The 52,019-nt window shown below is 51.6% G+C and overlaps 4 protein-coding genes across 5 annotated transcripts; 2 read left to right on the forward strand and 2 right to left on the reverse strand.

Annotated features, from left to right (window-relative positions):
- The first annotated feature begins 2,285 nt into the window (after positions 1-2,285).
- polr2b (RNA polymerase II subunit B) lies at positions 2,286-29,814 on the forward strand. The gene is made up of 25 exons (XM_028805910.2): positions 2,286-2,454; positions 5,444-5,516; positions 5,701-5,851; positions 5,947-6,059; positions 10,434-10,653; positions 12,572-12,730; positions 14,788-14,952; positions 15,474-15,670; positions 16,063-16,182; positions 17,507-17,693; positions 18,773-18,916; positions 19,198-19,337; positions 19,479-19,590; positions 25,265-25,419; positions 25,718-25,916; positions 26,595-26,763; positions 27,278-27,374; positions 27,454-27,548; positions 27,654-27,904; positions 27,982-28,071; positions 28,300-28,407; positions 28,501-28,614; positions 28,901-29,061; positions 29,145-29,340; positions 29,422-29,814. Exons 1-25 carry the CDS (start codon positions 2,436-2,438, stop codon positions 29,509-29,511), a joined length of 3,525 nt encoding a protein of 1,174 aa, XP_028661743.1. The 5' UTR covers positions 2,286-2,435; the 3' UTR covers positions 29,512-29,814.
- On the reverse strand, positions 29,683-31,437 carry igfbp7 (insulin-like growth factor binding protein 7). The gene is made up of 5 exons (XM_028805913.2): positions 31,089-31,437; positions 30,591-30,700; positions 30,408-30,524; positions 30,203-30,332; positions 29,683-29,881 (listed from the first exon to the last, which is right to left on the reverse strand). The coding sequence occupies exons 1-5, from the start codon at positions 31,417-31,419 to the stop codon at positions 29,862-29,864; spliced, it is 708 nt and encodes a 235-aa protein (XP_028661746.1). The 5' UTR covers positions 31,420-31,437; the 3' UTR covers positions 29,683-29,861.
- Positions 31,438-32,295: 858 nt separating this feature from the next.
- Positions 32,296-39,891, reverse strand: LOC114655019 (cytochrome c oxidase assembly protein COX18, mitochondrial). The gene is made up of 6 exons (XM_051929936.1): positions 38,786-39,891; positions 37,628-37,728; positions 34,617-34,783; positions 33,148-33,263; positions 32,806-32,913; positions 32,296-32,728 (listed from the first exon to the last, which is right to left on the reverse strand). The coding sequence occupies exons 1-6, from the start codon at positions 39,185-39,187 to the stop codon at positions 32,561-32,563; spliced, it is 1,062 nt and encodes a 353-aa protein (XP_051785896.1). The 5' UTR covers positions 39,188-39,891; the 3' UTR covers positions 32,296-32,560.
- A 1,069-nt stretch (positions 39,892-40,960) lies between these two features.
- On the forward strand, positions 40,961-49,504 carry stra6l (STRA6-like). 2 transcript variants are annotated; one of them, XM_028805916.2, is made up of 18 exons: positions 40,961-41,178; positions 41,276-41,348; positions 41,613-41,713; positions 41,843-41,973; positions 42,484-42,604; positions 43,204-43,249; positions 44,307-44,435; positions 44,569-44,639; positions 44,803-44,914; positions 44,988-45,144; positions 45,233-45,308; positions 45,396-45,477; positions 45,997-46,045; positions 46,532-46,649; positions 46,747-46,866; positions 46,947-47,110; positions 47,601-47,747; positions 48,918-49,504. In XM_028805916.2, the coding sequence occupies exons 1-18, from the start codon at positions 41,096-41,098 to the stop codon at positions 49,109-49,111; spliced, it is 1,974 nt and encodes a 657-aa protein (XP_028661749.1). In that variant the 5' UTR covers positions 40,961-41,095; the 3' UTR covers positions 49,112-49,504. The 2 variants fall into 2 exon arrangements, with proteins under 2 accessions (XP_028661749.1, XP_028661748.1); XM_028805915.2 differs by having other exon boundaries at positions 40,963-41,178; positions 44,566-44,639.
- Positions 49,505-52,019: the final 2,515 nt, after the last annotated feature.

Consider the following 52,019-nt stretch of genomic DNA (forward strand, 5'->3'; position numbering starts at 1 on the left):
AAATTCAAGGTGCTCCCTTAAGGTGACGTCTCATTTGGTCACAGACACAGCACAGGATGGCGCTCTACCCACCTGCTCAAGAGGGACACAGCAGCCTTGTATTTTTGTTTGTTTTTGTGCCACTGAGTTCTGTTAATATTCCTGCTGGCACCATTATTAAATGTGCGAGCCAGTTGGCACAACATTTATTTTGGATCTCGTGTCATTTGTCACTTGACCACACTGTCTAAGATGGGTTGACATCGAAGTAATCAATGCAGATTTCAGTGTTAGTGTCTGTAGTGCACCGTGACATGTCTATGTCTCTCTTATGTGCCATTTGGTCTGGGATTCATAAAGCAGTGCTAATGTTTGTGATGCGCCATCTGTTGGAAAGAGAAGTGCAACGCATTTAATGACTAAAAATGTTTGTGATGTCTGCTGGAATGAAAGAGACATAGCAACCGGACAGACACACAGACACGTACCCTTTTATTGAATGTCTGCTATACAGTTTGGCACAGTGTGATGAAGTTTCAGATTCCCTGGGCATGTCGTCTTCTATTGAATTATCTGTAATCCATGACCACAGAGTATCAGATGTAGGACTCCCACCAAGAATGGTTTATAATCCGATGAGTCTGACGGCACAAGTTTCACCTCCTCACTCCTGAAATTCCAAATGTAAGAAGAAGAAGAAGAAACCTCAGGACAGGTGGCTGCCCGTCATCCGCACCCGTCGCACCTTTCAGACAGAATGCTGTGCTCGGTGACAAATAAAAAGAGGGCCACAAGTAAAGTGACAGAGGTGCCCCTGACATCGATATGCCCCCTGTGATGGATTGCCGTCTTCTTATTCTGGCCCTCACCCCCAGGCCGCCAGGAGGAGCTCTCCCGACAGCGTGGACGTGCCCTGAGTTCCAGCAGGGCCTCATGGACTATGTAGTTTTTTTACACAGCCCTGCTGGATACCTTGGGGACCACTAGGAGTCGCTGTCGGGAAGCCTGTGGACTCATATGTGCCCTATAACCTGGAAGTACGTCCTGGTCACGTGAGCGGGAGAGATGATGTGCTTCCAGGTTGAAGAAAAGGACTTCTACCCTGACCCGGAAGGAATAAGGAACTGTGGAACACCTCTGGGTCAGGGTGTATAAAAGGAGTCTGGGAAAGCCCAGACACTGAGCTGAGCTGGGAGGTAGGGTGGCTAAGTGTCTGGGAGAGGAGGAGGAGGAGGAGGAGGAGGAGAGAGAGAGAGAGAGAGAGAGAGAGAGAGAGAGAGAGAGAGAGAGAGAGTTGATTTATATGAGTAGTGTGGAGTGGTACCTGAGGGTTCAAGAGGTGGACACACACCTCTACTGCTACACCCCGTAACGCTCATTTGGGGAATGTCAGCAGTCCACGCAGAGCGGCTCTGTTAACGTCGCATGGTGGGCGCCCACTTTGTGTTTCCAAAGATCTCCATTAGGGAGAGCAGACTGGGCAGTCTCATGTCCGGGGGGTCGATGTGTGAGGGGGACACCCCGTAACCCCCCCACCTGCCTTGGTGGTGATGTGCATTTTGAACAAGCCGTTCGATTCTCCATGGGGGTCTTCAGTTGAATTCGCTTTGGGACTTTGAAAGTCGATACACTAGCAGATAACCGATTGGTAATTCTTGGTCGATGTCACATTCATGAGAGTCTCGGAGAAAATCAAAACGCAGCATTTCAAGGTTGGACGTCTTCATTACCGCTGAACAAATCCAAATCCTATGATGGGACATCATCTCCTGCTGAGTTCTGCTCTGTACTTGTAACAATTCGATTGCATTGAGGATGACTTGGGTTCTGTTCTGTGTATTTTGTTGTATTGACCCCCAATGCACGCCCACCCTACCTGGACGGGGGTCTCTCTTTGAATTGAATTTCTTCCATTTCTTAATCCTATAAGCGTTTTTTGGGAGTTTTTCTTGTCTTCTTAGAGAGTCAAGGCTGGGGGGCTGTCAAAAGGCAGGTCCTGTTAAAGCCCATTGCGCCCCCCCCCCCATGTGATTTTGGGCTACACAAAAATAAATGATATTATATTGTATTGTACCTCCCAGTGGCTGGAAGAACTGGATATTGCGAGCTCTTCGATGCGCCTCTGTGTGATTTTTCTTTTTATGTTTTTATTCTGTTTTTATTTCGTTTATTACAGTTACAGACCGCTGCTCGCACTTTGTAATATGAAGTGCAGCATTGGTGTCAATAAAGATTATTTAAAAAACAGCAGTCCGACAGCCACGCCCCTCGAAGCGCACGGCGAAGCGGAAGTGACGTAGAAGAGTGCGCCTGTGTCCGTCCGCCCGCCATAGAAGTTGTGGTGGTAGTGAGAAGCGACGAGGCCTGCCGGTTAGTCGTGCTCTCTCTAGTGGCTCGCGGTAACCGCTTTGTTCATTAGCGTGGCGTCGGTGTGAAGGACACGGACTCGTGCCGACATGTATGACCAGGATGAAGGTGAGTGGCGCCTTGGAATGTCAGCGGCGATGCTGGAGCCGCGCAGTGTGCGCAGTTTCTTTTTTCTCTCCACGGATGAACGGGTCGCTTGTTTTTTTTCTGTAAGTTGATTTTCTTCCTTTGTCTTCAGTCCTGTGCAGAGGCTCCAGTGTTGTGGGTTGAACGTATGAAGTGCACCAACAAGCAAGCCAGTCGACCGAGAGCCCAGTGCTTTATTTTTGCCGTCACTTCCATAGCTGAGAATTGACGCGGCGATTTCAAGTCCACTTATGATGGGGTCGCCTGGCATGTTGGGTTGTGGCGGTGACTTGGCTAAGGTCCCCACGCAGTCTCCTGTGCTCCGATTAAAGGGAATTCATTCTTGGAGTCCTGCGGTGCACTCGATCGTTCAGCTCTGTCTTTGTGTATCGCACTCCCGTATCGCTCCAGATGTGGTCTCACTGCTGCGTTATATAGAAGCTCAGTGTAACGTCCATTGATTTCTACTCCGTGGTCTTTGTAATGCAGCCATTCATATCATTTTCTAAGCCCACTTAATGGACCTGGGACTGCACTGATGATCCCATTCCCCTCTTATCTCCTACCAGTTACCCATCAAGTTCTCTAGGCCAGGATGGTCCAAAAAGGGCACAGGTTCCTCAAGAGATCCCAAACCCCTTGTCATAGGTGTGGCCCACTGGGTGACCAACCTGTGCAGTCCTCAAAGTTGATCAGATCAGCCTGTTCGCCCCCATTCCTCCAGCTTCATGAAGTCTCCTCAAAGTGCCACTGCACCCTCCGTACTGCTGGGTAACTGATTTCATGTCCCTGCAGTTTTCCTGCTTTTACATTTGTGTGAATATTTGAATTATAGATAGATAGATACTTTATTAATCCCAAGGGGAAATTCACATACTCCAGCAGCAGCATACTGATAAAGAACAAAATTAAATTAAAGAGTGATAACAATGCAGGTGTAACAGACAGGCAGTATCTTTGTATAATGTTAACGTTTACCGCCCGGGTGGAATTGTGACGAGAATAAGCCATTCAACTGAAATTCACCTTTAACTGACGCCATTCTCCCTCTTTTTAACACACCAGCCACCCTAACACCCTCCTTTATTTTAGACTTTCTTGTCATGTAAAGCTGAAAAGATTCCGAGCCTTCCACTCTTCTTACACACCGCTGTCCTTCAGTGGGTGTAGCTGATCATCCTGTGCCGCACTCCTCAGATCTAAAAACTGCCCCACGTTCCCCCCCATTAGCGTAACACATAACCGTAGTCTCTCTTTGACTTGTGCTCCGCAAATCATGGGCATTACGTCACCTGACATCCTCGTGGCCTTTAGCTCACTTCTTCTGCTTGTGCGCTCACACATTCAGTTCACTTTAGTTTTGTACACTCGGCGCAGGCTCCCAGTGTGTGCCATGGCAAGTTCTCAGGTAAAATGCAAGTACACACTTTAATTGTCGAAATACATAATGAGCACCCAGATTTATTTAATTGGACAGGAAAACAAAGTGAACCCGATGAACAAATGGAGCTCAGCACTGGCTGTCCATTAATTAGCTTGTTGACAATGGAGGAGCAAACGGTGGTCTGCTTCACCCATCAGATGGCATCCATTGTTGTTCCTTTTTCCTCGATGCTGCACTTTATCTCCATGTCTGAATTTAGCCTGCGTCTGGCTGTGACTCAAGGGGGGCTGGCAGTTTGACCACCAATTTGTTACCAATGTCACGTATTAACAAGATGTGTGACCCCAGCCTGATTCTGGTGGTGCTCCTCATTAAACTCAGGAAACTGGGCCTTAGTGACAGCACAGCCAGGTGTTTTTAAAGCGACTGCAGACCTGTCCGCTCCTGCTGTCCCGTTGTTTTGCGTCCCTGCTGTAGTGCTGCTTGAAAGGAGAGGTTTTAGTAAAGCAGGCAGGAATCTCCACAGGCCTCCAGTTGGCAAGTTGACTTTCAGTAGGTGACCATTACACCTGAGGATTGACCACAGGACCATGGAGTTGTCTTGTGGAACGATAAATCGTGACTAAAGATGGCGAGGTTCACGGCGGCCCTGATACGAGTGGCTGATCCTGTGCACAAGTGTTAATGTGTAACATACGTCTGGCTCAAGTCTTATGCCTCTTATCGGAGATGTTTGTTTCTCTCAGTCCTTCCCACTTCATCTTTGATTCTGCAGTGTGAAATGAGAGGGGTTTGGGGGTCCATGGGGATGACAAACTAGCAGGTGTAAAGAGGACATAAAAAAGCCTTCCAATGCAAATCCTGGTGCTCTTGTCATAAGTAAACATCATGGTGGTCGTTAGTGGAGCTCAAAGGTGGGCTGACAAGGCCGGCACAGCCCTGCTCTACGATTTGTGTGTTACACCCAGGAGAATTGAACAGCCGAGTTAAGAAGCTCTGTAGGCTGCAGTCTCTGAGGTGTCCGTTTGGTAGACGCTGACGTCGTCCTCCTTCCCTTTCTGCTGGCTTTCTCCATGCTGCTCGCGCCTCTCTGACCCTCATGAATCTGAGACACTGATTAGCTGCTGCCTTTTTTGTTGTAACGTATTCTACAGGTGTGACTCGGTGGTAGTCCGTGTCCTTTTCTGGGCTGTAGTGTGCTAGCCAGGTGACACCAGTGAATGAACAAGCAGATTAAGATGGCAGGGGTAGTTATGAGACGCCCTGTGGACCTGCTGGACGCAGTGTGGCAAGACAAACCTGGTGGCCATTCTGAACAAAGTGTGTGAAGAGACGTCAACGTTAATAGGCCTTCATGGTGCCTCACTAGCACTGCTGTCTTCTCTTTAGCCAAGCCAGATGTCTTTGTTCTTTTTTTGTAAATCTTTTGTGTGCTTCTGGGGGTTGGCTGCTGTTTGTTTGTCTCGAGAAAATTTAGCTTTTACAGACACCAACATGAAATATAAAAATATTACAACAAAGTGCCTGTCTGTCTTTCTGGAGGGCTCCTAGATTGTTTTCACTTTCTTTGGTTTCTCATTTAAATAGACATTCAGTACGATGAGGAGGATGACGAGATCACCCCAGACTTGTGGCAGGAAGCCTGCTGGATTGTCATCAGGTAAGAGTGCAGTTTGGGTGAATCGCTGAAGAGCCGTCCTCTTGTACTGACTAGGACGTCTGCCACTTTGGGGTTGGTCCTCTCTCCTGTGACTGGCCGGTTTGTGCGTTTGACTGCCGTGTGGCGGTCCCTCCCCGACTAACCCGCCACCTACCACCTGTTTCTCCTCTCTCGTTCCGTGCAGCTCCTACTTTGATGAGAAGGGGCTCGTGCGACAGCAGCTTGACTCGTTTGATGAGTTCATTCAGATGTCTGTGCAGCGAATTGTGGAAGACGCGCCCCCAATTGATCTGCAGGCTGAGGCCCAGCACACGTCTGGAGAAGTGGAGGAGCCGGTGAGTTTTTTCTTTTGCGCTTCTTTCTTTTTCCCTTTGTGTGTCTGTTTGTTTGAAGGCACCATGGGACATTAAGGCTACTTTTTTTCCCTCAGCCACGCTACCTGCTCAAGTTTGAACAGATTTACCTGTCAAAGCCTACGCACTGGGAGAGAGATGGTGCACCTTCACCCATGATGCCTAATGAAGCAAGACTGCGAAATCTCACGTAAGTGTTCACTCTGGCGTCTCGCTTTGGTTAGCACTGTGGCTTTTTGGGTGATAGATGGGATTTGCACCTCCTCTGGGGCCTCATGTATAAACGGTGCGTACGCACAAAAACGTTGCGTAAGAATGTTTCCACGTTCAAATCACGATGTATAAAACCTAAACTTGGCGTAAAGCCACACACATTTTCATGGTAGCTAAAACCCTGGCGTACGCAAGTTCTGCGCTCAGTTTTGTAGACTGGCGGCACCCAGCGTCAAAGCAGTGCTACTGTTCCTGTGTGGTTTCCCTTCCTTTTTCAGGTCCACATCTCTGATGCGGCTTTATAAATACACTGAAACTAACCGCATATTGTTTATTAGTTTAATGCATCTGATTGTAATTAACCAGTAACAATATAATGGTCCACAGAATGGCCAAACTATTCTAAATACCATAACTGCTTTAGCGTTGTTACTCTCACTGCACCTTCTTCTTCTTCTGTCAGCTGCTCCCATTAGGTGTTGCCACAGCAGATCATCTTTTTCCATATTACTCTCACTGCACCACTCAGAGTATTTATATCACTGTATCTGAGTGGGGAATCACAGCAGCAGCTGATCAGAAAGAGACTTATGGTATACAGCATCAAGCACACGCTGCCTCAGCATTCGCTATTTGAACTGCTCTCATCCGACCAACGCTTCAGAGTCTTTCCTGTACGGACCTCGCGGTTCACAAACAGTTTAATCACAAGAACTATAAATGCACTCGATCAGTCCATCAAGTGCTCCTTGTAGAACTGTTTATACTTGCAAGTTTACCATGAGGTAATTATACTTGTGATGCAGTTATAATATTAAACAACCTATAAGGCACGTATTTACATATGATGACGATATCATTTTTAAGATGAAATGCAGCAAAATATATTTATTATACAGATAAAACTTTAACTACACGGTGCCGCAGCACTAGCGAGGAGCTTGAGCTCCGTTCACAGATTGTTCCTGCCTCGCACTGTATTATTGCTGGTACTGACGCGACACTGGAAGGATAGATGGATAGAATAATAAAACATGTACTACGAAGATATTTCAATGTTCCATAAAAGTTTTGAAGAATCAGCGTTCTAAGCTTACAGATGGCTTAACGTCTATTACAGAGCTGATTGTGTGGCGATTGGGTATTTGGAGAAAGAAAAGTAATGACAGGAATTAGGGGTTAGTACGTATGAAAAAGACAGTACTGCTACAATAAATTATTTCATCGAAGGTTGCGCAGCAAGCATCTTGCATGAGACATGAACAATTACTGCGCCACCGTGTTCCCATGTTTAATAACACGCTTTAACTCCTATCATCATGAAAATGATATCACGTATACATCTCAGTATTTTAATTATTCAGAGAGCTGTAATATTACGAACGTAATGGATTCTGTGTCCTGTCAGAGGAAGACAAAGCCCGTTTAAGAAGCAGGTAGTGATTCACACACACAGAGCACTTTGAAGATCAAATACAAAACAAAGCATTTAATGTGCTACTTTAGTTACGATGGGATTTGAGAAACTAGTAAATTAAACGATTTAAAGATGAAGTTTATGATGATCTACTTTAATGACAAAATAAATTACGTGATTAAAGTGGAAATTTCAAGATTAAAGTTGACATTTTGTGCTTTTTTCACACTGTGTGCGTATTTTTATTTTTTTTTCTCTGTACCCTAATAAGCTTTCACATGACACTCAGACTGTGGGCTATGACTCCCCTTTTCACGGCGACTTTAATATGTGACAACTTCTTTTTTATTTCGGGCACTGTGCGACTTTGTGAACTTGAGCTTTCGAGTTTCTCAGACACGCTATGTCACTCGATCAACTTCCTTTTATTATATCATGGTTTAAACCAACAAATGGTGCGTTTTTCTTTTTCTCCACTTGGTATTTGCTGAAATTCTTCTATTTTTCCTCGTACTTTTGCCATTGCCTTTTCACAGAACACTGAGCTTAAGGGCTATTTATATTGATTTGCATATTCAAAGAGGCGTAATTCTGTGAGGAGTTGTGGTGGGGCAGCAGGCGCGTGCACGAGTGTTAATTACTACGCTGAGCGGGATTTATGTAGCAGAAGAACATGGAAGTTGGCGAATGCACAGATTTATGCATCTGGATTTTTTTTGTGCATAAGTGCATTTCCGCTTTTGTGCTTACGTCATGTTATAGTGAGTTCTACACACGGCGTTATGCATGAGGCCCCAGGTGTGCTCCGTCTGTCAGCCTGCTTCTATGATAGTTAAAGGGCACACGAGGACCCCGTTTGGCTGATGACTAGGAGACCAGTGGGAGCAGATGGAGGCTTTGATTCCGTCTCTGGTCACATCTTGGCCCACTATTACCTCTTGGGGGTTCTTCAGCGGTGGTTTGATGGGTTTAGGCAGGATGTCTTACTGCTGGACTTCTAGCTTTTACACCTGCTTGAGTCTGGAGTGTCGCACCACCAAAATAACGTCAGTGTGGACAGAAAAAGAGCAGGGGCTCAAGTTCAAATGGTAGTCTACATGTCAGAAATGAAGCTGTATGATCAGTAAACCAAAAGAAGAAAAAAAATGAAGGGGGGGGGGGATTGTTTACACAACGTGAAAGGCAAAAGACGCACAAAGTGTGAGAGTTTGCCTCTCCAAGAATTGTTCACAAAGAGAAAGAAAAGCAGGAAGTGCTTCAGGATGGCAGCTTCACTGCTGTGAGAGTCTCCATTGTGCAGTTTAACTCTGATTGCTTCAGACGCCATGTGCCATGCCTGCACTATCTCTTGAAAGCGCCATGTTTCCACAGTTTGGCAGGCCACATTTCCGCTACCCAGTACAGCTATAGGCACTAAGACATGAACAGACTTTGTAATTCAACTTCACTGTACACAACATGGAGCTCGGGGATCAACGCCAGACCCAATATTCTTTGCTGTCCTTAAGAAAATGAATCTCTGGGTCTGAGGAACTCTTGCAGTGGTCTCAAGATAGCCCTTATAATCCCAGCCTATACACACAAGTAGGCCCACCAGAGTGCAGTCATCTGAAGCCACAGGCGTTTTTCAAATTTTGACGTGCCATGTGAATGAATGCACAGACGCCACTTCACTCGGCTTACTTACTTAACACACTCATCAAAGAAAGAAGGCCCAGTGCTACAAAATGAAGTCTTTTAGAGTTTTCGGGCTGCCATCTAGTGGACTGGTGGCCACAGTGCTTCCGTCTACTTTGTTTTTGTGTAAGAACACAGAATATGGAAAGTGTGGTATTCATTCATTTATTCATTCATTCATCTATCCTTGAATCTGCTTAATTAAATGGGGGATCCCAGGGGATCTGAGCCAACTGGGGGGTGCATCAGAAGTCAAAAAGGAGCCAGCCCTGGACGAGATTATACTCCCAAGTCCAATGCTTTTAGTTTTTTACAGGGACACAGTGGGCCAGAGCGCCAGCCCCATTATTCACAGACAACACGCCAAGTTAGCTCCCTTTTGCACATGTTTAGAGCTGAAAACATCGAGGTTACATGTGCCTTTTTAATTTGGTGTTTGCATTGAGTTTTCACCATTGGATTTCCACACAAGCCTAAACGCTGCTGAAGATCATTCAGATGAGAGTGGGAATGATGCCTGCTGTCTCTTTTAATTTTTCTTTTCTTTTTTTGAATAGAGCTGATTTGTAATTTACAAGTACTGTAGTTATTCTTTATTGATTTTAAGGACAAAAGTCCTTAACACATTAAAATAGTCAAATTCTGTTGATTAATTTAAAATGGTCCTGCGCTTGAAGTCAGTGAAGAAATGTTAAAAATGCAAACTCTTGTCCAACTGTCCATCTTGGGGAAGTCTAAATTCATGTAAGGCCACCACTGGCCTTCGCAGCTTTGAGGATGGACAGAGCAGACTGAAGAAATGCTGCTGAGCAGGTGCTTAGCATGGGGCATTGGGTGGGGTGGTGGGCACCATGGCCTCTCTGTCTGAACTAGAAGCTGCATGCAATAACTTGGCTTCAGGAGTCCTTGTGACCATTGCAGATGTCCATCCAGCAGGTCTCTCCCTCTCATTTGGTGGTATCCCCAGTTAATGCCCTTCTGGTGTACGCAGCACACATTCTGTGTATTCCAGCCCTCCGTGACCCCTCTTTTGGCTTACGGAGGGCCTTTCCTGGTGTCGCTGTTTGCTTCTGCCTGTCCTTCCTGGAGGCTCTTTGTTGGCCGTAGCCCTGGCCAGTGCCCTGTTAATGGTGCCCTTGCCCCTGACAATTCTTCCCACTCAACATTCCTTTTTCATTCTCCATTGACTGCCTTCACCCAGCAGAGATTGACTTCCGGGCATCCAGAAATGGTCTAAATGGCACTGTTTCTTGACAGGTACTCTGCTCCGCTGTATGTCGACATAACCAAAACCGTTATAAAAGAAGGTGAGGAGCAGCTACAGACACAGCACCAGAAGACCTTCATTGGCAAGATTCCCATCATGCTTCGCTCGACTTACTGCCTGCTCAGTGGCCTGACAGACCGTGATCTCTGTGAGCTTAACGAATGCCCTCTGGATCCTGGCGGCTATTTTATCATCAATGGATCTGAAAAGGTAAGCATGGCACTGGCGAATGGGAGAGTGTTGGGTAGGTGTCTGACTGGAGCTGCATGGCACTCATCAAGTACAACTCCATTTCTTTCTGGCCACCCTGCACACTTCTGGTTTTTAACTCCTTTTCCCCATTTGTTTGCCCCTGGCGACCAGCGGCCCCAAATCCTTTTTGATTCTTTTGAATGGACATTTTGACATTTATCAAAGTAAGTGGCGCGAAGTTGCTCTACAGTACCTGCTCAGGAGGGAAGGTTAATGATGTGGCGGGTGGCACTCGTTGGGTCTGCCTGACAGCTTTTCTACCATAATGAAGCACCGTTTGCGTAAAGGGTCAAGTTGGTTTTTCATTTTTGTGTTCCTTTCTGTTTGCTGGTAAGCTGAGACTCTTGGTAGTTGTGAGCCCTCTCTTTGCCAGTGTATTGTTGTGGGGAGAGTTGGGCTCGCTGGATTCATTTTGGGTTGGCCTACTCAAACACACACACACGTGCATTGACTATGAGTGGTGTTGGCACAGCTTACCACTCCTTAGTGCTTCTGATTGAGACTCGCCACCTTAGGCTAAAATGGGCCAAAAGGGTGTCAGCATAACAGCCATGGGGCAAAGGCTCATAAGAGAGATCTCTGTAAGGATGTGAGAGCAGATGAGTCGCGCCCATGAAGAGTGTGTCTGCGACAGCGAGTGTCATCAGGCTGGCGTGTGGACATAATGGCTGGTATCCATATGGATGAGCTTTTCTTCTTTTTACATGGCTTTGTGCAAATCACCCTTAGTGCACTCGTAAAAGCTTTAATCACATAAATCAGCTTTATGTGGCATTGTCAGTACTGTATCCTGTTCCCTAGAGATGGATGTGCCACCCCAACTGTGACTGGTCATTCGAGTCTGGGATTATAATGCGTGTTCTACACTGAGATGAAGCTCTGCATCGGCTTCGATAAAAGACACGTAACGTATCAGAGTACAAGGCAGAATCCCCTGACCAGGCCAGTCGCTCCCAAGTATGAAACAAGCCGGGGTGAAGGTTCACGTTTGTGGTGCCAAAGGTTTCTTTTATGTAGATGTTGTTTCAAACATCTGCTTAAAAGGACTCGACGTGTTTCTTCGTCAACCGATTACAGACATAAATCAACTCTAAGCTTCTGTAGACATGGATGAGAAAACACAAAGGAGCTTAAGCCATCCTGTAGGCTGTAGAAGGTTACTAGGAAAGTTGGTACACCGCGTGTGGCCTGATCCAAACGAGGTGAGGCTGTGACTGCCGTTTATATCGGTGTACACAAACTGAGGCTTACACATCTAGATGTCGAAAAATATCGAGAGGAAACCTTTGACAGCTCACTCCCAGTTTACTGAAGCTTCTCTGAGCCAGATTACAGTTTATGGCCGTTTGTCTTTCTGGTTAAGCTGACAAGCTGGATTTTAAATCCACTGCATGTGTGTGTATACGCGTGTGTGTGTGTGTGTGTGTACACTCACAGTAGTTATTCCACTCCATGCAGAGAAGCCACTTGAAGGCACTCCTTTGGTATGAGATGGCCACGATTTTATATTTAGAGACTTTGCACCACCAAACGTTCTTCCCTTGTGTCTACGATGTTTTTTTTTTTTGTTTTTTTTTTTTTTTTACATTTTTCCAGACAGGATGTCTTGGATGGTTTGGTCTACTAAACAAAAAAAAGTAATGTCCACATCTCAGAAGCCCCTCTGTGTCATGTCTTCAGTTCACCAGGACAGATCCACTTCCTTCATGACTTCCAGTCCGTTAAGATTGTGTGCTTGTTTGCTTGATGTCTCATCACCTGTGGCATTTTCTCAAGGACGGGGATCTTAAAGAACTTGTTGCTGTGAAAATGAACTTTCCTCAAAGTGCCTGTGCTCACCTGAAGTTCCTGTTTCTTCTGCTTTGTTCCTGTTAAGGTTCTGATCGCACAGGAGAAGATGGCCACCAATACGGTTTATGTGTTTGCTAAGAAGGACTCCAAATATGCTTACACAGGGGAATGTCGCTCCTGCCTGGAGAATTCTTCTCGACCTACAAGTACAATATGGGTCAGCATGATGGCAAGAGGTGGCCAGGTGAGCCAATGTTGCTTGAACTGTTTGCTTAACATGTCCTTGTTCCCCGCTGCTCTGTGCTGTCATTTATCATGCCATGTTATGATTCGGATGGGAGTCCTGACTGAAAACAAAGGAGTGTAGGAGTGCTGGGTCCTTACGTGTTATGGTGAGTGCTGGTTCTCCTCAGAACACTCCAGTGTACCACAGGCAGCATTTTAAACTTGCCATTAATGAGAAGAGTTGGTGCATTGAAGGGACTGCGTGAGCAGACAGGTGTCCGACAGTGAGCTGTAGTTGGCATCCTGGCATTGGAGACTCGGACTTCAGTGTGCTGTAGGCTTTTGACCTTCTCACCACTGACTAAGTCTTGGCATTCATTCTTTTGTGTTTTTCTTTTTTCCTAACACTTAATGTTCTGGATTGTGCACAGGGACAGACGCCGCTACCTGTGTCTTAAGAAATGAAATAAATGCTTTGTGCCCCATAAGATTGTCTTCACATCAAGTGGAGTCCCACACTTGTACTGAGATGTCCTGATCTGTCACTGACGTACCTTAACCCCAATTCTCAGGTTATCCCAGTAGGTTGTTTGATTCCCTTTATGTAGCCAGTCATGTGACAGGGCACCAGGCCTGTCCACCATCGTGAGAGAAGATCGTCTTTATGACGGACAGTTAAGTCTCTTTGCCTTCCAATATGAACACGAGTCTGTGTGTTGTCCCAGAAAAGGACAGAGAAGCCGTGAGAGCTGAGAGTGAACCTGACCTGCTGTTTCATTGTCACTGAAGTCATAACGGATGTGCCTGGCAGAGTGTGTGACATGAGAGCGTTTGTCTCTGTCAGCCCTCCATCCACTGCTCAGTGATTCAGTTTTAGTTAATGAAGGTGTCGGTTGTTTTATGCAGCAGCTTCCCCGTTTGATCCTGCTAAAATGCAGTGACGGACCGAGGTGCTCTTGTGGTCCCAGTGTATTGTTTAGCCACCTGAAACCAGTGCATCTTCTTAAACCGATGGCACGTTATGCAACATTTTGTGCTGGGGTATGTCAGACTGTCAGACTGCAGGCTGGACCGTGTCAGTTTATTAACAACTGACTATCCCTGGCCATATCACGTGTACAAACTGTGAGCCCACCTTCGGGCACAGTCCTCCTTCTTGCCCCTTTCGCTGTCGGTCTGGTAGCATGCCACCTGATGAAGCTGGCGCTGTATGGTGAGTTCATTCACAGTCTCTGTTGTGGTATGTCAAACATGAGACATCACACAGACAAGACTCTGTTCTGTTTATGAAGTCTAAAACACCCGCGTTCCTCACTCCTTGCATCGTATGCGTTCAGTGCTTCAGGACAAGCATTCATTGGTTGTCCACTCTTAAGCTCATCGGACTGTCGCTATGACTGAAGACACCGTGAAACCCGTGTGTTCACATATTAGAGCCTAATATACTGATGGGCGATGATCTTTAACATTTTCTTTTTGCACGCTCAGATTTGTGCTTTTTCATGTAGAACATGTTTTATGTTTAAACGTGTTGGCCAGTGCCCTGTGATGGACTGGCACCATGTCCAAGTGTTGGTCCTGCCTTGCACTCGTTGCTTGCTTGGATGGGCTGCAGCTGCCCCACAGCCCTGATCAGAATAAGTAGGATGATAGGTACATGGATGGATGGCAAGGTTTTTCCTCTTGTGAAATCTGTACTGTTAAAGAGAATTCCACTGAGGGTACTAAATCACCTGGTTTATCACCCACTCCTAACTGGATGTTTGGCTGGCATTTTATCCAAGGAGACCCTCAAGTGGAGCCATTTTACCTGCCTGTACTCCAGCTGTACAAAGAATCCTGAAAGCAGTGAAGGGTCGCAGAGCGCTGGTTATCAAGCACTCCTGTTGTGCCCCATTGCCCTCATTCTGTGAGCTGGTGGCTGTTTTGCCGTGAGGTGGCCTCACTTTCTGGTACTCGTCATGTCTTAGCTGAGTGCCCTGTCCTGTCCTTTTTGAATGTTTCTGTAATGTAGAACTCTGCTTCATGCTGCTGATCATTGCTTTGTGGTTTTTTTTTTCCTCCCTTTACCACCAGGGTGTCAAGAAAAGCGCCATTGGTCAGCGCATTGTGGCCACATTGCCCTACATTAGACAGGAAGTGCCCATTATCATTGTTTTTCGGGCTCTGGGGTTCGTGTCTGACAGAGACATTCTGGAACACATCATTTACGACTTTGATGACCCTGAGATGATGGAAATGGTGAGTTTTGGGTTTGGTGTGCACTGCGTGCCTTTAATGCGGTATGGGTGAAGGGCACCTTGTATGGGCCGAGATTTGTTCATACCATTTGTAACCTGATCTCCTGCAGAGCCTTCTACTTTTTTGATGTACTGCTTGTTTAAATGGCAACAGTGGAGAACGACTTCTCTAACTACATGTCCGGAATTGTATTTGTCGTGTGAAGACTACTCCCTTGCCGCTTTTATGTCCACTTTTAGGTTGGTACTCAAAAGAACACTGCTGCAGTCATCCACTGGCCCTGGTGATATGCCCCCCTATTCTGACCTCCATGGCAGTGCTCTCTTACTCTTCAGACATTCTGAAGTCCACTTGTGTCATTTCTTGTGCTGGCATTTTCAACAGCTCTTTGGGAAAGCGGCTGGCATAAACTCAGGATAGACTCCCTTCTGTCCTGATCATTCGGATCACGTGCTGCGCTTGGCAGACTCTGACTGGAGCGCCTTTACTTCTCTGTGTGTTGATTTGCTGTTCTTTTGCAGGTCAAGCCCTCACTGGACGAGGCTTTTGTCATTCAAGAACAAAATGTGGCTTTAAATTTTATTGGCTCCAGAGGTGCCAAGCCTGGTGTTACCAAGGAGAAGAGAATCAAGTATGCCAAGGAAGTCCTTCAGAAGGAAGTGCTGCCTCATGTGGGTGTCAGTGACTTTTGTGAGACTAAGAAGGCCTATTTCCTGGGGTATGTGTGCTCTGCGGACTTGGAGGGTTTGGTCATTTTACTTGAGTTTGTTTCTTTGACGTGCACATTGGTACATTAAAATGCCTCCTTGAGTGTTGCCTGAAGTACACAAAGAGCAACTGGATTGAATAGGATTAACAATTGTCACCTTAAACTGAACAGCCTGACCGTTACAGCTGGGTACACACATGTAATGAGAAGTTGACAACACCCCGGGGCAGGTGACGACAAGTGGCATTCAAGAGGACATTTTCTGGATAGGCCACTACTGGTACAGAGCCTGTGTGTAGAACGCTGCCCTGCTGGGAGTTTAGGCACTGATTTTCTTCCCTTTGTTGAGCGTCATCGTGCCATGTGCTTCATGGTTCATGTTATCTCTTCTTTGTTTTTAGGTACATGGTTCATCGGCTTCTCCTCGCTGCTTTAGGCCGCCGGGAGCTAGACGACAGAGATCACTATGGCAACAAAAGACTGGACCTTGCAGGGCCATTGTTGGCATTCTTGTTTCGAGGGTAAGGTTAAAGGTCATGTCAGTTCTGTGCCGTGCCAGTCTGTCAATTTGCTTTGCCCTGTAAGGTTTTTCCAGTAACTATTTGACTTGATTTGCTGTCCCTGCTTTTAATTGTAATTGTTAAGCAGATGAGCTCATGATGCTGCGTCTCCAGAGCAAGCACAGCTCTCAGGAACCTCGCCCACAGATCACAGAGGGCACAGCTGCATTTCAGGGTGCCATGCGCTCTTTTACACCTTTTCCTATAGTTTAGCGATGCTTCTGAACTCAACATAAAATCATAAACCCAAGTGTTACACAGATAGGAATATAAGCTTGGACTGTATTGTCCCATCAGTGCACTGGCACAGTATGGCACCTTCGTGTAAGTTACACAAACAGTATGCACCTCACTAATGAGAATAATATAAAACTGTCAAGAAGTGCCACCTTGTCAGGTAAGCAAGCCTCTAGTGTGGCAGGTTTTGGTCATTTGATCTGGATTTCCTCTTTTTGTTACATGGTCATCGCTTTTGCCTGCTCATCTCCCTCTGGCACATGCATGGCTGACCAGGGTGCCCCCTTCATGTGTTTCCCCTCTCTATTTGTGAGACACGCAGTGCCATCTTGATAGGATCTTGGAAACTGCCATGGCAGTGTGTTGTAAAACAAAGTAACGGCTGCTTAAAGTAGCCAACCCAGTGAGCACTGCTGAGCCAGTAAGGATGCTGTGGGCACACCCATGAAAAGCTTGTAGCACCCAGCCTCTAGTTTTATTTTAGGACAGCTGATTGGACTTTTTTAATGTTTTGGGTTGATCTGTCCTTCTCGTTTATAGGATGCCCATTGACTTGACGTTAGCGCTCAGTGTCTGATGAGGATGAAGGAGCTCGGACTTGAGCAGCAGTCCTCAAGTAATCCTGAGTCAGACACCACGCTGGAGCGTCTGAAGCAGCGGGCTTTAAACCCCAAGGCTGCCAGTTTAACTGCATGCTGTGTGGTCCAGAGTGTGTCCTTATGCCTGTGCTTCACTTATAAGAGATCACAATCCTACGTGTGCCCGTCTCGGTAGAGAGTGGCGTCAGCCTAACAGACCTCAATGTTAATCGTCAATCCCCCAGTACTTGCTTAAATGTTTGGTAAAGATGGCCTTGCTTTTCACAAGACATTGCTGAGAGCCTGTATGGAGCTGCCACTCTCGAGTTGTTTGGGGTTTAGAGGCCATTGGTGCTGGGCTATTGTGGGCATGCAGCATTGGCAGAATAAACCCAACGTTTAGATGGTCCTATGGCAGACGACGTAGCCCGATGGTAATACAAACCATTCATTGGTGTTTCTCTCTTTAGGATGTTCAAGAATCTTCTGAAAGAAATTCGTATCTACGCCCAGAAATTCATTGACCGAGGTAAAGACTTCAACTTAGAGCTGGCTATAAAGACTCGCATCATCTCTGATGGCTTGAAGTATTCTCTGGCTACTGGAAACTGGGGAGACGTAAAGAAGGCTCATCAGGCGAGAGCTGGGGTCTCGCAGGTAATGGCTGGCATTGCCCGAGTTTATTTGAAGTGTGTGGTTCCTGTCGTTGGGTTCTGCGGCTCATTTTCTTACACGACCCGTGTCACATGACACCGAGGTTCATCAAAATCCATGTGAGTATTGGCATTACATCTCCTATTCCGGCAGCTTGTCCTCCTTTCTCAGTCACCTTTGGAGCACACCTGACAGGTGAGCTGCGCTAATGTGCACCTTAGTTGTGACTGCCGTTTACTATGTGGGCCTTACAGAGACACAGCAGAACGATGAACTGAGTGTGAAGAACAGACACCTTCACTGTCTTTCATTTGGCAAATGGCGGGAGTCGGTTCAGTCCATTGGGCGCTCATTTGTTTAGCTAATCTCTGAGCTGTCCCCATAGCTCATCCAGATCATTCTTAAAGTTTAGCGGGGTCTCTGCTTCAACTGCATGTCTCGCTAGTTTGTTCGATTCCCACGGCTGTTCAAGTAAAGCAGTGCTTTTTGGCTTCAGTCCTAAATGTCGCCTTCATTTCCGCTCGTGTCACCCCTTTGGTTGGTAGAATTCTGCTGGGTCTACCTTACCAGTGCCTTTGAGGATTTTGCAGACCTGAATTCGGTCCCCATGTAGTCCCCTTTGCTCAGACTAAATGGGTTTAATTCTCGGAGTCTGTCACGGTCCATTCCTGGGATGCACTTGGTTACTTTCCTCTGTAGGACTTCCAAGTGCTGTTCTGACTTCCTTGTAGTGTGGTGACCTGAACTGCACCCCGTGATTCAGATGAGGTCTCACGAGTATGCAGCCTAAACATAACGTCCTTTTGATTTGTATTCAAAGGTCTATATTCAAAGGTATGCGGTTGTGCAGGTGAGACACTGGCATCTGAGCCACACCACATCACTGCATCTGCCCACACATTGCAAGTGACCAGCAGACCCTGCAGCTGTGTGTCAGACTGTATCTGAGGGGCAGTGTCTTTGACAGAGTAGGCCATGTTTTGTGAGCTTGATGACCATGGCCTGAGTCTGTCACAGGTCCTCTATTCTTCAGGGGCTCTCTTTGCTCTGGCTGTTTCTCATATGCCTTTCTTGTCTTCCAGGTGTTGAACCGTTTGACGTTTGCATCCACCTTGTCTCATCTCAGACGTGTCAACTCTCCAATAGGGAGGGATGGGAAACTTGCCAAACCCAGACAGCTACACAATACTTTGTGGGGAATGGTGTGCCCTGCCGAGACTCCAGAGGTAAGCTGGTGTGACAGATGTGACGACTGTGTTCTTTAGTTTGATTTCAGTGTCCATTTTCTCTTGGCATACATCAGAAATCCTCACCAGAGTAACCAAGAGTAGTAACACAATCAATACAGTGAAGTAAGCACCAGGGAGTGGAGCAGTACGTCCTCACACTTTGTGTCCCCAGTGAGGCGTCACTTGACTGGCTTGCACCCTGGCAGGTTGTGGTGTGCACTCTGATTTGTATTTTCTTCAGCTGTCTTGTGTTAACTGCTGTGCTCTTCTGTTTGCAGGGTCACGCTGTGGGGCTTGTCAAGAATCTCGCCCTAATGGCCTACATCTCTGTGGGCTCACAGCCATCGCCAATCTTGGAGTTTTTGGAAGAGTGGAGCATGGAGAACCTGGAGGAGATCTCTCCTGCTGCAATTGCCGAGTAGGTTCCACTTTTTAAAAGCCACTTGAGGGTCACTTGGTGGACCTCTGCTTGAGGTTTACTCCTTTGGAGCCTCGTTTTCATCAGCTATTCTCTCCGTTAAATGTGGGCTTTAATATTTTGCTTTTCTGTTACATTCAGTGCCACCAAGATCTTTGTAAACGGCTGCTGGGTTGGAATCCACAAAGATCCTGAACAGCTGATGAACACACTGCGGAAACTGCGCCGTCAGATGGATATCATCGTGTCTGAGGTGGGTGAACGCAGTCACTCTTGGCCTCTCTAGACATCACATCTAACTGAATTGAGTTGAATTCCTTTATTGTCTTGGTGCACTTTACAGTACAGTAAGACTCGATGTGCAGCTCATCCATTAAACAGTTATCCAATCTATCTATCTATCATATAGCACCTTTCACTCTCTCTGTTATATAGCGCCGTTCACTCTAGCTAGTTGTCTATCTGTTAGTGTGTGTGTGTATGTATGTCTGTTCCAGCATCACTTCCCCAAACGGCCAGAGCGATTTTCATGAAACTTGGTACATGCTTCTCATTGGTCAACTAAAACTACTGTAGGGTGAAATCAGCCCCATCCCACCCCCTTCTGGGTAGGGTGGGGGGTGATCTTGCGTTCTTGTATGTATGTTATCGACCACCAGAGGGCGAACTGCAAGTGACTGCCAGCATTCTTTACTTTGAGTGCCACCGCCTGTGCCCACCTGTTGCTTTTCAAGTTAAATCGAGTTGGCTGGTTCCGAGTGTCAACTGGATAATAACATAAATACAAGACCGCAAGACAATCACATTAGTGAGTCTTCATTGTTTGTTTATTTTTTTATTATATTTTTCTCAAACAATTTAAAAAAAACAAAACAAAACAAAACTTTATTTTCCTCCAGGGTAACGCTGGGTATTTCAGCTGGTAAAATGATAGAAGTGTACAATATATAAAAACATATGTGCAGATACTGGAAATGTTCATAACGTGGCTCAAATTATGCTTTGTTACGGCTGTAGTGCAAGTTTACAGTGAGGTGATTATAATTTCTATACAGTATCTCACAAAAGTGACTACACCCCTAAGTGAAAAATGTCCAAGTTGTGCCCAGAGTGTCAATATTTTGTGTGGCCACCATTATTTTCCAGCACTGCCTTAACTCTCTTGGGCATGGAGTTCACACGAGCTTCACAGGTTGCCTCTGGAATCCTCTTCCATGAGGACATCACGGAGCTGCTAGATGTTACAGACCTTGTGCTCCTCCACCTTCCCCACAGATGGTCAATAGGGTTTAGATCTGGAGACATGCTTGGCCAGTCTAGCACCTTCACCCTCCGTTTCTTTATTTAGTAAGGCAGTGGTCATCTTGGAGGTGTGTTTGGGGTCGTTATCATGTTCAGTTTCCAAAGGGAGGGGATCATGCTGTGCTTCAGTATGTCACAGTACATGTTGGCATTTATGGTTCCCTCAATGAAGTGTAGCTCCCCAGTGCCGGCAGCAGTCATGCAGCCCCAAACCATGACACTCCCACCACCATGCTTGACTGTAGGCAAGACACACTTGTCTTTGTACTCCTCACCTGGTTGCTGCCACACACGCTTGACACCATCTGAACCAAATAAGTTTATCTTGGTCTCATCAGACCACAGGACATGGTTCCAGTAATCCATATCCTTAGTCTGCTTGTCTTCAGCAAACTGTTTGCGGCCTTTCTTGTGCATCATCTTTAGAAGAGGTTTCCTTCAGGGATGATAGCCATGCAGACCAATTTGATGGAGTGTGCGGCGGGCATGTGGTCTGAGCACTGATAGGCTGACCTCTGCAGCAATGCTGGCAGCACTCGTATGTCTGTTTTCAAAAGACAACCTCTGAATATGACGCTGAGCATGTGGCACTCAACTTGTTTGGTCGACCGTGGTGAGGCCTGTTAAACCGCTGTATGGTCTTGGCCACTGTGCTGCAGCTCAGTTTCAGGGTGTTGCCAATCTTCTTATAGCCGAGGCCATCTTTATGTAGAACAACAATTCTTGTTTTCAGATCCTCGGAGAGTTCTTTGCCATGAGGTGCCATGTTGAACTTCCAGTGACCAGTATGAGAGAGAGTGTGAGAGCGAGAACAGCAAATTTAACACACCTGAGACCTTGTACCACTAACGAGTCACATGACACCGGGGAGGGAACATGGCTAATAGGGCACAATGTGGACATTTTTCACTTCGGGGTGTACTCACTTTTGTTGCCAGCGGTTTAGACATTCATGGCTGTGTGTTGTTGTTGACACCGTTCTACAAGCTGTACACGCACTACTTTACATTGTGTCATATCTTCAGTGTTGTCTCATGAAAAGATATCCTAAAATATGTACAAAAATGTGAGGGGTGTACTCACTTTGTGAGATACTGTAAATGTCCTGCAGGGCTCCCTGACGATCCTCGGTGCTCTCCACACACCCCACCGCAGGGCCATCCAATCAGCTGCTCTGTACTTAGGATACCACACACAAATACAGTGGGTTAGAATACTCTGTTGGGTGGCAGTAGCAAGAAAAAGCTGTGCGGTGGTGTTAGCTGTCCATGAAAGGTCCCTGAAGAGAGAGGGAGATCCCCAGGAACCTTAAACTTGATACACACTCCGCCCTCTCCCCAGTGATGAAGACTGGGGCATGATCCTCATCACGTGACCTTCTGAAATCGACGATGAGCTCCTTGGTCTTCCCTGTGTTGAGGGACAGGTTGCTCATTGAGTACCATCTCACCATATTTTGCACCTCCGCTTTGTAGGCCGAGTCGTCGTCATTGGAAATTTGCCCAATAACCGTTGTGTCCTCAACAAATTTTGCAATGGTGGTGGTGCTGGTGGTATATGCGGGTACACAGTGGTGAGTGGATAGGAAGTAAAGGATTGGGCTCCGTGGACAGCCTAGTGGTGTGCCAGTATTCAGGATTATGGTGGAGGAGAAATGGGAGCCCAGCCATACCACTGGGTGACACTCCGACAGGAAGCTGAGGATCCAGTTAGAAAGTGGAGCTCTGAGGCCCAGCTGGTGCTGCTTGTGGATGAGCTGCGAGGGTACAACAGTATTGAAAGCAGAGCTGTGGTCCACAAATGGCATCCTCACACATGTGCCCAGTCTCTGTAGATGAGTCAGGGCTGTGGGCAGAGCTAGAGAGATGGCACCCTCTGTAGATCGATTAGCTCTGTAAGCACAGTGATCCGAGTCCAGGGAGGCAGGGGGGAGAGGACTTCATTATTATCGGTGTCGGAGCGAGTGGTCGATGGTCACTCGTATCACTGAGGTTTGTTTTCTTCAGCACTTCAGCACAACGATGCTGGACGTGAGGCATGCAGATATTAATGGAGATATTAAAGATCTCTGGAAATACATTAGCAAGCTGCTTAGCTGGCCCTGAAACGTCATCCTCTCCTGCAGCTTTACGTGGATTGTACATCTGAAGAGGGGAGGACTTGACATCTTCTGTGGTTAGAATCTTTACAGGTGGAGTGGGCAAAAAAAGTGCTGGGCTCATTGGCCAATGTGACTTTGCTATGGTCACTAAGAGCTCCAGTAGCCCCGGTGTCCGTGATCCTCCACGTGATTCCTGTAGATGTCTTTGGACTTTTTTAGGCCTTTCTTCAGGTGTGACCTGGCAACACGGTGGGCTTTGGAGATCCCCAGATTTAAAGCCTGAACCTCTTTGTTCATCTATGGTTTCGTAGTTGGAAAACTGTTCACCTCCTTGTCGTCCATAGTGATGTTATACACATAGCTACAGATGTAAAAAAGAACAGTGCGTGTGTGTGTGTGTGTGTGTGTCCCGCCAGGTCCGTCTCTGTGCCCCGTGCAGGTCACACTGTGTGTGTTCACAGCGGCCCTGGAGTGTGACACGACTTGCTCAGGCCATATTCTCTCTGTCTATGTGACAGCTTTGTTTCTGCAGATCTGAGGCATCTAAAATAATAACCTAATGGTCTTGGTGCCCATGAGAGGGCTGAGGAGGGCTTTGTAAGAATCTTTAACATTTCTATAAAGTTTATCGGGGGGGTTTGACCCCCTACTGGGACATTGCATGTGTTGGTAAAATGTCTGGAGCACAGGTTGAAGATTTGTCTGGTTCAAGTCCCCCATGGTAATGCGGGCAGCATCAGGGTGAGTGCCCTGTTATTTACTGATAGCCAAGGGCAGTTGTGCCAGCGCTAGCTTAGTAGTGGCTTGAGGTGGAATGTGCAGCGCACTGCCAAGGCAGCTTTACTCGCGTGGAGTTGATATTTGATTTGGCAAAAATGTCATTTCTGAAGTCTGTCAAACATCTTAAGGGGACTCTGTGAGCAAATCATTTTCTCATCTTGGTATTAACTGCCAAAGAGAATATAAAAGGCCTTGTGAGTTAGTACCACATTGACTACAAAAACTGGTTCAGGCGTCATTAGCCAAAATGTGTAGCAACCTGTGGCAGGACACCACAAACACTATCAGCAGTTACGTTGGAAAAGACCACTCGGGTCATAGGGGAGAGAAAAAGGTCAACCGAGGTGGGCACAGACCCCTTCTGACGGTCAGACTTGGGAGGAATGTGTGATTGGCTGGTGGAGGGTCTGCCAGCTTCTTATTTGATTTGGATGTCTGACTTCTGCCACTCGGTAAGCTCACAAGGCAGTTGTTGGATGTGCGAGTGGCACAGACGTGCACCATTGAAGTTGTGCCAGCATGTTGGCTTTTGTTTGTTGTTGTTCAGTTTATACAGAATTCTTTTAATATCCTCCATGTAATTCTTACTATTTATATAGGACCACGTTAAGGAAGGCGTCCTGTTGACTCGCTCAATATCGAGAGGTGACATTCCATTTTCATAAGGTGAACATTCTTGTCAGAAAGCCACAACATGGTGGACTGGCTGCTATTTCTGTGGTGTCACCCACGCCAGCTCGCAGTGCTGGGCTTGAATGTCAGGGGTGTCACACCGGTGGTTTCAAAACTCCACAGTGTTTAATAAAGTGGGACAAATGGCAAAACAAAATGTAACATGGAGTTAAGTCAGAAATAAACGACTGGAGAGCAAGACACCAGACCAAACCAGACAGCCCTGAGTTACATCATGCCTTTGAATGAGTGACACTGTCACTTGTGTCCTGATCAGGGACTGGCCTGTCACAGCACTTTAGTTTTAACACATCTGGCTCTTGTGCAGTGCGATTCTCAATGTCTAAGACCCACATCTCTCTCTGGAAGCCCCTATTATGTAATGTGTGTGTTGGTATAAAACCAACAAATGTAATCATAGTGGGGCATCCTGGTGGCACAGTGGCATTGCTGAGGGTTTTGTCCCATGTGCTCCTGGCCTGGCATCTGCATGTTCTCCCACAGTCCAGTCATGAAGGTTAGGTGTGTGTGTGTGTGTGTTCACCCTGCACTGGACTGGCACCAGCCATTGTCCATGACGTGTGTCTGATGCTTGCTGGGATGGACTCCAGAGCCACCGAGGCATGAAGATGGTTGGATTTATTAATAAGTGAATCGTACATATTGCACAGCAGCATTCAGCGAATCCTCCTAAGAGTTTACAAACACAACTCTAAGATGGCGTCTCCTCCTTTGAGCTTCGGCACCCAAATGCGTGTCCCTTTAGTGCTCTGCTATCAGTTTGTGACGTCCCCACTTGTCGGTGTCCGATATGAACAAACGAGACCAGCTGTCCAGAATCGGTCCCCTCGTACTTTCCTTCATGTCAATGCGCCTCTCATTTCCACAAACTTTGTTTTGCCCTCCATTTGTCATTTTAGTTTTAGGTCTTTTGTTTGATTTTTCCGTTGCTGCATATGAAGTATCGGTGAATTCACACATGCAGGTGGCCCCCCATGTCCATGTCACCTAGCGGTGCTTACCTGAGCAGGGCACAGACCTGACGGAGCTGCCCTTGTGTCTCCCGCCACAGGTGTCCATGATCCGGGATATCCGGGAGCGCGAGATTCGCATTTACACGGATGCGGGCAGAATCTGCCGGCCGCTGCTGATCGTAGAGAAGCAGAAGCTTCTGCTGAAGAGAAGACACATTGACCAGCTGAAGGAACGCGAGTACAACAACTACAGGTGAGCTGATGACCTCTGACCAGCCACAAGGTCCAGGGGGGTGAAGATGCTTGGCGGTGGTCTCACAATCAGGCGAGGGTTCAGGCTGCCGCCTCCTGGGTTAAAGTCCAGTGCCTTGTCCACTTCTCCACTGACAGTCCCAGGTTTTGTGTCCAGCATGCTTTGTGGGCCGGTTTCTGAAGATCTTCTTGGATTTGGGATGGCCCTGCCCTTCAGTTTAATCCTGAAGTTGCTCCTGTTTTAACGTCTAGCATGGCATTGTGGGGATTTTCAACTTCTCTTTCAACCATCTCTGCAGTTGGCAGGACCTGGTGGCCAGTGGAGTGGTGGAGTACATCGACACTCTGGAAGAGGAGACCGTCATGTTGGCCATGACCCCAGACGACCTTCAGGAGAAAGGCGTGGCCTACTGCTCCACGTACACCCACTGTGAAATCCACCCTTCAATGATCCTGGGGGTGTGTGCCTCCATCATCCCGTTTCCTGACCATAACCAGGTAGGTGGTGCTTCTGGTCCCGCCGAGGTGGCGAGCACTGGGTTTGTGCCTGCTGCCTGGCATTTCTTACGTCTTTGAACAGAGAGCCAGGCGTGTGCCCCACATTGTGCAGTTCCACCTCCTGAGGTGACCTTTTTTTCACCAACTTTTGGGGTCTGTTGGTGACACACAGCTGAGCCTTAGAGGGCATGCAGACCTCTTTATGGAAATGTTGGAGCTGCCGCTCCTGGGGTGCCAGTCTGACTAGCCAAGGGCTACCTACTGCTCCTCTTAGGTATGGGGCCTGGCAGCTACTTCAAGCTGCTTTGGTTTTGCCAAGTCTGCTAGGTGCCCCTTACTCTTGTTTTATGTCAGTGTTGGCAAGTGCAGAACCAAATGCCAGGGCTTTGGTCTCCAGATTTTGGTGGCAGGAGGACAATCGGCACACCCCAGTCTTCTGTCCAATGAGCAGAGCAGTTTCATTAAAGCTGGCACCACTTGTTCTAATGTGCCAGCGAGTGCCCACTTGGTCCTGTCATGTATCATGGATGTTTAAACAAGAGCACCTCTACCCATATGACTTGATGCGACACTAGAGGTGGATATTTAACTTTGGGAGTCTGCTGCCAGTTTACCTGATGACATGTGAGTCCTGGCAGGGTGTGTGTGTTAATGATCTCTGTCTTTGTTTTGTGCCAGTCCCCCAGGAACACGTACCAGTCTGCTATGGGGAAGCAGGCCATGGGAGTCTACATTACCAATTTCCACGTGCGCATGGACACCCTGGCCCACGTGCTCTACTATCCCCAGAAGCCTTTGGTGACCACCCGCTCCATGGAGTACCTGCGCTTCCGAGAGCTGCCAGCAGGTGGGTGCAGTTCGCTGGTGCCACATGTAGCAGCGTCCTGCCAGCTTTCCTTCACACACTGGGATGGATTGCACATCCTCTCGATGTTTGTTTGTTCATGTGGCACTGCGTCCACAACGTGTGCTTGACTCGTTTACATGACACACTTCACGCTGACGTGTTAATGACCCACTCATCCTGCTCAGAGGTGATGCCAGCTTTGTGTGTTTAAATGACTTCCTCACCACGTCTCATGTTTCTAATCTGAAGGTTGGATGCTTGTGGCAACAAAAAACCTGTAAAGGCCACACGGCTGGATGCCAGGGCTTTCTGCGTGCCAAGTCATCTTTGTCTTCGTCGTGTGGGTGTTTCAAGTTGGCATTTGTGCTTTCTTTTTAAAGCTGCAGTTCTGCTTCCCACCGCTAGGGTTGTGTGGGCATGGAGGTCCAGACCTGGCCATGCAGGAGGGCGGGCCGCGAGGTGCCAGGCATTTTGAAGTTGGCTAACTGCTTGTGATTCGGCCTTTGTTTTCCAGGAATCAACTCCATTGTGGCCATTGCCTCTTACACGGGGTACAACCAGGAGGACTCTGTGATTATGAACCGCTCCGCGGTGGACAGGGGCTTCTTCAGGTGGGTTGTTGTGCGGTGGCATGGTGCGGGTGACCCTCCCTGACCAGCAGCATTTCATTTCTCTGTTTGCCCCATGCAGGTCGGTCTTCTACCGCTCTTACAAAGAACAAGAGTCCAAGAAAGGATTTGACCAGGAGGAGATCTTTGAGAAACCGACCCGTGAAACGTGCCAGGGTGAGTCGCCTGGATAGCGCTTTGCTTGGTGCCCACATACCTGCAGTGAGTGCTTTGTGCCCGCCTATCTTCCACGCGTTAAGGCTGACTCGCTGGGTGTTTCAGGTATGAGGCACGCCATCTATGACAAACTGGACGATGATGGGCTCATCGCACCTGGTGTTCGTGTGTCCGGGGAGGACGTGATCATTGGCAAGACGGTCACGCTGCCCGAAAACGACGACGAGCTGGACAGCACCAACCGACGCTACACCAAGCGCGACTGCAGCACCTTCCTGCGCACCAGCGAGACGGGCATCGTCGATCAGGTCATGGTGACGCTGAACCAAGAGGGCTACAAGTTCTGCAAGATTCGGGTGAGTGGCGCGCTGCGCGTGGCGACCTCGGCATTCGCTGCTGTTTTGTTGTCCTCACGTTCTGTAATTCACCGTAGGTGCGATCCGTGAGAATCCCTCAAATCGGGGACAAGTTTGCCAGTAGGCACGGACAGAAGGGCACCTGTGGAATTCAGTACCGGCAGGAGGTGAGTTGCAATGCTAGGGTGCATTTTGGGGGTTTGATGTTATGCCATGTTTGCCATGACAGAGTGTGACTTTTTGCCCAGTTGGCGTTTGGACCTCAGCCTGTGGTGTGCCCCCTGGTGGTGCACCGCATTCTCCTCCTCCATTCTTTTATTCTTTGTTTACCTGGACGGCTGTGACATCATGAGCTCCTGCTCACTCAGCCTGCCCACCACACTGTCGTTCTGCAGGACATGCCGTTTACGTGCGAAGGCATCACGCCAGACATCATCATCAACCCTCACGCCATCCCCTCTCGAATGACAGTCGGTCACTTGATTGAATGTCTGCAGGGCAAGGTGGGTGCACCTCCTGTCTGTCGTCCTACACGCGAGGGTCCGTCTGTCCGCCCGCACAGCAGCAGTTAACGGTCACTACCGTCTCTCAAACAGGTGTCGGCGAACAAGGGGGAGATTGGCGATGCCACGCCTTTCAACGATGCGGTCAACGTGCAGAAGGTGTCCAATCTGCTGTCGGAGTACGGCTACCACCTGCGAGGAAACGAGGTGTGTGTGTGTGTGATATCTGGGAGTTTTATGCCCACCTATATGACTTTTGACCCAGACTGGTCACATTTAACCCTTTGTGAGTGTCGCCAGTCAGTGTGCATCTGAATGACGGCTGTATAGCGCCTTGCTTTGCCGAGTGTGAAATGGCTCCAAGTTGGTCCCTGCAGTGCCCCTGCGTCACACGGAGGAAGTGGTGGGCCGGCATGAGCCGCCCTCTTCTACGCTACGGCTGGAGGTGTTGAGTTGCCCCAGTTGACCGCTGTGTCCCCTCTCTGTCCCCTAGGTGCTCTACAACGGCTTCACAGGACGGAAGCTGACGTCGCAGATCTTTCTGGGTCCCACCTACTACCAGCGCTTGAAGCACATGGTGGACGACAAGATCCACTCGAGGGCTCGGGGACCCCTTCAGATCCTGAACCGACAGCCCATGGAGGGCAGATCACGGTGAGTGGCGCCACCCGCTGGGCAGGGAGCAGGGTGGGGCACCAGGGTTGACACTAAAGTCCCGTCTGCTTGGCTCGTCCCAGGGATGGTGGTCTGCGTTTCGGCGAGATGGAGCGAGATTGTCAGATCGCTCACGGCGCCGCCCAGTTCTTGAGGGAGAGGCTCTTTGAGGCCTCTGACCCCTACCAGGTGCACGTGTGTAACCTGTGTGGCCTCATGGCGATCGCCAACACGAGGACACACACGTACGAGTGCCGGGGCTGCCGCAACAAGACCCAGGTAGGTCTGGCGAGGGCTGGCGCGCTGGGGTGGGGGGCGGGTGACACGGAAGGCTCACCTTGGTGACGTTTCTCCTGGCAGATCTCATTGGTCCGTTTGCCGTACGCCTGCAAGCTGCTCTTCCAGGAGTTGATGTCCATGAGCATCGCGCCCCGCATGATGACCACCTGAGCCCGCAGTGTCTTCTGGGAGTTTGGCCTGGCCCACCCTGCGGATTTTTGTTCTCTTTGTGTGTAATAAAGGTTATTATTTTATTATTTTTTTTTTGTTAAACTCGTTTCTCGTCTGTATGGTTGGCGTGACGAAGTCGTTGGCCGAGTCGAGACGTGACGCACACACTGCTGCTCTGCAAAGCTTTTATTTTTAGTGACAGACAACTGAAGGAAGGTGGTGGGCTTCACCAGAGGAACCCCATCATGACCGCCAGTGCCAGGTGTGCCCCAGAGAGCCCCTGCTGTCCTGGAGGTGTCCCAGTGGGCCTGAAGCAAGCGGGTGAGCAGACCGTCTGGCAGCGGGCATTTTTAACTCGTCTCCGTCTCACCTGAAAGGAAATCAGAAAAACTAAAATGAGACTCCAAGATGGGCCACCCGCCGGCCCCCTTCCCTTTTGTCCCCACGCCAGACCGGACGGCGGGGGCGGAGGATGCTTGACCTGCCCTGTTTGTTTGTGATGAAGCCGAGCTGCCTGATTAAACCTCCGAGAGCCGCTGCTTTCCTAAGAGGCCACGTGACCGGCATTCCAGACATTCTCCTGGGGCGGAGACGCCGTGGGACAGATTAGAGTTCACATGCAAGAGTGCGCCCGCGGTGGGCACGCTCTACTTCATGGGGCCTCGGTCTGGCCTGTGTGCCTGCTTCATACCCAGGCTCGGGGTCGGGATGTCCTTGAGTGACTCCACAACGTGAATGGTCGCCATGGCTACAGCTTCACCCTTGGCATTGGCAGCATGGCACTCGTATTCGCCTCCCTCCTCCTTCCCGAGTGGTGAAATCTGAAAGAGAAGCAGTTGCTACATCAGCTGGTGGTTTATAGCGCCTTCACCCCAACCAGCCTGTCCCATGCTTACCAGCACCCAACCTGTCACTTCGTGTTTCTCTGGCCCACCACGCGTCTGCACTGCCAGGTTATCCCGATCTCCTGGTAAAAGCTCCACCTTCTCCCTTCGGTGCCCGCTGCTCACAACCTGTGAAGACACACCAGGTTAGGGAACAGCCACCAGGCAAGAGCAAAGGTGGAATGGGCACCTCACCTTTTTCCAGGTCAGCAGGGGCGTTGGCACTCCAATGACTTCACAGCTCAGGTACACCTGCGCCCCGCTGATGTTCCAGATGTCCTTGGGGGGGATGGTGATCCTGGGCGCTGTGAGAGGAGAGACAGGTCAGTGGGCACAGGGGCGTACATGCTGTTTCCTTTGGCCTGGCGTGGACCTTCGCACTTGGGTTTTAACAAAACAAAGCGCCGGCCTGAGAAGTTCTCAGCAGCGGGGAGGGGGAGCTTGGGGGGCGTTCATGTTGGCCTTGTCTCTACACGCACACCCCGGAATGCTGGCAGCTGAGCCCGCAGGGCCCCCACCAGAATAAGGAATGCCAAATTGCAGTCAACAACCGCCCATGCCCCTGCCCTCACGCGGACCGGGCACGCAGTGGGAGAGACCCTGCTGAGAGTGGCACACCCGTCCAGCAGCGGGCAGCCCGCACATCCTCTTCACCGTCTCTCTGCACCCCTGGCCGGCCCCAGCGGCACTCACCTTGGTCGCAGGCTCCCTTGCGCACCTGGCGGACGGCGGCCCCGGCGGCTCTCAGCTGGCAGCTGCTCCCGTAGCTCTTGCCGTCGCTACCGCACACCTCGCCGTCGTTTTTACACACGCACTGGCCCGCCTGCCTCTTCGCCTTCTTCACGCACTCCATGCCGGGAGCGCAGCGTCCTCCCGGTCCGCCGCCGCGCCCCCCGCACGGCTCCCCTTCTCCCGCCGCGCACACTGAGCAGCAGCCACACAGGTCCGTCACCGCGCCCCAGGAGCAGCCCTCGCGAGGTAGCGGAGCACAACCGGAGGGGTTGCACGGTGGAGCGCAGCGCATGGCACAACGAGCAAAAGGCACACCGGCAGCAGCGACAGCATGACGAGCGACTGGGTAGCGAGAGGTCGGCGCGCGCGTTTTAAGAGGCAACTGGACACGCCCCTAAGTGAATTCGTACGTCAAAAGTGCGCAGCTGGACACGCCCCTCCTGCCCTGTTTTTGTGCTTCGAGGCCACGCCTCTCGGTCAGGTGACTCCCATGTTCGAGAAGCTGCGCAGCTGGACACGCCCCTTTGCCCGGCCGCTGTTGCTTATTTTGGTCCAAACACTTCGCAGCTGGCAGTGGCACTGGGCTCTGTAAAAAGAAGGCACCATATCGGTCTGACGTCAATGGTCGAAGCTAGAAGCCCCCTCAGCCCCATGAGGCCAGCACCAAGCTTGTCGCTGCTCCATCTGTCACAGTGACTACAAGCTTTCAGTTCCCTCAGATGGTCATTCGTGCCCTTGATACGCAAAGTGTTTTCAAGTGAAAGGCGGACAAGTCCGGCCAAGCTATGAGCGTCACACTGGCTTTCTGGTGCCATCCTTGTAATGTTCCCAGTGAGTCGCCCCATCGTGTCACTGCACTTTTCTCTCTAACCCCCCCCCCCCCATATTTCTGTCCTTTTACCTGTTCGGCTCTGCACTTCTGTACTATGGGATTTGTGCCACTTAAACTGATGGGCAGCCAGGAGTGAATGGCGTGCACCAGGCACAAGTTACCCAGCATGCCGCATGTCAGTACAGTATGAACACGGCCAGAAGTTCAAACATCTGTGGGCATCATGCCACATTCAAAGATGCCCATCCACGCTGCCCATGATGTGCCCATCGGAGAGTGAGTGACCGCTGCCCGACGTCACCTCCTGCTGGTCACACAAATAAAACTCGGAGGCTCTTTGATTCACACAGCTTTTATTTCAGTCTTGTGCCCACCGCCCCTTTGTCTTGTACATTTGCGGTCACCTCCACAAACTGTCACACACCAGTAAGAGCAGACCACCTGTCTGTAGTTGGGGCGACATCACTTCAGTCTGTCCCCCCAGGTGCCTTGTCTGGTGGGGTGTCTGTGCCCGCACCCCTCGCTCTTATGCCAAAGTAAACCCCAGAGCCGCTCAGTCCATTGAACCCGCCACGGTGCAGTGCAGCGGGGGTGCACCATCCTACCTGGGCAGCCTGGCCCGCAGAGCCCCCCAGAGGTCTCGATAGGGAGTGTCCGAGTCGTTGTGGCCGCGGGGAATGTGACAGAGCCGGCGCAGGGTGGGCGAGCGCAGCAGCAGGTTGTGCAGCAGGCCCACGGCGCTGGAGGTGAGCCAGTAGAGCGACATGGACTGCAAGAGAAAAGAGGCAAGGTCAATGGGCAAGGGCGAGTGCCAGGGCCTGCAAAACCCGCCGGAGGGCTGCTTACCGAAGGGACTGTGGCTGCCACCGGAATCATGACGAGCGAAATGCCACGCATAAAGTGAGTGACCCACGTCTGGAACTTTGTCGGCTCCAACTTCCTTGAGGCGAAGATCTGTGGGAGACAATGGATATGGGCATTAGGGGTGAGAGAAGGGGGCATAAAAGGGGCAGCCTGCATCTAATGATGACCAATCCGAGGTCACAATGAGAGAGCCAAGCGGCCCACCGGTCTTAAACCTGCAGTCACAGAGTAACACCAGTGTCGCCATCTCCTGGCTCAGGCTGGCATTTGTGACTGAGCCCAGAACTACCCAAATAAGCAGCCATGATGGCTGTGGGCACTCACCTCGATGATGAGCAAGTTGAGAAGACCGAGGGACACAGGCATGAGCCACGTGGTGTCAGGCAGTGTGAGGTCAGGAAACCAGAGTGCCCCACCGGTGCCAAGGGCTTCATGTACAGCTGAAATGACAAAAGCACAAAGTGGGACGAGGCGGGCATCACCTCACCTGGGCCACCAAACTCCACTTGCCACCTACTGCGTTCCTTCATTTTCAAACCACTTATCCAGGACAGGCAGGGGGCACCAGCAGGGGGCACCAGCCTTAGCCTAAGGCCTCACTCAGAGGTCTGCACTTCTCACCCCCCTGTAATGTAGAACACTGGAGTCGCCATCTCAGCGTGTGCGCCATCGCCCAAACCCACAGCCGGGGGTCCAGATCGTCATGTCACCTCCTGGCTCACCAGCACAGACTGGTGTCATCACATCTCACACCCCTCATCCGTTCACTTGTGAATAAGACCGCGAGGTACTTCAGCTCGCCTCAGGTCTGGTGGTGCCCACCCTCATCCCAGCCCCACCGTCCCACAGCTCGATGAAGTCCACGTTGGCCTTGGAGCTGCGTCTTGTAGACATCTAACTGGACTTCCGACCTGACGTCCTGCCCATGAAAATCACAAGCAGGACAGGAGACAAAGGTCAGCCCTCTACGATTATATGGGGGGCCGTCGTCAGGGACTCTGTACTCTCCCTGCACTCCCTCCTGAGCTGCTTTAGTGCCTGGACAGCATCCACGTTGGTCCTCCTGGATCGGAGGCGACCCCCAGATACTCACCCTCCACGCCATGTGGACAAATGCCAAGCCCCAGTGGTCACCTCAGCCCACTAAAACCGAGTCACGAGGAAGGGTGCAGGCCCCACCATGAACTTGAGTGGCGGTCTGTAGGGGGCGCTCCCGAAACACAGGGGGTTATGGGTTAAAGGCGGAGGCTGGGTGGTGGGGGGGTTTGGGAGACACAGCAACAAGACCAGAGCGGCGGTCCTCTGCGGTCTGCCCGAGCACACGGCCCCCTCGCCACCTCTTCGCCCTTCTTTCCCGGCGCTGCTCGCCCCTCCATGCTGGACATTGCAGAATGGCTGCCTTCCCAAAATAGACCCCTAAACTGGCCACCAGGGGTCACTCACAAGTCTAGGAATGACATCTGGAGACAGACGTCTGGCTTTGTTGACATGGTGCCATCCTGTACCCCTGCTGCTCACCCCATGGCAGGTCCAGGCGTTTCTTACTGCAGCCTTAGACGTCCCCTCACCCAGCATTGACCTCCGGCTTTGAACGGCTCACTCATCGTCATCGTCGTCCAAGCGTGTGCTGCCCAGGTGACATCCCTCAGGTAAGGCAGCAGGTGAGCCTGATGCTCCTCAGCTGCCACCCACCCTGGTGACATCAAGAACCCCATGAGGCCCTCGAATCATTTCATGTGCAGCTGGAGAGCTCAGGGGTCTCGCTCCGCTTCACACACACAGGAAGTCCTTACCTGCCCCGGTGTCGGATGTCCCCAGGCTCAGGTTCCGCAGGGCAAAGGACACAATGAGCCACATGGGCAGCTGGACCCAAATGAGAAGGCTGGCTTTGAACGGGTGGCAGTTGTCCCGCACGTAGAGCTCGGCCACAATGCGTCGCAGGGTCTTCTTAAAGTGAAACCTGCAAAACGAGAGGAAGCAGACAAGGAGTCGGTGACACCTGCGGGCCCCCCGAATCAGGCTCACCTGCCCAACACACCTGCGGGCCCCCCAAATCGGGCTCACCTGCTCTGGGTGGAGAGGTGACCAACAGATGGGGGGGCCTTGTAAGTACATGGTGTGTGCCAGGGCTGCCCGTCTGCACCCCCCTGAGGCCCACCCACCTCTTCAGGAGGTCAACACATCATACCCGTGTTGTGGGCTTCCTGCTCTGCTTGCCACCTTGTAGGGTGGCACACACCCACTTCTTCATTACTATGCTGGCATAAACCTGCAGCAGCTGGTCCTGATTTTGCTGTCCCCGTCCCCATCGGCCACCATTAGACTGGCATATTGTGCGGCACAGACTCAGTGTTAGCAGTACAGCGTTTTGTGTGCCCCCTGCTCCAAGACCCAATGCCCCCCTACAAATTGCGGTGCCACATGGCCTTTCATCCCGCAGATTTATGGCTGGCGTAACTACCCACGCGCCAGGGGGCCGCTTTGCACTTCTGGCACATTGCATTGTTTTCACTCGACTTTTTCTTTCTGTGATGCCAGCTTACTGCAAATGTCAATGCACACATCTGAACAACGCGAGTTCTGCGATGGCCTCTGTGACCCACGCTGGCTTTGACAAGGGAGGTCCAAACAAGACCCCCAGTGGATGTCGCAGACCCTTGAAACTTGACAGACGTCGACGGAGGTTGCAACTTCTCTCCAGTTACTTTCGTAATGTCTGCCCAGTCAGGTGCCCAGTAACGAATTTTATTAACTTTGTATTTGTGCCAGTGGACTCCACGGCCACCGGTGCCCCCATTCCTTCTATTACAGGATGCCCCACTCCTGACGTCCCACAGGTGACACTCTAAGCGCTCGCCTCTCTCGTGTGACATTAGACAGCCGTCATCACCTTGGGGTCGTCCTTACGGAGCGCGACGTGAAGCTGTGGGTCAACCTGCACCAAGCAAAGCTCCAGACGTGGGCATCGTGTGCCACAATGGTGCTGTCAGCGAGTGTCCACTGCAGATTCAGCACATGTCCTCCGTGTCACACGTGTTGTTGAGCTGTCACAATCAGGACAGGTGACACGCCTTTCTTTGTGTGCTTTTCTGTCATTTGCACACGAGGGAGTGGCATGGCATTGCCTGATCAGTAAGATTGACGTGCCCCTCGTGTTACCGCAGACCACCAAAGCACAGGGCTTAGCGATCCACATGTCCACTGACACAAACTGTGACACTTGCTGTATTGTGATCTGTTCTTATGGAGCCAGCGTCCCACTTGTCCTCACAATCACGACTACTTTGTCTTTTTGTCACACAGCCGATGTCGCAGCATACTGAAGCCTCACCAGGCACATCTTGGCATTTCGGTCACAAAGTGCCACATCAGGCATCAGTTGGATGGCCTTCACATCATCATCTTCATCATTGATTTGTTCTAAAACTGCCTTGATGGTTTTACATTTGCCGCCCCGAGGTTGTGGGTTCAAATCCCACCACTGACACCTGTGTGACCCTCAAGCAAGTCACTTGGAATACCTGTCACCAATCGTATCTCAAATGTTGGAAGTCGCTTTGGATAAAAGGCGTCAGCCAAACGTGTAAATGCACCGTACCTGTCTAGGCGATCAGCGCAGAGCTCGGCGTTAATATCCGCAGTGCACCATCCTGTTATACGCCATTTGATATGGGATTTGTACAAGCAGGGCTAGTGTTTGGGATGCGCCATCTGTTGGAATGCCAGAGACATGGCAATCAGGCAGACAGACAGACAGATGGACGGACACTAACCCCTTTATTTATTACAGCATCCACTCGATGGCCACCGAATATGACCCCAAGTGTCACTCGGGCTTAAAAACGTAAAGCTGATCCTTATGCGTCACCCCATGGCCAACTCGGGTTTAACCGTAATTGTACTCCGTGTACGCCAAGGGGCTAAATAGCAAAAAGTATACATGAGCCTTGAGAATAAACTGCTGTGTCAAACGACGCAGTGGCCTTTCTAAACATCAGCAGATCTGAGCCCACCAAGGACCAGCGTGGTGCTGAGCCATGCCATGCTTGGCCCGCTTATCCAACTGCCACGTTCATTCTTGGACGTTTGGCTGTGAAAATGGCTGCATCGTTTCACGACACGATTATTGTAAAGTGCCACTCTTAACGGACTGCGAAACACAAACCTGCCACGTCTGAGGTATGTAATTAAAGTCCCCGTCACTCACAAGGGACGTGTTCAGTCGTAACGCTGCCACTTCTGGAGCAGCTGGGATTTTATCACCATTGTGTTAACAGAACACAACAGGCGCCACCATGTTGGCATTGTGCTCCCGGGACGTGACACTCAAGTCTCAAGGGGACAAGTCTCGCTGCGGGCATCACTGCAGTGTCCCAGACACCCCCAAGAGACTATCTCGATGCCCGTAGCTTCATACTGAGGCTGGTGAGACATCAAGTGACATGCCCTGTGGCACATCAGTACAGTGATGTCACAATGAGGCCTTCCTGGCAATTCCCTTCTTTACTGGTATGTTGGCTGACAGGTGGCACTGTTTGGCACAGGATGCCCCTTCATAGACAAGGGCTGATGGGCGGGCTGCCTCAATGGAGTTTCTCAACTTATCAAGGCAGAAGACTACGCCGCTGTTTCATGCCAATGTGCCAAGTCTGCGTCCCAGTTGTGCTGTGTCACCTTGTGCAGACGGACACAATGGCGGAGCTCATGGAAGTGCAGACCCTCGTTGCGCGACATCTCTCTTTCTGTATCGGTGACCACCCGGACACGTGCCTGTCCCACACAGCGGAGCAGCCCCCGTCCTTACCGCGCTTCCTTCTGTGCCCAGCCTCTCTGCTGCGCCCGCACGGAGACCTCGTAATGCAACTGCTTGGCCAACTCTGCGATCTCTGGCTGCAGGGCTTCAACCTGATGGACAGAAACAAAGGCGTTAGTGGGAGGAAAGGGCCTGCTGCCCGCTGTCACTCTCGGCCGGATGACAAATAGCCCCCATAATTATCATAAATCTACTGATGCCAGGCACGCGAGGAGGACTCATCTCTGAAGAATCTCAGCAAGTGTCTCTGATGGAGTGGCCCGCCTGTGTGAGGACCGCCACTATGCCACACCTCATGCCACCTCGCCACATCCAAGAGACCTGCAGAGCCTTGCTGATGGCACATTTAAAACCCGATGAGAGGTGGCACAGTCCTGCACTGCCACTTCAGACTGGGTGCCCTCCCATGTCAGACCCTTGCTGACCTGCAGATGTGAAAAGTGGGCCCCCGATTGTCACACGGCTGCCACAGAGGACTCAGCCTTGACCAGCCTTCTAACCAAGCAGCACAGGCGACGGGCACCAAGTTAATTAAATAATCAACCATGAAATGGGAAGAAAGGGGCTTAGGAACCCCCCCAATTAACCCTTTGGAGCCCTTAAAAACTTGTGGTCGGGGTCTCCGAAGTTTCACTTTAAAAACACCTTCCAGCACTACCAATCACTCAGTGCCCACCATAGGCTGGTCAGGGCGAGACCCCCAAGTGACAGCACACCAGCCGGCAAGGGAAGTGAAAATGTGTCTAAATAGGATGCCCGGGCAGCCATTACTGGGGCAGAGGAGTGTGATGGTGGGCAGCAGAAAGTGACGAAGATCGCGGGGACATGTCACAGAGGAACATTGCTTTAACGTCAAAATGCCAAACTCGGGCAGCAGTGTGACGTGGCAGGGGCTGTTCTATGTCGTGCTGCAGCATTGTGCCCACCTGAGTGAATCGCGGACTAATGACAAACCCACCAGGGCCCTCCATTACGATTTCAGTATTCACCTTACACTGGACCACCAACGGGACCCCCACAGGATTGTGTGAAGAAGATGAACTTGCGAGGCCTTGCAAATGTTCTGAGGTCGAGTGCCACTTGGCACATGGGCTCAAGTGGCTCCTCCATTAGGCCCTGGGTGTCATGCCAGTCCTCGTCATTACCCACCTTTGCGATAATCAATGACTGATACGCCCCCAGGGGCAGCGTGACGGCTGTCCTCAGGGTGACTGTGGTGCACACAACGGTGGCCCACCACGGGAGGCCTGTGGTCTGCTGCACCGAAGTGAGGACGTCTTCTGTGAAGTGAACCACAGCAGAGTCGGCAAACCTCTCGTAGAGTCCTGGGGTGGCACCGGGAGATGGCACCGAGCTCAGAGTCCGCACACCATGGTCCACTCTGCCCTTATAACAGGACCATCTCCTGGTCACAAAGGGGGCCTTCGAGCAGGCAAAGTCAGAGAGCAATCTGCTGCCACATGGCAGACTGGCAGGCCCAGGCCTCCTAAAATGGCAGCTTGCGGATGTTGCCAGCCTGCAGGTCAGTCTGGGCAGACAGCGGCACACCATCTTGCACCCTGCAAATGAAAGAAAGGATGAGAAGCAGAAGACGACAGGAGTCTTGCCATCTCACAGGGGGCGGCTATGCGATCACATGAAAGGCGCTACATACAGCATGGCGCGTGTTTAATGAACCGGACGTTAAAGTGACAAAAGGACACAAAGGTGGCAAACGTGAAAACCACAGAGCGCCTTACAGGTGGCGGTTTGGGGACGAGACGGACTCTAAACTGAATCAGTGCGCCCCCTAATGTCACAGGTTTGGCGACAGCACAACTAAAGTGTACCGAACAGTGTGCGGCAGCAGAGACCAACCTGTCCCCCTCTCAAGAAACCGAGGAGGTGCGCCGGCAACATGCGTGGGGGGCTCACGAAGACAGTCACTCAGACCCCCCCACCAGAGCTGTACTCGTTTAGTGAGTACACTTGTGCCCGTTTTAATGGGGTCTGCCAAGCCCCGCACAGAGCGCCTTTTACGGAGGGCACGATCACTCGGCTCGGCCTCACTGACACTCCGTGACCGCACCTGTCTGCCGCCCGTGACCCTGTAAACTCGCACGCTACTGCAGCCCGTTTGCCCGTCTGACGAGTTTACGACCCCCGCAGATGAAGCGCCTTTCACGTGAGCGACCAAAGCGCACAGTCGCTGCCGCCCACAAGTTCAGTGACGGCGGCTGCGGCTTCGACCCGAGCGAGCGTAGCCCGCGCTTACCTTCCGCCCGCCCGTCTCTTCGTCGCGCTCATATGACGTTAAGGGGCGGGCACATGGCGGACGGCCCACTTCGTCATCCTATTGGCTGAAGACCGGGTGACGCTACAGGTTTTTTTCTCTCGACAGACGCGATTGATAGAAGACGCGCGCCTTTCGTTTCCTTCCTTATGAGATAATAATTAATATATTAACATCTGAGGATTTTACAAAATAAAGGACACCCATTGATAGAATTAAACCTTTAGCTGCCTAAAGCGGAACAATGTGTGTGTGTGTGTGTGTGTGTGTCTTACGATGTCCCAGGTTCAACTCGCATTTGGGCGCTGAGACAACTGGGTACCAACATGCAGCCTCATACCAGCTGCCCACAGGGCACCACGCGGAGTCCACCACACCCAGACACACAGACGGCTCAGCGGTGACGTTGAAACTAGAGCCACTCATGGCACAGGCAGGGCACACGTGCGCCCCCATCAGGCGGGCATCTCAGCTTTAATGACACCCTCAATTCTGATGCCATTGGGCATCAGCACTCTTTGCTGTATTGATGTAAGATGGCCTCCGTGGGGCGCCCCAGCGCATAGTCTGAGCACGTGTTACTTGTGTAGACCAACGGAGTGGCGCCCCCTGCTGAGTGAGGCTTCAGTAAGTAAAAAGCAGGTAGCTGATGTAGACGGACTCCATGTTGGTGCCCCCTGTGCTGGGTAAGGAGTGGTCTCCTGTTCTGCACCCAAAGGGGATGATAAAGCGCGCTGGCCCACCTGCCCCCCCCCCCCCCACACAGAGTGGCCCACCTGCCCCCCCTATATTAAGTGGGTCACGGCTACCTGCTCCAAAGACGAGGTGATGGCCCAACGTGGTGAATTCTACCAGTGGTGGATACAGACACTCACCTGAATTCCACCACTAGGGGGCGCAGCTCCCATCTCTTACCCAAAGCTGCCCAATCACATCCGTGGAGCGTTCCCTTTGATCGTCCCTCTTGTCACACTGCCTGGACGGGGGACCCACACGTCGCGCTCCGTAGTGTCACACTTTAATGCGTCAAGAACTGACTTTCAGAAGCCCTTGAGCTGAGAGGTGCTATAAAACGCGCGGCTGTTTGCCCTCCTCACGCGGAAGTGCAGCGGGCGGCGGGCTGGCGCTCACAGGACGGCTGCTTTGTTTGCTCTGTTGGCGCATGTGAGTGGGGTCAAAGGTGCATCATGTGGCCACAGCACAGGGAAGTCAGTCAGGAGCTGGGCACGGGCAGCGCCATGGACGGGCTCATCCCAGTGAAGAACGCATGGTGAGTCATTCTGGGGCGAGTCGGTGGTATGTGGGGTCCAGTACCCCCCTGGCACCACTCTGCTCACCGAGGCCCTCTGTCTGCTCTCCGTTCGCAGGTCAGCCATGAACGAGACGTGCAGCGGGCGTGTGGAAATGAATTTGTTCCTGCACTGCTCACTTGTGCCATCTGTGAGTGTGCCACTGTGGGGTCATAAGTGTGAAGTGTGTGTGCCAGGTGTGGGCATGTGTGTAAAGCATGTGGGACAGGGTGACATGAGGGGATGGCATCTGACCCTTGGGGTTTGAGCCTGTAAATTGGGGGGGAGTGAGTGCAAGAACAGCAGGCGTCCCACCCGTGGTGGCACCGAAGGTGTGCGGGTGCCCCCGGAGTGAGTCGCTGTGGTAGCGCACGTGTTTTGTGCTCCTCATTCCTTGCTCTTCCTCACCTCACAGGTCTTCATCGTCTTCATCCTGTCGTTCCTCCAGCGGCGAGTCAAGAGGCACCGCTTTGACGAGCGAATCCCCGCCCTCAATGGCCGCTTCGCTATCATCGTGTAAGGCCCCCGCTCCTTCAGCGTTGTCACTCGTGACCTCCAGTGGGGGGCGCCGCTGGCCGTCACCAAGCCCCAGAGGCCTGGCACGTGACCGCTGCCCCTGTACTCATCCCTGCCGCTCTTTCGTAGGCCCCTGGATTTTATCGACAGCCTGCGCAATCGGTGGTCCTACGGGTTTGCCTTTGGAGCCGTGGCCTCCAGCGTCCTGCTCCTCTTCTCTGAAGAATATGTGCCAACGCACTTCCCGGCGTGGAGTAAAGGTGAGCAGATGTCCTGCAAATGAGGACAGGTGGCACGTGCCCAAGAAGAACAAGCACTGGTGGGGGCAGCAGGGTGGGCATCTGCTTATCACTGAGCCCAGGTGCAGGCTGGTGAGGCCTTTGGGGCGATACAGACGGGCACAATGTCTCCTGGGCACAGGGTAGAGTCCGTGAAGCTTGTCCCGGGAGGCTCTTCAGCATAACCTCATGTCATTTGAAAAGGCGGCCATCACGAGCATTGTGTTGGAGGATGGCATGTTTGTGGCACAGCCACACTGTACTGCCTGATAGTCACAGGGTCGTTCACCTTTCTGTAGCAAAAAGATGATGTCACTCCAGAGTGCCACTCAGCCATGAGGTGACATGTCGCTCTGGACACTGCACCTGACTCACAAGGTGCTGCAAGTGGCATAGGTGCCAACCACACAAGGTGCCACATAAAGTAAGGAGAGTCCCAGGTGACCCCTGGGGTTGGCAGGACGTGGCACTGACGCCTTCTTTTCTTTCCAGCGATCATCTCTCTAATTGGGGCTCTGGAGGTGGGCCTGGCATACTACCCGCTCTTTGCCTGCCTCTCCACACCCTTCAAAGTGATAGGAGGAACGCTGGGCATTCTGTACACCCTTTCTTGGTAAGTAGGCCAGTCTTTAGACTTGGTGGGCATCTTGCGCTGTGCCAGGGCCTCGGTGACAGAGACCTAAGCCTATGGGGGTCCATTGTGCTCACCTTTTTGGAGGCACTTCTGTCTTCATATAGCATTGGCACACGATATCGGGGCACAAGTGGACTGACTCGGGTTGGACATTTTGTGTGCCCATCTGCTCAGATCCTTTTATACGTCTGGGTGAATGTGCCCAATGCCAACTGTGCTTGCTACAGTACCCCTGTGGGCAGCTTTGCTTTGCTTTCTTTTTTGTTTCCCATTTTTCAGTTCCTCAATTCCTCAGCCTTCTGGCACAGGAGAGTTCTGGGTACACAGAGGATCATGGGAGTTGTAGTGCAATTTGACATTTGTGTTTGGTTCATGTCGAGGGACCCTTCACCCCTGTGGGTGTCTTGGGTGGTCTGACCTTCACTGGTTGGTATTCATAGGCGTCTTGTCCTTTGGTGTGGATTTGAGTGCACAAATCAACTTTCTTCTTTTGAAGTTTGGTCAGGTGGGCACACAGGGGCTTGAAGACCACCGGGCAATGACAGGCGCCCTCCTGACTTTGTGTCTTTCTTTGGCAGGATCGTTGTCACGATGTTTAATATCATCAAGTGTCCCAGTGGCACGGTAAGTGACCTCAGTGATGGCAGGGTAAGTCAGACAGCTAAGTGGGGGGGCACCCTGCCATTGCACAATGGTGGCCGTCTCGAGTGACTGCCTCGGCCCTGGCTCTCCAGTCACTGTGGTCACCCCCTAGTGTTTATCCAATGAGCAGCCAGTCCTGTCTTCCTTGCTGGTCCCAAGCATGGCACAGCCAATTAAGGATACTAAACCACTAGGTGACCTGAGTCACATTGGCACGGTCTGGCAGCATGGACATGTGCAAACTCGGCTGGCACCAGAGCTTTAGCATCTTCAAGAGGTGTCAAAGAGAAAGATGGCAGTGGGCCACAGAGAGAAATCCACAAAGGCAAGCCATGGCCATGGAGGACTGGCACAAAGCCGGAGCAGGAGGAAGAGACCAGAAGGGTGACATGGCCTCAGGTGCCACTATGTGGCCTCACCATACCCGGCAGAAGCACATGGCACCACAATGACATCTACTCTTTGTGCTCTTGAGGGTGGCATGGTGCCCGCCCAGTTAGGTCATGTGGGCATTTCACGGGGTATCTGAGTTCTCCCTCTCCTGTGCTTCGGTTCAGGTGGGCTCACGATCGTTCTGGACACGGTCCAGCTTGAAGTGGACGGACAGGATGGTCTGCGAGTCCGGCCAGTTCTGTCTTGAGGCCATTCAGACCCCCGGGCTGCCATTTCTCTCCCTGTCACTCTGACCCTTTGGCTTCCTGGGCCATCGGACTGTGAAGTAAAGTTTGAGGACATTCAGCGACGCCCGGCTGGGCAGAGTGGAGGCAGCGAGGAGAGAGGTCCGGGGGTCCATGGGGACTGAATGGACACAGCACAGAACCTGCTGCCCCCCAACCCCCCCTGCGTTCCAGTAGGCCATTCAGCTTTCAAATTGCAAAGCCACTTGAGGGCAACCGTGTGCCACTCAGCGTTGTGTGGTAAAGCCTTTGAGTGAAGCCTGCAGTTACGCCAGTGTCAGCGGTGCCCCTCCTGATGGTAAGGCATTGTGATGGCGCCCCCTAGTGGCATTCACCATTTCCTCCTCTCTCTCTCTCTCCAGGTCATTGGCAAGTACCAGAGTGCAGTTGTCCATTGGCCAGTTGTGCTGTGCCAGCTGTTCTTGGCAGGTCGCTTTGTGTTTATGGTGGTCAAAGGCATTCTCGTGTACTTGAAACTGGACATGGACGAGGTATTGTTGTGAACGACCAGCAGGGGGCATTGGCTCCAGCCTCGGAGCCCTCCTGTGTGGTGGTGCCCCACTGAGTAAGTAGTGCAGAGTGGGCACCAATCAGCTTAACTTGGGTCTTCATTGTCCACAGCAGGACCACGACCAGCTGCTCCATGCCCACCACACCCAGTACGTCATGCGGCTGCTGAAGAAGCCCACCTTACAGTACGTCTGCAAGCACGTGGCGCCCAGCGGGTGACCTCCGGAGCAGTGCCACTTCACTGGAGCGCTTGGCCAGCCGTGGCCTAGGCAGGCTGACGGTTCACAACACTGGCGGGTGCTCTGGTGCCCTGGCAGCCCATTTCACCCTCTGCTTTCTTTGTGCCAGGCTTGAGCAGAAGAATTGGCTCCAGAGGACCATCTACACGTGGGACCCCTGCTTCAAGTTTCCCAACAGAATGATTGGCACCTCGGTCATCTCCTTGATCTGCATGTACATCGTAAGTATGGCACCGGCGGGAGGCCCACGGGTCTAGAAGAGCTCCAGCCTCACTACGCCGGTCATCGGCCCAGTTTGTGTTGGCAGAGCACAGCGTCAGTGCCGTGGCATTCGGCGAACTCGAAGACCTCTGCGTGGCCCTGAGGGAGCTGGCCGCCGAGAACAACATGAGCGCCAGCAACCTGGATGGCATCCTGCCACAGCTGGAGGAGCTGAGCGGTGTGCTGCGAGGTGAGTTTGAGCGCCACCTGCATAGAGCCACCTGGTGCCCGCCCTCCCTCCGCTCACCCCTCTTCCTCCTCTTGTGTCTTCTCTGCAGACTCTTGGCTCATCTCGTCCATTTTCGCGTGCCTCATGTCGGTCGTCTACATCTTCCACGTCCTGAAATGCTACCGGTAAGTTGTGGGCATTTTATGGTGCCCTCCTCGGAGTGGCATGGCCACCAGTGTCCCTCATGATGCTCTGCATGCTCTCACCTGCAGGGAGCACATCAGGAGACTGAGGGCTGGTGTGAAGAGCTTTGTGCCACTGGCACTGCGAAACAGCAGAGCTGCGGTCAGTGTGGTAAGTTGGCGAGGGGCATCTGGGGGTTTTCTTCTTGACTCTTGGGCTCCGTGCCAGGTGCTGCCACTAATCCAGTGGCTCCCACTGGCAATGACTTGAGTGTTGGCAATTCAGTTTGTAGCCCTCATGCCTACCAGCTCACTCAGCTTGGCTCCTTTTTGCCAGGGCACCTTTCATGAGGATGCCAGTATGTCTCTGCGGTGGCAAACGTCACTAGGGCACATGGCTGTAAGGACGGGTGGTCGCCCTGTGAATGATGTAGCCACTGGCCATTTGCTGCCCTCTCCATCACTGCAAGCCTACTGCTCAGTACCCTGTGTTCATGGGCACAGCCACATTTGGGTAAATGTGCCTTTGACACAGCCAGCTGGCAGCACCAATTGTGCCTCAGTCAGGGCAGTGAGGAGTGCAAAGGGTGAGAGAGACGTGGCCAGGATCCACTGGCATTTCCCTGTGGCAGCTGCTCAGAGGGCAGGCGTCACGTTTGTCACACTCCGCCTTTTCTTCTTTTTCTCCTAGGCGGCCCTGGCAAGATACTCAGGATGGCAGATCGCCTACTTCCTCTGGGGTATGTGATGCGAGGTCCCGCGCGCCGCCGTCACCGCTGCCATCCCACCACGAGGCGATTCACTGGCTTTCTCAGACCAGCCAGGTGTCCGGCGAGCTCCTGACCGGTGGACACACTTGAGAAGCGTCACTTCTGTCACCCACTTCATGCCCGTCACTCAGGTGTCTCCTCGCCTTCCATTTAGCCAAACTGCTTGTCATTAATTGCAGTCAGACCCTCCCACTTGGCTTCTCATTGGTCATCTTCATGGGCTTCACCCTCTCCTTGGTGCTCTGCGGTCACATCTCATTGGACGTCATCAATGCCCTCATGTTGTCACTGGTCAGCCTCCTTCCCTCTGCCCTGTCATTGGTCACCTTCCAATCTCTGTGTGTCCCTGGCATTGTCTCGTCGGCGGTCTGTGCTCCACATTGGGGGCTGCACTTTATTGGGCCTCCTCCATGGTGTCCCCTCACCATCTGTCTGTCTCTTTCTCTGTCCCCTCAGGCTACCTCATTGTCCACTCTGTCCTGTTCCTGCTCGGAGTTGCCTTGGCATACATGTTTGTCCTGCCAGTGCGGCACGGCCAAGGGATGCAGCTGCTCAGCGCCCTGGAGATAACCCTGTGAGTAGTGCTGGCGTTGTGTCACCTCGCTGGGCACAGGGGGTCACGCCGCGTCTCAGTATGCCGCCTCATGCCCCTCGCGTTGCTTTCTTTGCAGCATCTCGGTGGGCCTGGTCATCGGGCTGCTGATCTTCCAGATTGTGCTGGCGCAGCTCTTCTTCTTGCAGGACAAGGTCAAACCGGAAGACAAAAGCAAACCCCTGGCGCTAAACAACAAGTAGGTGCCCGAGAACGTCCCCTTCTTACTGTGGGCCTTGTCCCCTGTGTCTGTCACTCATCCCTGTCCCACCTGCACAGGAGAGCCTTCCACAACTTCAGCTACTTCTTCTTCTTCTACAACGTAATCCTGGGCTTCAGTAACTGCGTGCTGCGTCTGCTGTGCAGCTTCGTCGTCGGCACCTTCCTCGTGTCCCGCATCGATAGGACCATCATGCCGAGAGGATACGAGTCGGCGGACATGGGTGAGCCCGGGGCCCTAAATGCAATTTCTGTACTGAGGGCTCCTCTTGGGGGTCTTCCTGAATGGAGTATCAGTGGGCAGCTTCACGGCTTCAGGTGCCATGCTGCTGTAGTGTGGTGACACAACACGCCAGATGTGGGTCACCTAGTGACACCCCTGTGTCTCTAGAGCCCCCCCTTAGTCACACCCGAGGTCCGGTAGGCCCTTTGCTGACCGGCGGTCTCACGGGCGCAGGCCCCTCATCAAAGTTGCTGTGCCACGCCGAGGCTGACCTCGGCCTGCTGAGTTTTTGGTGGCTGTCGTCATCCCGGAGTGAAGTGACTCCCGAGTGTCAGAGACCCCTGGGATGATGAGGAGGAGGTACTGGGGGGCACGATTCATTTCTTGAATGCTGGGTGGGCTGTGCTGGGCCGACCGCTCTACTCTTGTCAGCTCTGAATTCCTTGCCAGTCTGCTGCCCCCTCTGACCACAGGCTTGTGTCCTCATTTAGGGTTCAACACCTGGGTGGGCATGCTGCTTGTGGACCATCACCACAGTCACCCGGTCCTGCTCTGCTTCTGCCACCTCCTTTTGGCTGGACGTCAGGAGATGCCCACTTGTGCCGAATCACAATATTCACAGGGGGACGCTGGTGAAGGTGAGTGAGGGGACACGAGAGGAGCGAGACAGAGGGCAGTGCCACCTCACAGAGTGCCACCCAGCACACAAACACACTGTAGGAAGGCACCAGGCTGAAGAGTAGAATCGGGACGCGACTTGTAGGCAAAGTAAAGCAAAAAGTCGTAACCTGGAAGGTGGGCATCTGAAGGACAACATCAGGGGAAATCAAAGAGCATCACGAGGGCATCAGAAAGCAGCGGGGCAAAAGACGCAAGTCATAGTCAGGAATCGCGCAGAAGATCTTGAATTGGACAAATCTGGAGAGCCAGTCACATTGTGTGTCCTACACTGCCAGTCATCCTGCCCAGCAACAGCCTGGCATCACAAATGCCAAACAAAGGTGGCACTGTAATAAAACCACAATGGGGCAATAGGAAGACATCTTTTAAATCTTCCAAAATCAAAACAAGCAAACAATGTGACCAATAAACTCCTACAACGCACAAAGCACGGGGGGCGCAAATTGAAAATTCCAAGCCCAGGTCTTGGCAGACAGATGGGCACACACACAGACGGGCACACACACTTGCTGAGCGCCACCTCGCCACTGTAAATGAACACAACATGACAAGATGTCCGCCAATTGCTCTGCGTGTCACGTGTCCCCCCCAGACCCCAGAAGAGAGCAGCGCCCGCTGAAGGTCCCATTGTAGACGGCGCTTACGCACGCAGTACACCGAGACTCGGAGGGAGAGTGGGCTGTCAGTCCTGGTGGGGACAGGTGACAGGGAGAAGGCCGAGGACGCGCCGGAGGGACTTCATCTCCTGACTGGCATCGCAGCATGTGGCCATTCCTCAGGAGGAGGAGGTGCGGTGGCTCAGCGCGTCGCTGCCAAGCAGAGTGATGGCGAGGAGATGACGAGCTCAGGAGTGGCGGGTCAAGCGTCCTCCTGCCCTCTTATCCTTGTGATACGCCGACACACAGGTGTTTTATATAGCGCCTTCCAGAGGGTGCTAGACACTAGTGAACGGAGGCTCAGGGCGTATCTGGCTGGCTGTCTGTCCACAGGTCACAGGTGTCTCTACGTTTCTGTGTTGTCACCTTGAGATTCTATATAGCGCCTTCCACAGCCACCGTAGGACCACATGTCTGCTTGTTGGACCCGAGTGCCCAGGGCCTTTTCTGACTGACCTGTTTGTCTCCCAGCCAGCAGGAGGCGCTCTCGATGCCGGTGGCTGCTGCTCTACACCCTGCTCAAGAACCCTGGGCTCATCGTCCACCGCAAGAAGAAGGACAGCCAGCCGGCCAGCAGCCTGATTCGGGTGGCTCTGTCCAGCGTGCTGCTGTCCCGGCGATGGGAGGGCTCAGCGACTGAGGAGTGTGCCAACGGGACCGCGTGACGGGACTTACGTGTCGGCTCCTCGGAGCGCCTGGACCTTTGAGCCGAGTCTTCCAGCACGTGGACCTCACATGAACTCCCTCCAAATGTTCAAAAGTCAACTGGGGGTGCAGGACACGTAAGGCCTGGTAGTAAAGCCCCTTAGTGGAAGCCACGAAGAAGAGCGGGTAGGGCGAGGGTGAGGGTGAGGGTGGGCATTCCACTGTTTCCTGCCTTGGCGTTTCTGCTGTTCTTTGCCTGTCCACTCTGTCCAGGTGACTGGTGTTGCCCCCTGCTGGCTGGCTGGCTGACCTGTCACACGGCATGTTGGTCCTGCTGGCTCGCGTTGGCCTTTCGTCAGTCAGTCACCGTGTCGGGTCTCGTGCCTTTACATTAAAGCTCAATTATGGCGCGAGGGCTGCGTTTCGTTGTTTGTATTTATTTCGCTGTCGTCTGAAGGTGTGGGCATCACGAGCCACAGAGAACAGGACAGAAAGCGAGCACAGCCACGACAGGGTGGGTCTCGACCAAGACGCACATCGGGGTCCAGCAGCTGTCCTCTCAGCAGAGTTCTAAATATTTAGTGAAATTGGGGACAGATGACACCTAATGACACCTAAACAGGACTCACCCGGGTGCAGCTCAAGTAGACGACAGGGAGCCACGGTCCAGTCTTGGCAGGCCTGGTCAGCAGAGATGCTTCAGAGGAGGGCAACACGAGCGTGCTGGACCAGCGGATACCCCGAGGAATAGAGGGCACCGGTCAAGAGGCTGCATTAGAGAGAAAGCGGGCAGAACAAAGCGACGAGGCATCATCAGCGAGGAAGAGTCCAGTCCTCTGAATATTAACAAAGAGAGAAATGACGTGATTGGGTCACCAAAGAAATCAATTCAATAAATGAACGTGGCGAGATACCAGACCGTGACCTTCATGGGCAACGCGTAGAGACGCCGCTGAGGAAGGAGAAACAGAAGGCAATCAGACTGTGAATGGTGACGAGGTGGCAGGGGGACAGCTGGAGACCCGGGCTCAAAACTGGGGGTAGTAAGAGGAAGATCTGTGCATCATCGGCCAAGAGGAGATGTGGACCTCCACTGGTCCTTGGAGAGCAGAGGACAACAAGAAGGTGGGACTTGAAGCGACCCACAGAGCCACGGCTCGCGAGTTCAGCGAGGGAAGAGATGAGCAAGGAATGGTGAAGTCGAGCTGAAGAAAGGTCCAGAAGGGTAAGGGGCAGAGGAGGGACGGGCATCTGAGTCGCAAAGCAGTGCAGTCTGGGGAGGGTGAGCCCTGTGGGATCGAGGGTGGATTGTGGTCAGAGAGGTCCGTCGACACCAATGGTGAAATGGAGAGATGCTCTTGGACGCGCGAGCTCTCGGCACCCTGGCACTTGCAGTCGTCTGTTAATACGTGACATGTGACTCCATGACACGTGACAGGGAGCCTCTTCATGAATGTCCCTTGAGCCCCTCTGCAGCTGTTAAAGCTTTGTGACCTTGTAGGTTACCAGTCCAAGATGGCAGAACACCTGTCTTCAGAGGTTTCTGTGGTCCTTATTGTCACTTTCTTACTCTGTGTGCCAATCAACGTGCAACAAAATGGCACTCCCTGGCACCAAGATAGTGGGGAGAACTACTCAACCTCCAACCCTCTGTGTCCCCTGCCTAAAGAATCTCCTAACGTAGCTGCACACTAAGCCAACAACCACACTCCCCAAACGTGGCCGAGTCTTCCATTTACTTCGTCCCCTTAAATAAGGGCAAGCAGTGCGGGGGTCCGTGTGGCAGCGATGAAGATTGTGCTGTGCCACTGGTGACCAGATGAAGACACGCGTGTAGCAATCAGCCAGGCAGTAGTGGCCAGTAGGTTGTGTCACCTCACACCTGCCATCTCTAACCCTGCTAGGCATTTGGCACAGCCTTTGCCACAGTGGTGCCCCCTTGAACCAAGTGTTTAAGTCAAGCAGATCCTTCAAAATGAAACCTTTCCATTGTCAGTAATAGAATATACAACACTGGGGGGGTCGTTGAGTAGAGCCCACCCAGGCAGCTTCATGGGCAGGGCAGGGCCGGGCAGATTGACTCACAGCCACACGTCGATCCCATAAGGATGTCACTTCATTACCAAAAACAAATTGGGACCCCAAACTCGAATAACTGCAGCGCAGAAGGAAATCTGCATGAGCGCTATGGTTTACATCCGGAACAATCCACCGCGACATCACGCCATGCACATGCCCCCCACCAGGCCCACCAGCCTTCTGGACAAGGACTCACAAACGTCTACAGGTGCTTAGAGGGGTCCGTCCTCGCTGGCCTCGTCACATCCTGGTACAGCACCCGCTCGGGCCAACAGGCTGCACGGCATATGACTGGCACTCGGCTGCCACTGACACCAGAGAGCTCAGCCGCTCCACACAGCCGCTCCTGTTGGTCCTTGCTGCTGACCACTGGCCGTCCCACCGGTGGATTTAGGGACAGTTCTACCCCCCCAAGTGCTGAGTAGTAAGCATAAGAGCAAATATTACAAAATACGGACTACAGGCAAATCCAAATTGTACAGACAGTAGGCTGCCTGCCACGTACGTCCCACAGATGGTTCTTAATCGTTTAACTCAGGGGGGCCTTCCAGGTCTGAATGTCAGGCACTAACAGTACAGTCGAGGCCAGAAGGACCCCAGTGTTGGCCTTCACCAAGTGTGTGGCTTCACTGTTTGTTTGTCAGACGTTTCTATGGGACACTGAAGTAGGATGACAAGCAGTTCAGACATTTCAGAGGTTTTGATTGACAATGACATGACGTTCATGTGGCACAGAGTCCATATTGGCAGAGTTGGCCCTTCTTATTCAAGACCTCTGCAATTCGCCCTGGCATGCTGGCAATCAACTTCTTTCCCAAATCTTGGCTGATGGCAGCAGAGCAGAATCAA

This window comes from Erpetoichthys calabaricus, chromosome 7 (assembly GCF_900747795.2).
Source record: "Erpetoichthys calabaricus chromosome 7, fErpCal1.3, whole genome shotgun sequence".
NCBI classification, from domain to species: Eukaryota; Metazoa; Chordata; class Cladistia; order Polypteriformes; family Polypteridae; genus Erpetoichthys; species Erpetoichthys calabaricus.

Bases quoted from the DNA above. Each gene is read 5' to 3' on its own strand.
- stra6l (XM_028805915.2), top strand. From the start codon at position 41,096: ATGTGGCCACAGCACAGGGAAGTCAGTCAGGAGCTGGGCACGGGCAGC. The intron at 45,309-45,395 runs GTAAGTTGTGGG...TCTCACCTGCAG, and splicing joins CACGTCCTGAAATGCTACCG to GGAGCACATCAGGAGACTGA. The intron at 45,478-45,996 runs GTAAGTTGGCGA...TTTTTCTCCTAG, and splicing joins GCAGAGCTGCGGTCAGTGTG to GCGGCCCTGGCAAGATACTC.
- LOC114655019 (XM_051929936.1), bottom strand. From the start codon at position 39,187: ATGGTGTGCCGCTGTCTGCCCAGACTGACCTGCAGGCTGGCAACATCC. The intron at 37,729-38,785 runs GTGGGTAATGAC...TCTGTCCATCAG, and splicing joins AGTCATTGATTATCGCAAAG to GTTGAAGCCCTGCAGCCAGA. The intron at 32,914-33,147 runs GTGAGTGCCCAC...TGTCTCCCACAG, and splicing joins TCAACTTGCTCATCATCGAG to ATCTTCGCCTCAAGGAAGTT.
- igfbp7 (XM_028805913.2), bottom strand. From the start codon at position 31,419: ATGCGCTGCGCTCCACCGTGCAACCCCTCCGGTTGTGCTCCGCTACCT. The intron at 30,701-31,088 runs GTGAGTGCCGCT...CTCCTCTCACAG, and splicing joins CAAGGGAGCCTGCGACCAAG to CGCCCAGGATCACCATCCCC. The intron at 30,525-30,590 runs GTGAGGTGCCCA...GTGTCTTCACAG, and splicing joins CCCTGCTGACCTGGAAAAAG to GTTGTGAGCAGCGGGCACCG.
- polr2b (XM_028805910.2), top strand. The intron at 10,654-12,571 runs GTAAGCATGGCA...GTTCCTGTTAAG, and splicing joins TCATCAATGGATCTGAAAAG to GTTCTGATCGCACAGGAGAA. The intron at 25,917-26,594 runs GTAGGTGGTGCT...GTTTTGTGCCAG, and splicing joins CGTTTCCTGACCATAACCAG to TCCCCCAGGAACACGTACCA.